Source organism: Solanum stenotomum, chromosome 2 (assembly GCF_019186545.1).
Source record: "Solanum stenotomum isolate F172 chromosome 2, ASM1918654v1, whole genome shotgun sequence".
Lineage (NCBI taxonomy): Eukaryota > Viridiplantae > Streptophyta > Magnoliopsida > Solanales > Solanaceae > Solanum > Solanum stenotomum.
The window spans coordinates 63,452,201-63,514,961 of record NC_064283.1 but is presented as its reverse complement, the minus strand read 5'-3'; the positions used below and the strand labels follow the sequence as shown (position 1 = coordinate 63,514,961).

General features: G+C 32.1%; 7 protein-coding genes across 10 annotated transcripts in view; 5 read left to right on the top strand and 2 right to left on the bottom strand.

Moving 5' to 3' along the window:
- Positions 1-2,858: 2,858 nt before the first annotated feature.
- LOC125855282 (16 kDa phloem protein 1) lies at positions 2,859-6,060 on the top strand. Of its 2 annotated transcripts, none has more exons than XM_049534992.1 (5): positions 2,859-3,103; positions 3,842-3,910; positions 4,370-4,511; positions 4,898-5,033; positions 5,643-5,752. In XM_049534992.1, exons 1-5 carry the CDS (start codon positions 3,031-3,033, stop codon positions 5,703-5,705), a joined length of 483 nt encoding a protein of 160 aa, XP_049390949.1. In that variant the 5' UTR covers positions 2,859-3,030; the 3' UTR covers positions 5,706-5,752. The 2 variants fall into 2 exon arrangements, with proteins under 2 accessions (XP_049390949.1, XP_049390950.1); XM_049534993.1 differs by having other exon boundaries at positions 2,862-3,103; positions 4,373-4,511; positions 5,643-6,060.
- Positions 6,061-10,940: 4,880 nt separating this feature from the next.
- LOC125855573 (uncharacterized) lies at positions 10,941-11,494 on the top strand. Its single transcript, XM_049535309.1, has one exon. The coding sequence runs from the start codon at positions 10,941-10,943 to the stop codon at positions 11,472-11,474; it is 534 nt and encodes a 177-aa protein (XP_049391266.1). The 3' UTR covers positions 11,475-11,494.
- A 7,999-nt stretch (positions 11,495-19,493) lies between these two features.
- Positions 19,494-20,075, top strand: LOC125855575 (uncharacterized). Its single transcript, XM_049535310.1, has one exon. The coding sequence runs from the start codon at positions 19,540-19,542 to the stop codon at positions 20,050-20,052; it is 513 nt and encodes a 170-aa protein (XP_049391267.1). The 5' UTR covers positions 19,494-19,539; the 3' UTR covers positions 20,053-20,075.
- Positions 20,076-28,641: 8,566 nt separating this feature from the next.
- On the bottom strand, positions 28,642-32,658 carry LOC125854661 (UBP1-associated protein 2C-like). Of its 3 annotated transcripts, none has more exons than XM_049534246.1 (3): positions 31,347-32,658; positions 31,136-31,295; positions 28,642-28,999 (listed from the first exon to the last, which is right to left on the bottom strand). In XM_049534246.1, the coding sequence occupies exons 1-3, from the start codon at positions 32,545-32,547 to the stop codon at positions 28,996-28,998; spliced, it is 1,365 nt and encodes a 454-aa protein (XP_049390203.1). In that variant the 5' UTR covers positions 32,548-32,658; the 3' UTR covers positions 28,642-28,995. The 3 variants fall into 3 exon arrangements, with proteins under 3 accessions (XP_049390203.1, XP_049390204.1, XP_049390202.1); XM_049534247.1 differs by having other exon boundaries at positions 31,398-32,658; XM_049534245.1 differs by having other exon boundaries at positions 31,136-32,657.
- Positions 32,659-34,298: 1,640 nt separating this feature from the next.
- On the top strand, positions 34,299-39,763 carry LOC125854670 (uncharacterized). The gene is made up of 7 exons (XM_049534256.1): positions 34,299-34,692; positions 35,703-35,788; positions 35,993-36,139; positions 36,242-36,350; positions 37,560-37,683; positions 38,245-38,518; positions 39,400-39,763. The coding sequence occupies exons 1-7, from the start codon at positions 34,497-34,499 to the stop codon at positions 39,505-39,507; spliced, it is 1,044 nt and encodes a 347-aa protein (XP_049390213.1). The 5' UTR covers positions 34,299-34,496; the 3' UTR covers positions 39,508-39,763.
- A 1,209-nt stretch (positions 39,764-40,972) lies between these two features.
- Positions 40,973-48,819, bottom strand: LOC125854649 (pumilio homolog 1-like). Its single transcript, XM_049534235.1, has 9 exons — positions 47,864-48,819; positions 45,494-46,899; positions 45,267-45,408; positions 45,023-45,130; positions 43,920-44,132; positions 43,720-43,830; positions 42,909-43,103; positions 41,844-42,018; positions 40,973-41,273 (listed from the first exon to the last, which is right to left on the bottom strand). The coding sequence occupies exons 1-9, from the start codon at positions 48,524-48,526 to the stop codon at positions 41,230-41,232; spliced, it is 3,057 nt and encodes a 1,018-aa protein (XP_049390192.1). The 5' UTR covers positions 48,527-48,819; the 3' UTR covers positions 40,973-41,229.
- A 12,993-nt stretch (positions 48,820-61,812) lies between these two features.
- Positions 61,813-62,761, top strand: part of LOC125854665 (lysine histidine transporter 2-like) — a 4,245-nt gene continuing 3,296 nt past the window's right edge. The window contains exons 1-2 of the mRNA XM_049534251.1: positions 61,813-61,994; positions 62,485-62,589. Coding sequence (XP_049390208.1) covers positions 61,813-61,994; positions 62,485-62,589 — 287 coding nt within the window. The remainder of the gene's footprint in view (positions 61,995-62,484; positions 62,590-62,761) is intronic.

The following is a 62,761-nucleotide window of genomic DNA, read 5'->3' as shown; positions in this document are numbered from 1 at the left end:
GGGGGGGGGCAGGAGTGGGGGTGTGGATGGGGCGGGGTGAGGGTTGGGGGAAGGGGTATGACATGGATAATTGAGGAGGGGATGATAGTTAAATTATTTATTTATAATTTTTTTAAAAAAACTCTAATCTAAATTATGATCTATGTTGCCTAAATTAAATTTCTAATAAGCAATTTTTTTCTCATTAGCAGATTTCAAGTAATGTATTTGAGTAAAAAATGAAAAAGAAAAAAATTCTCTCGATACTATACAAATTAATGAAAAACACTGAAAAGAATTCTTTGACAATTTAAATATGTTGTGGAAATGATAAAATTTGACTCTATTTCATAAAGAAAAAAGAAATTTAATTAAAAAAATATATCAACTTAAGTTTTAAAGATAATTAACTATCTCTACTAATTAATTATAAAAAATGTCCAATTAAAAATGAACACGTGTCCATATTAATCAGATTTTAATACATTTTTCCGTATCTCACATGCCTCTAAGAGAGTGAACACATTTTCTGTGCCACCTCAACATGAAAGAGTGCGTTTATTACACTTTAAAATAATCCGGGGGAGGGGGTAATAAGTCTCATGTATAGTTAAGGTGTGTTGTTGAGATTTCGCGTATAGTTGACGGGGGTACTTGTGCATTTTCCTTTTTTTTTTTTTCTGCTTTGATTTAAAAGTCAATTCTTGATTATTTTTTTTACCCAAGAGAATCAATAGTATTCCTACTTATTACCTTTGAGCGTGACTCGAACGCTCTGTTTATGGTGGAGGTGTTCAACTATTTGAACAAGCCTGAATAATCATATAATTAAAGTAGTTAAATTAAGATAATTTTAAAAATGCTTAATGGTACTCAACTCTAATCTAATTAAAGTGTCTTACCTTCCTTTTTAGCGTATTTTTAAGAAGATGTCACTTTTAAATCCACATTCAAATAGCATTTTGGTACATAAAACACATTTTTAGCTTAAGACTATGTGATTCAAAAAATCATTTATTTTTATTAAATCTTCATGCTTAGTCAAATTAACAAACAAAAACCGAAACAAATGAAGTAGTACGAGGAAATGATATGTTATAATCACTTACAATTTTAAATAGAAGAAACCGATTTTTTTTTTATCTCTTATATATTACTTTTAGAGCTTTTTTTATGTGTTAAAAGACAATCTCTTATAAAAAAAAACATGAAGATTAAAATAAATTTATAAAATATCAAAAGGTACTAGGAAATGTTCAAATGATATCTTATATCCATAAATAATTTTATGTTGATTCTTGTCACTTTCGAATTAACTTGTCCCTCATCAACTAGTCTGTGTAGTGGTTGAATAGGTCATTAGATAAAAGCTAATTAGGTGTGAAACTCAAAGAATCATCAACTAGTCTGTGTAGTGGTTGAATAGGTCATTAGATAAAAGCTAATTAGGTGTGAAACTCTATTTCTTTGACCAAATTCAATTCAATTTAATTCTAACGTATGAAGTTTCCTAAAAGTGACAAAATGATGTGTTTACAAGCCAATCAATTTCTTGACAAGAAGGTTTCATTTAAAGAAAATAAATGATGTTTTACTTGGTATTCTATGTTTTTATCAAATTCTGATTAGTTTAGATTTATATCATGTAAAACTCATTAATAAAAAAATTGCTTTCTACTAACATAATTTAGTTTTTTTTTTTCTTGAATTTAAGATTCTGATCAAAGTGGAGAAATTTTGTCATTTCACCATAACCTTTACCAATCAATATTTTGTTATTTTTCGATGTCAATTGTCTTACTTGTGAATGATCAAGTCGGTTGTCTACATGATCAAAGTCAAAATATTTAAGTCACATAATTTCAAGATGAAAAGTGACTTCTCTCAGATAATTTTACTTATCGCCTTGTTAAATAGATAATCCAAAATAACTACTATCATTTAAAAAAAATAAAATTTAATAGAGTATACTTTTCTCATTTTGATCTCAGTAATAATTATTTTTGAAAGTAATTAGCATAGAAAATCTAATTGAAGAATACACATATTTCAATATTATAATTACTTAAATTAACTCTTTTTTTTAATTTATGAAAGAAAAATTTAAAAACTTATAAACAAAAAATAACAAAAATCCAGCTTAAAAGCGTGAGATTCCCTGAAAAAGGATCATATATAATTACAGAAAGTACTGGCTGGAATCAGTTGATGTATGATTTGACAATCTGTCAATTGCAAGTAATTTTTTTCTATTTATTTTTACCCTCTATCTCATACTCATTTTAGAGTCCTAATTAATTCAAATTTACATATTCCTTCTGTTTCATTTTAATTATCGATTTAGTTTTTTCATATTCATTACTTCTCTTGTTTCATATTAGTTGATCATTATATTAAATATAGTTTTTATATTAGTCGATCACCTTACTAAATTAAGAAAATATTAATTAATTTTTTTCACTATTACCTTTGCAATTAATTCTTTTTGAAAGTGTTCATATTTGTTTGTAAAATTCCTAAAAGATTTTTTAAATGGTGAATTAGTAAACTTATGACATTGATGAAGTATAAGCCTTGGTGAAAAACGAAGGCGGAAAATTAAAAGAAAATAGTATCTCAAAAGGTGGAAACAAGACCAAATAAAATTTGATCATCGAGAAGTAATATTCATTCATTAAATTACTTACGATTTCTTAAATACCATGTAAAATAAAAAATGATCCACTAATACGAAAGGGAGGGAATATAAAAAAATAATAAAAACAAAATATAATGTATAAATTTAAGACTTTTAATTAAGAGCGAAAGAATTTTATCTACGTGAATAACAACCATAATTAAATACAAAGAATTAAAAGATGGTTCCCCACTATACCAGTCAACTCACTTATTGTCTTAAAAGACTAGCTAGAATCTCTTTGAATTCTTCCACCACCATTTTTGAATGTCAAATTTCATCAGCCATATAATCAAACACAAAGCTTATTATATAAATTTCTTCGAATAATATTTATTTGTTCTTCGTAGAAGGAAAACAATTGAGTTAGATCGATGACGACCGTCTTTGGAATATTGGAGGTTAATCTTGTCAGCGCTAGAGGTCTCAAAAACAACGAATTTTGGGGTATTTATTTATTTTCCTATCTCTTCCTCAAAATTTCTTCTTTAGTTTTGTTGACAGAGGTGAATTAACGATTTATAATTTCTGCGTCTTGATCATCTATCATTTTTTCTTATTAGATTTTAATCATCAAATGGAAAAAAATCTTGGATTAACCGTTGAATTAAAGAAGAAAACAAGATTCATGTATCAAAAGGGTTAAATATACTTAATTCTATCTGATTTTTGTTTTACTTTTAAAACTAGAAAAATAAATTTAATTTCTTTTTTTTACCTCTCTGTCAGTCAAAAATGGTATATATGAATTTGTGTAACGCCAGTTGTACACATAAAACTTTTTTATTATTGGATGGTATATTTGGATCTTTTTACTTATACATATTACTCGCACAATTACAATTATGTGTATTACTATTTTCTTTTTGAGTATATTGCAGTCACTTTTAATATTGAGTACTATTTAATTTGAATGTCATTTGTAACATGTTTAAGATCACACGATTTAATATTTTTTGACATATACTCAACCAATATTAAATCTAAACTCATAATTTTAATATTATAACGAATTCAATATTGAAAGTCATAAAAGATAAATTCATTAAATTTAAATTCTGAATCCGTGTCTGTCCTCCACAATTGTTGTCCTTCTTGTTAGATTACTTTCATTATACTTGTGTGCATATGATTTAGTTTTTTTCTTAATTTTTTTTAATGTATGTGGTGTTGCTAATTGTGTAGGTGGTGGAATAGATCCATATGTTTTGATTCAATATAGAGGTCAAGAACGCAAGAGTTCTACTATTCGAGGTATTCGTTAATAAATTATATATCTCCATTCTCCTTTTCTGTATATTGTTATTAATTAAACACTCAATAACGTAAATATATTTTTAAAGCGGAATTCAGAATTTAAACAATACAAGTTCAACTAAAAATTATGAATTCAGATCTACTAGTACTATTTGTTACAAATTTAATGAATTTATGTACAAAATGAAGTTTATGTTTTGTATCGAAAATATTGAGTTCAAATAAATTTAATGTCACAAACTCACATAACCATGATATATACCTTGCAATATCAACCGTGAAAGATGAAGATTAAGTTTCATTGGACTTTGTAGCCCGCTCCACGCTAATAGTCTGTTTGATTAAGTTTTTGAAAAGTCATTAATATTTATTTTAAAATGTAAAGGTGTTTGATCAAACTTTTAATTTTAAAGACATAAACTAATTTTTATGTAATATTATTTTCACTTATAAAAGCAGGGCAAGGTAGTAAACCAGAATGGAATGAGAAGTTTACATTCAAGATAGAATATCCCTCAGTAGATGGACAATCCAAGCTTATACTTAAGATCATGGATCATGATACATTTTCTTCTGATGACTATCTAGGTGAAGCCACGTAAGTAAATTTTATTCGTTGAAACTTGAATTTTGATTAAAATATACATAGTAACATAGCGGGGGTTTAAATTTTAAGATCGAGTTGGTTAAGCAGGAAATATGATTGAAATGAGCCCAAAATTTATCTTCAAAGGAAGGTTGTAAAGCATTATAGTTGTTACATTCTTCTTTAAATGTGGGGTTGGGGGTTGGGTTGTCTTAGGCTTGAAACCCGTGTTTTGGTCAAACTCGTTGCACGAGGTTGCTTTGTGAGGCTACTCTTTTATGTGGTTTTGAGCTATTATACTAGAACATTTTTTATCTTGTGTGCATCCTAAGGATAGTGACTGCGTGTTTCTTTATCACTTGAAGGAATTGATTGAATAAATTTTGTACATATTGTAGTATCTACTTGAAGGAATTTCTTGAAGTGGGATTGGAGAATGGAAGAGCTGAAATTCATCCTAAAAAATATAGTGTGGTGGGGAGTGATCAATGTTACTGTGGTGAAATTCAAGTTGGTATCAATTTCACTCCAAAGGTATTTATTCTTTTGCTACATCTACCTTAATTTTTTAATATTTATGATTACGCGATATCAAGAATTTACTGATCCGATTAATCCTAATAACTTGTGGGATAAAATTTAAAAATATAGCTACTTTTTAGTTTATGTCATGAAATGTGAAACTCTAGAATATTATTATGAAGTTTTATATTATGAAAGTTTCATTATTTTTCAAAAGCGGCGCAGAAATGTGGCCAGAGTGTGCGCTATTTCTACTTTGTGCCACATAGGGCCCATTTCACATTTCCAAAACTCGAACGTGAAACCTCTGCTTAAGAGTGTAGAGATCTTATTCATCACACGATACCCTTTGGTGGTGTCTATACTTCTTTCACATTGAGAAAAAAAAAGAGACTTAACAAGATGACAATTCGTAAATATTGGACAACCAAGTTTTTATTTAATCAGAACTTCATTATATACCCTTCAAACATTTTAAGTTGTTAATTATTTTGATTTATAGTACTTCTTACGTAATTTTCAAATATATATATGAAAATTCATGGTCAAACTTTAGAAAAAGGATAAATTTCACTTAAAATGCTAATGTAATGGTTCATGGTATGTTTAATTATTTGACAGAAGGCAACTCATGATGTGGAAGAAGAATACGGTGGATGGAAGGAGAGTAATGATTACTCATGAGTAGCTATAAAGGAGGATGTGATTTTGCGGAGAGGTCATGAATTCACGTACATCATAATTCATTTTATTAATCCGTTCTCGAGTAGCTAGCTAGCTAGCTTGTTCCTATGTTTATGTATTATGTTTAAAAGATTGTTTCTTACTAAATGAAACAATTAGGGATGACAAACAATGTGGGGCGGGTTATGTCATAACCCGCGCAAATTTCAACCCGGTTTGCATTAATTTTTCTATGATTTCAACTCACCCCGTTCTGCCGTGTATCATATTTTTGGTCCTCTTTTAAACTTTGTTATTTACATATTCGTAAATTCAAATATTATGGATGGTTTTCAAGAAAAAATGATCAGAATAATTAAAATCTTTTTATGGTTATTGAGAATAATGTTTTGATCATTTCTCAAATTTTCTGACTTGCTCCTACTAAACTAAAATTGTAAAAATTGAAAAGCCCAATTATCAACTTAGTAATATAGGAACAAGTATAAATGCAATTAATTTGCTTTGAGCACTCTGTAGTTTCTTAGGTTGTTCTATTGGCTAAGTGGATATTTTTCTTTTCAATTTGTAAAAAGAATGTATATCTTTTTTCATTTAGAAACAATTTTAACTTTAGAAATTCTCATTTTCACTTTTAATTGCATTATTGATTAAAAATATTTGACTATGTATTTGGATGCCTTCTTTTGGGTCTGTAATTTCAATCCCTCATTAGCATGTATGTGAGCTCATCTTTGTTTAAAGACATTTGTCTAAGAATAGATAGTGACTAGTTAGTATGCTAAAGAATTATTATTATTTATTTTTTTTTTTTTTAAAGTTTGGTTAGTGTTAATTTTAGTTGTTATGTTGCCTACTGGCAGCCTATAATTGTATCTCTGTGACTAGTATTTTTCAAGCCTAGATTGAATTTGCTCTCTGCCATGATCTAAAACATGTATGAGCTAAAAAAAAATTCTCTTATAATGCTTAAGATTTGAAGCAGTGTCATATGTGTTCATTTCTTTTTGGTGCATTTTTTAATATTAAATTAATGAGTTGTTATTTATGTAGTTTTATTTATTTATGTTGCATGTGGCAACAATCTGAGTTCACTTGGGACTCATTACTGACATTTTTTCGAGTTGAATTCCTTCGAGTCAGCCCCGTCAATGTCTGAGTGAAAGGGAAGCTGAAATACAGGTTCCGGAAGTCCAAAAAGTGGACTGTATACACTTAGTATACATGATATACAGGTTGAAACACTACAAATACAAGGCTGAAAATTAGTTTAAAGGTGTTCGGAAGCAAGAAATACATGGAAAGAACTGATACACACGCTGATATACACTGATATACAACTAATATATACAAAAATGAGAATTGGGTTAAAGGCCAAAAAATTGCAGCGAACTTGGCCCAAGAAGGGGCCCGATTTCATTATTTCTTTTGCTCTTCTAATTGTTTTGATTATGTTTTTGACTAATTTTATTCAACTGCAGCTTTAGAATTGTAAATTAACTTAGTCGAATTCCCCAAAAGATGAATTACTTCTTCGTGTTGCTTTGTTTTCAACAAATTTCACTTTATCAACTCTTGTGTCCTTTATTTACTTATTCAAATGTTTTTAGTCAAAACTTTCACTTATCTTTAATTGGTTTAAAATGATTCTTGGTTTATCAACTAAATTGGTGTAAATTATTATTTTTAAAATGATTCAAATAAACTTTAATTTATCTAGTTTTGTAAAATTCTAATCACTTGTAATTCAATTCAAATGTTTCAATTAAGGTCCCCTTTTCTTAAAAATTTAAAAATGTTCTTTGTTTGACTATTTGTGCACAATACTAAACTCTTAAACCCTAAACCCTAAATCCCCTAAACCCCAAACCCTAAACCTTATAAAATTGAACAAGTAGACAAACACATCATACGTGACATAATACATGTACGACGCCATGTAGGACACAAAAATGTCATGTAAGATGCATGTAGGGCGAATGTACTGTCTATTGTGCAAGTTTATACAAGTTCAAGCGTCTACTTGTGTACACCAAAAATAGTTATCAGTTGATGTCAAGTTAAAGGGTACATTTATGTACTATGCCTTTAATTTAAAATCACAAGTTTTTTTTTTACTTTATTAAAATCTATGTCAAATTTAAATAGGACAAACAAATTGAAATGAAAGAATATATCTTTTGTAACTAAGTTTTCCCATCCCATTTTCAATTGATGAATACACACACAAGTACTTACTCTCTCTCTCTATATTTATAGTGACGGAGTCAGTCCGTCAAAATTTTCGTTAAGAGTGTTCATACTTTAGACCTTGCTTTCTCTTTTTTAAAAGAAAAAAACGGAACTAAGAAAATTAAATAAATGCCTTGGTCTAGGCTCAAACCCATGCCTCCAAGGCAAATGTGAACAACCTTAACCACTGGGCTATCTTTCTTTACTATGTCAAGGGTGTTCAACAATTAATATATATCCAAAATTATCGATATTTAACATATATACTCGTAAAAAAATTCCGACGAAGATTATTCATCTGACCACCCTTAGCAACACCTAGCTCCGTCCCTGTATATATATCCTAAATTTGGTGATGTGGCACAATTACAAAGGATATTGCTTTTATCCCTTTTAATCAGAATTTTGCACTTTTTTTTTATTATTAAAGTGATGAAAAAATTGTTCTATTTAACTCCATCACTTCGTTTATGATATATATCCGCAAAAATCTCAGCCCGACTTGCATAACATTTTTTTTTTATGAGTTCAACCTTGTCCTGTCCTGTATCATATTTTTTCTATTTTTAAAACTTTGTTATTACATATTCGTAAATTCAAATATTTTGGATGATTTTCTTTTTTTGGTTGAAAATGATTATTTATTTAACAAACTAAGTAGTAAATAGATAGATATTGTTTGTACTATCTGTTGTTATTTGGTGATCAAACATTGTAGCATCTAGGTTAGCTAGAGGCTGAGTTAGAGGTTTAAAAAATAAGCCCAACGATAAGTAATCCGTCCAAAATTTTAAGGGTTGGGCTCAAGATAATTTGAATTGAGTTCAATCTCAACCCAATCAAGCCTTAACCCATTTTAAGAGAATTTTCAATTGAGTCCAATTTAATCTCCAATTTCAACCTGTTTTAAAACTCTTTATTTCCATTGGTGTAATGTATGTTTCTATATTGAATGTATGAATTATTATCTTATTTTATTTCTTTTAAGATTTAACTATCCATTTGTAACTTCTTTTTTAGAATTTTCTTGAGTTGAAATTCAAATTGTGGTTATAAACTTAAATAACAATATATTAAAATTATTGAGACTAAGCGGGTCAAATTGGACGGGTCAAGCCCAACCCAATTTTAAATTCATTTGAGCCCAAAGTAAACTTGGACGGGTCAGAACCCAACTCAATTTCTATATCAACCCATTTTAGTATCTGTAATTTCAACTCAACCAGCCCATTTAACACCCCTAGCTAGAGGATTGTTTGGAATCGGTCCCTCTCCATCTAGGGCCATACTACTAGTTATTATATTGGAATTCAAAATACTTAGGTTAGCCATAGTTGCTAGATTAGTACAAGTTAATAAACAAATTTTCCTAGTTATATATCCTCCTAGAGAGTCATGTGGCTCTTTTAGGATCTTCAGTTGTTAATGTGTGAGCCATTTTGTTCCCTTCACTAAAAAAATTTCCTAGTAAAAAATCATTTTATGGTTATTGAGAATAATGTTTTGATCATTTCTCAAATTTTCTGACTTGCTCCTAGGAAACAAAAAATTGTACAGATTGAAAAGCCCAATTATTGTCATTGTTGTTTAATTACTTTCATTATACTTATGTGCACATAATTTAGTTTTTTTCTTTATTAATGTGGTGTTGCTGTATATTGTGTAGGTGTAGGGGCAGATCCACACTTAGTGACACCCCTTCGTTGAAAAATTATATTGTATATAGAGGTTAAATTTTGATTTAATAAATATACATATAAGTAGGGGTGTACATGGCCTGATTGGTTTGGGTTTTTCAAATATCAAATCAAACTATTTGTGTCAAATTTTTAAATTTATAAACCAAATCAAACCAATAAAACTTGGGTTTTAAAACCTTGGATTTTTTCGATTTTTCGGGTTGTTTCGAGTTTTTCCGGTAAAGTATTCATACAAACATATAATTTACTTGTAATTCAAATATTTCTTTAGTCCTACCAAAATACACCTATTTTCTTAAAAAAATAACACAAAATATGATATGATTAATGACACTAAAATATCCAACAAAAATAATAATAATGAAATCGCGTAAAACGAATATTTCAAATTAACAAGTCATAATGAAAATGATCATAGTTTAAAAGTACTAAATCATGCTAAAATAAGTTCAATAAGTATTAGTTACATGACTAAATATGAAAGGAAATTAAAATTAAATTATGTATTTTAATTCTCTAAACCAATGTAAAACTAAAGAACAACTATTGAATATTTGTCATTCTTAGTGTTGAATTGATTTTCTTTTTGCATTAGTATTGTCATACTATAGGTCAGTGACGGAGCCAGGATTTTCAATAAGGGGGTTTAAAATATGAAAAAATAGACACACGAAGTAGCCGATGGGGGTTCGACATCTACTATATATATCTAAAAAGTTATTTTAACCATATATAAATCATATAATTTTCCGCCGAAGGGGGTTCAGATGAACCCTAATTGTAAGGTGGCTCCACCACTGCTATAGGTTATTACCCAAAAAAAAAAAAAAAAACTTAATAATATAGGAGCAAGTATAAATGTAATTAATTTGCTTTGAGTACTATGTAGTTTCTTAACTTTTTTAAATTTATTGAGAAAAATGTCTATCTTTTCTTATTTAGAAATAATTTAACTTAGAAATTTTCATATTTCATTTTTAATTGCACTATTTATTAGAAATGATTTTTTCTTGTAGTCTAAAGTTACAAATTGAACACAATAATTGATTTATATGGATCCTTCATGTGTGAAAGCATAGAAAAAAAGGACATTGCCAAAAAATGACTTGGTCAAATTTCCATTTGTTCATAAAAAGAAAGAAATGAGTTGTAATCATAGAAATGTCCAATTATTCTGGCAATAAATTCCACAACTCTTTTATTCTGGCTATAAATTCCACAACTCAATCAATAGCCCAAAACAACACATCCTTCCTTTAATTCCACATCAAATAGCCCTTTTGCTTCAAATACTTTTGTCTCAATGGAGTCATCAAGAATTAGTTTGCGTCCATTTCGATTAACAGACGTTGATGATATATTGTTATGGGCAGGCGATGAACGCGTAACTCGTACCATCCGATGGGATACTTTGACCACAAAAGAAGAAGCCTTGAGTTTCATCAAGGAAGTGTGTATACCTCAACCTTGGTATTTATCAATATGTATCGACGATCGATCCATTGGATTCTTATGGGTAATCCATCCGGCCATGTCGGATGGTCTTCATGAGAAGGTAAATGAAGCTGTAGATATAGGTTACGCGATTGCAGTTGAGTATTGGGGGCAAGGAATTGCTACAAAGGCACTCAAAATGGCAATCCCTCAAGTGTTTAATGACTTCCCTCAAATAGTAAAGATTACAGTGTATGCTGTTTTGGAGAATAAGGCTTCTCATAGGGTTTTGGAGAAGGCTGGGTTTCACTACGAACGTTCACTAACGTTGTATGGCGACTTCAAGGAATATGGAAATAAGGTTGTTTTAGTAGTATACAACTTACTATCCACAAATATATAACGAGTTTTTTTCATTTATATATGTACTACTATTTGTTATTTCCATGTAATACTCAAAACCTCGCTCGTTTATTAATTTTCCTGCAAGATATTTTTCAAAAATATTTTTCTTCATATCGAAAACACCCCATATCTAGATTCATTTATAAATGGGAAAATGGACAAATATACCCCCTAACTAACGTAAATGCTATGCATATATCATCTGTCATACTTTTGGGACATTGGTGCCCTTGCCATCCAAAATCTAAAGCATATATACTATTTATACTAACAGACATACATGTGTCATAATCTTATCCACCAACCGACATTTATTAAATATTGGATCGACGGATAAGATTGTGCCATGTGTCCCTATTTAGTCTTCCGTTAGAGTGAAGGGCATATATGCTCTAGTTTTTGGATGGCAAGGGCACAAATGTTCCAAAAGTATGACGGAGGGTATCTACATACCATTTACGATAGTTCAGGGGTATATTTGTCCTTTTTCCCTTTATAAATGGCATAATACATAAACATGACCCTTAACTTAATTTCAACGGACAACTATGCCCTCCAACTTTGACTATCAATAAGTAGACACGCGTGTTTTTGAGCTATGTGGTATAATATACGTAGGACTCCATCACCTACAACGAAAATAACTTTTAGCGGTAATAAATACACATTAATAAAGAGTGCAAAAGTCATTTAGATTCATTAGTTAAGTGTAATTAGATCCAATGTCGCTAAAGGCTTTAGGGACATATACAAAGAGTGTTAATTGCCACTAAACATACATATTTAGCGACAATTGAGTTATTGTTATTAATTAATTGCCGCGAAAGATAATTTTTTGTGTAGTGCACGTAGGACACGAAATTGCCTTGTAGGGTGTCATGTAGAACGAGTGTGTCTATTTGTTCAATTTTATATAAGTTTAAGTGTCTACTTGTATATATCCAAAATTAAAGGTCATAGTTGTCAACTAACGCCAAGTTAAAGATCATTTATATATGTACTACTATTTTTTACTTCCATGTAATACTCAAAACCTCGCTTGTTTATTAATTTCTTTAGAAGATATCTTTTAAAAAACATTTTTCTTCATATCGAACACATCCCATATCTAGCTTCATTTATAAATGGCATAATACATAAATATTACCCTTAACTTCAACGGACAACTATACCCTACAACTTGACTATATATAAGTAAATACACATATTCTATGAGCTATGTTAGAAATCATATTTATGTATTATGCAACATTTCAACAAATAAAGACAATATTATTTTTTCCTTATAAGACAAAGATCGATGGATTTCTAGTTTGTAGAAAAATACTAGTATTAGCATAGCCGCCTATATTGAAAATTTCAAAAATGTCTATCATTAATTATTACTATTTTTTACTGTTCTACGTAGCCCAAAGTGCATTTCAATAATTGGATCTGAAGAATCCAATTCAGAAACATATTTTTGTCACTTTTGATCTTGATAAACCCTTTAAAAAAAATTAAAATTAAAAATATTTCTTTTGTGGAGGAAAAAAGGAGTTAACACCTATTTTAGCATTTTTTTTTTTTTTCAAAACACATTCTACGTATCTAAGGTTTATTTTTTTGAAATAACTTTCAAATAATTTTGATACTATGAGTATTATTTAAATAAATTGAAGTACATATAATGATATATGGATCAAAATTTATTATTAATTTTTGTATTATTGATTGAATGAACTAAGAAAAGAAAATACAGCATGAAGTAACAGAAGCACTTATCCAAAAATAGTTTCATGTTGCGAAGAAGACTTAATTAGTTATGAATAATTTTTTTATGAGATTAATTAGTCTAGATTTTAAAAAGAAAAAAAAAAGAGCAAAAAGTCATCATTGATGATTGTCTCAAATTGCTTTAATGGTGTTGATGGAGAACGAACGAGGTGAGAATAATGAGGACAAGAAAGTGGTGAAAGAATCCTTCTTCTTTTTTTGGCAATCAAATAAGAATCCTAAACAAACTCGTATAATTAATTTAGAGTTCAACTTACCATATAATATCCCTTTTTAATTATTTTTATTCAAATAGTAATAATATGTGAATATATTAAGAGAAAGAAGTATTTTTAAAAATAAATTGAGGATATAATTTTTTTTTGTCCACCGTAAATGAAGAGAAGTTAATCTCAATAGGATATACATACGAAGAATTCGCTCATATTTTCGCTCTTAACAATGAAATTCACATGCACATATAATGAAATTTACAATTATTATGCAAATTTTTCTTTTTCATATTTTTTTGTCATATCACTAAGAAGTTCATGGACTTTAATACGTAAAAAATAGTAAAAATTATTTAATTCCTATTGAATGGTCCTTAAATGCTAAAAAATAATGTGGATCATAGTGGTGCTATATGAATTGTTCTTCAGTCCTTACGGATGATTCTATAAAAGATTCGAAAAAAATACTCATAAGCCATATCACCAAAGAAAAATTATAAACATTACACACGAATAACTGAAAAATCGCCATATCATATTGCACGGCAACTTCAAGAAATAGGGAAATAAGATTGATTTAGTAGTTTACAACTTACTATCCACAATTATATAGTCTTTTCATTTATGTACTACTATTTGCATGCTACTCCCATGTAATGCTCATTTTGGATCTGTACGAGTAGATACTTAAATTTGTATAAAATTGAATATATAAATACACATGTCCACATGGCATCTTATATGGAAATTTCTGTCCTACATGGTGTCCTACGTGTATTATGCCACGTAGGACTCATGTGTCTACTTGTTAAACTTTATACAAGTTAAGTTGTCTACTTGTGTACGGCCGAGTGAAAGGGCACATTTATGTATTATGACTTTTGATATATTCTACACACTTTTAATTTAGGCGTAATACATAATTATGTCATTTAACTTGGCTTTAGCTGACATCGTTTATGCCCTCCAACTTTGGATATGCACAAGTAGATAATTAACTATGTATAAAATTGAACAAGTAGACACACACGTATACGTGACATAATACACGTATTAGGACGTCACATAGGACACAAAATTGTCATGTAGAATGCATGTAGGACGAATGTGTCTTTTGTGCAATTTTATACAAGTTCAAGTGTCTACTTGTGCACACCCAAAGTTAAAGGGCATAGTTGTTAGTTGATGCCAAAATTAAAGGGTACATTTATGTATTATGTCTTTAATTTAAGGTCACGTGATTCATTTTTTTTAACTTTATTAAAATATGCGTCAAGTTTAAATATGACAAACAAATTAAAATGAAAGATTACTGTATCATTTGTAATTAGCTCTTTTCATGCCATTTTCAATTGATGAATATGTAGACACGTAATTTTTGACTAAACATAAGGTTTTACACTATTTTTTATTCCTTAAATAGTTCTTTTATGTTTAAGTTAAATATTTTGATTTTGTCTTATTTTAGTAAGTTTATTTTAAAATAACAAAAAAAAGATATGTTTTATTTTAATATTTCTTAATTATAATTTATTATTAGCTATTTAATTTTGTTAGTTTAAAAAATAATTAAATAATATTCTATTATTATATTATACTATATGGTATGTATTAATTATTAAAAAATAATAATAAACAAATCCACTAACCTACCCCCACACTCCCACTCCCTCACGTCCTCATCACACACCCACACCTCACACGACACCTCTCACAACCCACTACCCCACCCCTATATCCACCACACAAACACATACCTGCAACACAACTCATATAGAATTATAGAGCAAGAGGACAAATTCACGTAGAGACTCACTCATTTTTATGTTTGTGTCTTACTAACTTGAATAAATTCTTTGTTTAATTGTGTTTAGAAAAATGTTAAGTTATTTTTATGCTATAATATGTATGTTGTCTTGATTTTTTGGGGGCTAACAAAAATAATAATAATAATAAGACAATTTTAATCGATTTACTAACTACCGTATACATGTTTATAATGAAATATTATTATCATTATTATTTTAAATAATGAGATATTGATAATATTATTTTGAAATAACAAAAGATCGATAAATTTTGATTGAACGATTTTAGTTCAACACCACTTGATTCACACTTAAAAATTGACAAACGAATTTTAATAGGCAAATAATTATTGACATGTTTAAAAAAATTATTTCAATTAAGAATGTGGTTACACATCTTTTTTTTGAGACACTAACAGAAATTCAAGGATGTGGTGACACCTTGGTCAAATTATTTTTAATAGTTAGCTTTAATTAAATGTATACATAGACAGAAAAAATATTAGGTGATGCACTCGAGAGAAGAAATCAGTTATGCTTCTAAGCTATTGTATGTCAAAATCGAGAATGCAGTTATGCAGTTTAAGACTAGTAAAATTCAACAATAAAAAATATGAGCAAACTATGGCCTACAACACAATTTATCCAAACAATAATAATAATTTAAGTCAAGTATAAGTTAATAAAAGTAATTGTGCTAAAACCACGAGACTCGAGAGATGCCTAATATATTCCTTCAATTTCAAGTGACGACTCTAAAAAATAAAATAATCCCTAATTAATACCGTCACTTAAATTGAAAAAACCTTAGTCATGGTAAAAAAAAAAGGGTATGACAGAATACACACAAGAACTCAATATATAATCCTAAATTTGGTGATGTGGCACGATCCCAAAAGAGATTGCATTTATCTTTTTAATCAGAATTTTGCACTTTTTTTAATTATTAAAATGAAGAAAAAATATTCTATTTAACTCCCACACTTCGTTTACTATATATATCCACAAAAATTTCAAGGAAAAATTACAGAAATTCCACCTTTTAGTTTACTTATTACCATTATCTCCTATAAATTTTACAAATTTCTAAAATTCCTCATTTTTGCGCATCAGATTAGTATCTCGCGTATCAGATTAATGTATCTCGCGCACCAGATTAGTGTATCCCGTGCATCAGATTAGTGTATCATGTATAAAATGTAATGTATCTTACTTAACGATTAATGTATCTCGCGCATCAGATTAATGTATCAGCGCTTATATTATTGTATCCGTTTGAGGGATTTCTGTAATTATAAACATTTAAGGGATAAATTGTAATTTTACCTTAAAAGTATGTGATTTCTGTAATTTGCCCAAATTTCAACCCGACTTGCATAACTATTTTTATTATTTCAGCCCACAAAAATTTACATATTCCTAAGTTCAAATATTTTGAATGGTTTTCAAGAAAAAGATGATCAGAATGAACCATATGTGTTAGAAATAAAACTATATAATGATTATGAAAAGAAGTTAAGTTCTACGTGTTGGCGATTTATTTAAAAATCATTTTATGTTTATCTAGAAATAATGTATTGATCATTTCTCAAATTTCCTGACTTGCTCCAACGAAATAAAAATGGAAAAATTGTTGAGATACACGTCTTATGTTTCCTTTATTTCCAATATCTCCTTTTATTTCTAAAAATCTCTAAAATTCCTTATTTCTTTAATGTATTCGATCTACATATTAATGTATCCGAGCCAATATTTAATGTATCCGAGCTACATATTATGTATCCGGTTTATTTTATGATGTATCCGAGCTAGTTTTTAATGTATTCGAGCTACATATTATGTATCCGAGCTAGTTTTTAATGTATCTGGGCTACATATTATGTATCCGGTTTATGTTATAATGTATCCGAGATACTCTTTAATGTATCCGAGCTACATATTATGTATCCGGTTTGTGTTACTTTTTAAGGGATTAATGTAATTACAAACTAAAGAGGGATAGATTGTAATTTCATATTAAAACTATGTTATTCCTNTCGCCTTATTTCTTTAATGTATCCGAGTTGCATATTAATGTATCCAAGCCAATATTTAATGTATCCGAGCTACATATTAATGTATCCGAGCTACATATTATGTATCTGGTTAAGTTTATGATGTATCCTAGCTAATTTTTAATGTATTCGAGCTACATATTATACATATTATGTATCCGGTTTGTGTTACTTTTTAAGGGATTAATGTAATTACAAACTAAAGAGGGATAGATTGTAATTTCATATTAAAACTATGTGATTCCTAAAATTTACCCATTAATAAATTGTAAAGATTGAAAAGCCCAATTATCAACAGGAGCATAATACGTAATATGTCTTTCAACTTAGTTCTAGCTAATATCTACACCCTCCAACTTTGGATGTGCACAAGTAGACATTTAAAGGGTGTTTAGTTTAACTTAGACTGAATTTTAAATTGTTTTCAGCTCTCATGAGTGTTTGGATATTAGAAACGACTTTAAAAAGTTAAAGGTTAATGAAGTCTTTAACTTAAAAACGACTTTAAAAAAGGGACCCCTACTTTTCATTTTTTAACTTAAAAGTTAATCAAGTTTGACTTTTTAAAACTACTTTTTGAAAGTTACTTTTTAAGTTAAGCCAAACGAGCCTTTAAACTTGTAAAACTAAACAAGTAGACACACATGTCTTGCGTGTCATAATACATGTAGGACGCCTTTTTTTTAAATTTAGAAGTTAATGAAGTTTGACTTTTTTAAAAGTTATTTTTTAAGCTAAGCCAAAAGAGCCTTTAAACTTGTATAAAACTAAACAAGTAGACACATATGTCCTACATGACATAATACATGTAAGACGCTACATAGGACACAAAATTGTGATGTATGATGCCACATAAGACGAATGTGACTATTTGTTCAATTTTATATAAATTTAAGTGTTTATTTATACACGCTCAAAGTTAGAGGGCATAAATACCAGTTGAAGCTAAGTTAAAGAAATATATATAAGAGCAAGTATAAATGCAATTAATTTGCTTTGAGCACTCTTAGTTTCTTAGCTTCTTCTCTTGATTGAGTGGACATTTTTCTTTTCAGTTTGTAAAAAGAATGTCTATCTTTTTGTTACGAATCTAGCCATGATAGAAGACTCAATTGATATATTATCAAATTATAATTGGGGCTCTAGTTAAAGGAATGAACATGTGCACTAAAGACTTCTATATATAGTGGAGAATTACCTTATTAGGGCTATGCTATGAGTTATGTTATTTTCTTTTAATCAGCTATTTTGTAATAGCAGTCTGGAATTTTCCTTTTGTTCTTTGATCAGCTTGCAAGTTATTTTATGATCAATATAAACCTTGGTTTGTTACATTTTTCCGTTTGTAAAAAAGAATGTCTATCTTTTTTTATTTAGAAATTATTTTAACTTGGAAATTTTCATTTCCACTTTTAACTTCATCATTGATTAAAAATATTTTTTTCCTATATTTGACTACGTATCATTAAATAATTTAGTCGTTTGCCTAAAATTAAGATAGTTCATAAAGTCATGGAAATGATTGAATAATTGATTTAAATGGATTTTTTTTGTGTGTGAAAGCACGATTTAAAAAGAAAGAACATTGCTAAAAGTTAAATTGATAAGGTCAAATTTCCATTTATTCATCAAAAGAAATGTGTCAATGTCTAATTATTCCACTTCATCATGATACTTTTGATCTTTAGTCCTCAGCAATTTGGTAGATTTTTGCTAACTTGCTTAGTTATGAGGTATCATAATATTTATTGTTCAAATTCAAAATGTAAAAGAGGTAAAGAGAGCTTTTTTCTAATTATAAATTTGATTGAATGATTTTGTCAAAGAAAACTTTTAAATTGAATAATCTTATTAATATAAAATAAAGTTAAATGACTTTACTAGCGATTTTAAGATACTTACTCAAATATAATCCATAAAGAAATATCACATAAAATGATAAAAATGAGGCGTCCAATTAACATCCACTTGAAATTGGCAGAATTTCATCTTGGCACATGGGGATGAACTATTGAAATTGGACAAATTTGGCAACTTTACTATGTAAAATTTCTCCTCTCTCTTTCTTCCACGTTTATTTTGCCTATATTTCATCTATAAATAAATTATTACAAACCTCAATTAGTAGCCCAAAACAACACATCCTTTCTTTAATTATTAATTCCACTTCAAATAGCCCTTTTGCTTCAAATACTTTTGTGATCTCAATTACAATGGAGTCGTCAAGAATTAGTTTGCGTCCATTTAGATTAACAGACGTTGATGATATATTGTTATGGGCAGGTGATAAACGTGTTACTAGTACCATCCGATGGGATACTTTGACCACAAAAGAAGAAGTCTTGAGTTTCATCAAGGATGTGTGTATACCTCAACCTTGGCATGTATCAATATGCATCGATGATCGATCCATTGGGTTCCTATGGGTAATTCATCCGGCCATGTCGGATGATATTGAAGCTGTAGAGATAGGTTATGCGATTGCAGTTGAGTATTGGGGGCAAGGAATTGCTACAAAGGCACTCAAAATGGCAATCCCTCGAATATTCAATGACTTCCCTCAAATAGTAAAGATTATCGCATGTGCTATTTCGAAGAACAAGGCTTCTCATAGGGTTTTGGAGAAGGCTGGGTTTCACTATGAACGTATAGTGACATTACATGGCGAGTTCAAGAAATATGGAGATAAGGTTGATTTAGTAGTTTACAACTTCACAATTATATAATGAGTCTTTTCATTTATGTTCTACTATTTGCATGCTACGTACTCCCATGCAATACTCATTTTTCAATAAATATATATATACTCCTTGATACTGAACATACCTTATAATATCTAGCTTCATTTGGAATAAAACCAAATCTAGCATCATATAGATTTGATATGATTCAAAATATGTTTTACTAAACTCGGCTTGGGGAACTTCTTCACTCCCCTAGTATCCATAGCTTCTCTCAAATGGCTCCAAGTCAATAAGCTTTTGCCCGACTACTTGAGCAAGATCTAACTTTAACTTTAATGATCGATATATATGTTGCAACCACTAGGTACTTAATGCACCTACCAAAAAGAACCAAACAAACATGCTACTTAAATTCTTTTATTGTCGTAGCCCAAAATGGAATTTCAGTTTGTAGAAAAATATTTCTTTTTTTGTTAATTGAACTCACATAATCATTGTGTTTCACTTTATTAGGAATTTTAAATTGAAGGCGGGGCACAATTGTATTTGGCCATTGAATGGGATGGTTTTTGTAAAAAATAAAAAAATTGGAGTAATATTTGGAAATAAAAAAAATAGTAAAACGAGAAAACATCTCGTGTTTTTCGAAATTTCAAATACAACTTCAAATTATGTCATGACCAAACAAGAATTCTGGAATATAGTCTAAATATAGCTCTTTCCCTTTCTTGTAATATTTAGCTTACTTTTAACTTGCTTAACTCCATCATACTAAACCCTATAGTATTCAATAAAACAACAATGATAAATATAATCTTTATTTTTGTCAATTATCATAACAAAAACTCAAGTAATTAAAAGGTTGTACATGTTTGAGAATTAATTTTATATAATTTCAGACATATGGATTAACCATTAAGTTCAAAATATGGATAGAGATAATTGACATTGGCAAGACTACTAAGAACTGAGTGAAGAATGAATTAAAAAAATCCAAAAATGTTAAGAAAAGATTAAAAAAAAGGAATTTATTCGGTGTGATTTTCTCAAAAGAATATAGTATTATATATATTATGTGGTTTCATATATATATATATATATATATATATATATATTAGACCATGTCACTATTAGTTTGGGAAAACTTCATTTAGAAAAAGAAATACAAATATTCCTAACTTAAAAACAAATTTTTGTTCTAACTTTGTTTTTGGTGGTTTTAAATCTTGTCCTTTAATTTTTATCTTTACTACTTATTTATGTGGGCTAAAATACCCTTTACTATAACCTAAATTCATTGGGCACAATCAATTTAAGAAAACTTTTATCTTGAGTATATTTTTTGTCACTGAACCTATGCTCTGTGGTATAACTTGTTTCACTAAACTTATGTCTTGGACACAACTTTTTTCATCAAACTTATGCTTTTTTTGTGGCAAAATTTGTGCCACCGAACATAAATATCTCAGATTATAACTTGGATCACTAAACTTATGTTTTGAATAAATCTTTAGGCATAACTTGTACCACTGCACTTACGTTTTGAGGCATATGTCTTGACTTAATTTCTTTTGGCATATCTAACTTATGCCTTGTGAATTTTTTTTAAAAATAAAAATTAATTATCTCCGCAAAATAGAAATATGAGATATCATTAGCTCTGATAAATAAAATAATTTATTTACCAAAATAAAGTGTATGAGAAATACTTTTTGAGAAAATATATCCAAAAACACCTTTTAGAAATTTGATGAAACATCCAATATTGTTGCTCAAAAATATTAATTGGCCAAAACAAATAGCTACTCACTGAAAGTGCTTGTTCAAAAAAAACTTTTACATAAAAATATTTTTTTAAATAAGCTAATTTTAAAAAATTGGTCAAACAGATTAAATTTAAAATGAGAGGAAACGTTGATTTTCAAATGAGTTCATGAGAAGTTTTTGAGCATTATCTCTTTTAGAAGAATCTTTTGAGAAATAATCTCAAATCCTCATGAATGTTTTTAAACATATGAGCATGAGTTATATATTATTGGGAGTAGTATGCCAACATGGGTAAAAAATTAGACTTTTTAGATAATTCCTTATTGTTTTTAAGCATAGCTTAGTGGATCCATTTAATTGAGAATGTCCTTTACTCCGGTAAGGTATAGGACAAATCTGGCAATGTGGCAAGATTGTATCATCACGTAGCTCATAGTGATGGTTATCGATTAGAGAATCTCTCAATAATAGTAAAGAGTTTATTATTGTATTTTTATACACTTTGAGTTATTATCTATTGTTTTAAAAGCTTTCTTTATACTGTATTTTTATTGTTGCTTTAAAATTGAATTGAGTTGAGTGTTATTAAGTTGAGTTGAGTTGAAATGGAATGAGGTAAGTATGTCCTTCCATTTTAGTGGCAACCTCAGTCGCTGCTAATACTTATAAAACCACTAATAGAATGTTTTAGTGGTCAGACAAGTCGCTGCTAATATCTATAATAGTCGCCACTAATAGTTTGTTTTTAGTTGCAACACTTGTCGCTGCTAATACCAATAATAGTTGCCACTAATAGTATGTTTTAGTGGCAACACTAGTTGCCGCCAATTCCTATAATAGCCGCCACTAATAGTACTCCCTCCGTCCCTATTTAGTTGTCCACTTTAGAAATGACACACATATTAAGGCAACAATGATTAGCATAGTGAAGTTACAATTTTGCCCTTATTAATTATGATTCCAAAATAAATTTATTCAAGATAACTAATCAATGTTGGGGGAAGTTTAAATTTTCAAGAAGTTTAAATGAGGGTATAATAGGAAATTTTTGTTTGTCCTTTCTTGATTTGTCAAAATGGACAAGTAAATAGGGACATTTAAAAGAGGAAATATGGACAAGTAAATAGGGACGGAGGGAGTATNATACTTATAAAACCACTAATAGAATGTTTTAGTGGTCAGACAAGTCGCTGCTAATATCTATAATAGTCGCCACTAATAGTTTGTTTTTAGTTGCAACACTTGTCGCTGCTAATACCAATAATAGTTGCCACTAATAGTATGTTTTAGTGGCAACACTAGTTGCCGCCAATACCTATAATAGCCGCCACTAATAGTAAGTTTTAGTGGCAATACTAGTCGCTGCGAATACCTATAATAGTCGCCACTAGTAATATGTTTAGTGGCAAATCTAGTCGCCGCGAATACCCATAAGAGTCACCACTATTAATATCTTTTAGTGGCAAAACTTGTTGCTGCTAATACCTATAATAGTCGCCACTAATAGTATCTTTTAGTGGCAACACTTATCGCTGCTATACCTATAATAGTCGCCACTAATAGTACGTTATAGTGGCAACACTAGTCGCCGCGAATACCTATAATAATCGCCAATAATAATATATTTTGGTGGCAATACTAGTCATCGCCAATACCCATAAATTATTAATTAGCGTAATTTTCCCTGGAAATATTTATGAATGACCCTACTTGAAACGGTGACCTAAGTACAAATCAACAATAGAAAAGTGACCATGCCCAGTTGGGCTGTGCATCTGTGGCCTTTTAACTATAAACCCAACCTAATCTATTTGAAGCCCATAAAATTTCATCTTCTCTCTTAACTATAGTTAGTATTCTGTATGTTTCATTTTATATGATTTAGTTTGATTTGGTATAGAGTTTAAGAAAGAAAAAAGACTTTTAAAATTAATATTCTAAAGTAAGTTATATATGTTTGTGTGATTATAAAATAATTATTCACTAGTCACTAATTATTGCATCATAATTAATCAAACACGTAAACTAAAGTTACACACACTTGTCAGTACTAATGTTCGGGCAGGATCAAGCAGCTGATATTTTTAGAGAAGAAAACGCTGCCCGGACTGCCCGTAACGGCTGTAGAGAGAGATTACGGGCAGCTCTCTCTCAGCAACCACTAACGAAGAGTTCCTTCTTCAAGCTGATTATATTTACCCCCATCGCTTGGTCTATGTTGATCCGACGGTCCAGAATGAACCCTGCTTTTGATCTTAGTTTCTCTACGATATAGCTCTGAAAACTCTCCGATCTGCTTCATCGGAACGCCGATCTGTATTTCCGGTGAGTTTACCGGCTCCGATTCGCTGAATTTTAGCTACTTCTGGTTTTTCTTCTAGGAAATTCGATGTTCAGTTTATATTTTTGTAAGAAAGAGTTCTTCTCCTTGTTTTCTGTTTTCCGGCTTCGATTAGCTCAATTTTATCTACTTCAATTTTTTCCTTTAGAAAAATTGGTGGTTCTTCTCGTTGTTTTCTGTTTTCCGGCTCCGATTAGCTGAATTTGTTCCAACTTCAGTTTGTTTTTTTCCTTGTAGAATTTTGTGCGGTTCAGTTTATTTGACAATTGATGAAGTTTGTTGAGTTCTCCTATCACGATTTCACGAAATTTCTTTTTTACTCCGTAACGAGATAAATTCTTCTCGTTGTTTTCTGTTTTCCGGTTCCGATTAGCTGAATTTACTCTACTTTAGTTTATTTTTCTTTCTAAAACCTTCTGAGGCTCAGTTTATTTCGCCAAATTCTCTAGTTTACTTCGTTAAGTGATGAATTCTTCTCATTTTTTTCTGTTTTCCGGCAAAAATAAGTTCTCCGATGAACGGATGACATTTTTCCGGCACAAAAGTAGTCGTCTTCTTCACTAGCAGCTTAGAATAGTCTTATCGTTTTCTGAAATTTTGTGTTTGGTCATAATCTAACGGCTGAGAATTGATGGATGCAGGGATCTGCGCTAGTCTGTGTAATTGTACCGTACCGTACTGATGGAGACGAGCAAAGGCTCAATCAGTGTTGCCATGATTAGACAGAGTATGCTAACTTGCGCCTGTCAATCACTGGTAGCTTTATTTATTTCTTCGCTGGTTAAAACTCAGATCCTCACTCTCACCCAGGTACTTGAAAATAACTTTGATCGATTTTTATATTTTCCGTCTCAATTTATACGATATAGTTAAATTTATTTGAAATTATGACTAAAGTTTAAAATTCTGAATCTTGAAATCTTACCCAAATCACATATATATTAAAACAAATACACATGTTCATCATTGCGTTCAGCATATTTAATATTATATAGTCACTTGCTTTTCAAATTTATTAATAGAGCTTGTTATGATTATTTTAGGCTAAATGTAAATTTGGAAAAAGTCTTATGTCTGTCAGAAGCTATTTTGTTTTTCTTAACATGCGCCGGTGCCTGGATATTTTCCTGGTTTTTAGTGACTCTGTACGTGTCATATTTTTTTTAGTTTCTATCTTATCCTCTTTATCTCATTTTCTTTAGAAAAAAATTTACGGAGACGAATTATATCCATGAGAAGAAAATAACTAAGATCCTTTTTCTTGATCTGTTCATTTTTCTACTGCTTATATGGAAGATCAAAAAATTGATTTCTTTTTCAGTGGAGTTCGTTACGTTGAATTTGTCTAGCATAATTTACAATTTTTTATATAATTTACAAACTATTGCACGTAAACACACCCAAAAATAGCAATAATGGATTTCCTTCGATTAAAAAAAAAACACAAAGACTAGAACATATTTTATGTGTTGTATTTTCCAATAGGGAGTGCGGTTGCATAAATTCGACAACATTATTTAGGTCCACTTGAATGTGAAATATCTATAATTTTGTGAAAAAGATAATAATGTGGGAATATAATCATGTCCAAGGAATATTCCGTCTTTTATGCTCTTTGCTAACTTGAACAACCAATAGATTGACACGTCAGTTATATGGTTTCTTTACGTATTGGTTCAAAAGATAAGCCCAATTAAAATATCCATCTAAAGATATGCTTTGCTTATAACTTCAAAAAAAAAAAAAACAATATTGAGAGCATGATGAGGGGCATAGATAGATCGAAAAAGTTTTAGAAAAAATTGTTTAGATAAGATTTATAGTACATCTGTAATTTATTAAGAACATGATCCTACATAGAAGAATATATCATAGAAAGTTAATAAGTAGGGGAGCACTGCATGGTTTCTCTATTTTATTTCCTTTCCTTCGGTTTTCATATTGATTGTAGTTGTTATTGGTATTCTTTATTATATCTTCTTCTTTTTTTTAAGAACTTGTTTTATATATTTTACTTGAATCGAAGATTTATCAAAAATAATTTCTCTATCCTTGTACAGTAGAGGTAAGGTTATGTATACTTTACCCTGTAAGATTTCACTCAAGTATTTAATCTGTCGTCTTAATATATTATGAACTATTAAACCAAATTTTCATGTAATACAAGGTTCAAGATCCAACCTATGGGACCAAAACTGCTTAGGAGAGTATATTAAGAGGTTGTTTAGCTTAACTTAAAAAAATAGTTTGGAGTACTTACTTTTAACTTTGAACTTTTTTTTAAGTGATTTTTAACTTTTTCAAAAGCTAAAACTGACTAAAAAAAGTAAATTTGATCAAATTTTAAGTCAAAATCCAAACCGAAATTATTTTGAACCTATCCCTGAAACAGAAAATATTTTATAATCATTTCCTCTTCAATGTAGCAACTCATTTATTTATGCGGAGCAAAAATGCTGACCCAGTAAGTTTTACTTACACTAAGCTAGAAAATAATTAAGGGCCACTTTTATTCGGATTATAATTTTAATGTTGTTTTTATATTTAGGGGTACTTGAAGCTTGTCGAACAAAAGGGTAAAAAGGGAGAAGAACATCATATATCTTCCCCAAGCAAACCTCTTGATGCCGAGGAAGACGGCAATGAGACGGGGGATGATGATGATGACTTGTCATCCGAAGATGGAGGAAATGTGAACAATAACCCAAACACCAATGATAGCAACTCCAAGAAACATCCTAGAGAAGAGGAAGCCGGTGCTGAAGAGAATGGTGATGATGATGAGGGTGGTGGTGAAGACAGTCCAGATGATGAAGATAATGATAAACCTGATGAAGAAGATGACGACGAAGATGGGCCTGATGAAGGCGAGGAAGATACTGTGGAAGAAGAGGACGATGAAGATGAAGATGAAGATGAAGAAGAGGAAGAGGAAGAGGAAGAGGAAGATGAGGAAGAAGAAGAAATTCAGCCACCAAAAAAGAGGAAGAAGTAAATTATCAATAACAGGCTCATCTCCTCTTCTATCACTATCGAGGTCTGTTATGTTGACACTTGCTGTAACTGTGTCTTAATGCACAACTAGAGTACTACTTAAAAAAACTCCTAACTGTGGCAATGTTTAGAGGATGCTTTTTCTATTCATAAAAATCACTATGCTTTGCTGCTGAATGAGAATAGATCAAGACTTTGATAAGACAATTTTAAAGTTAATACAACAACAAACGTATTCAACTCGATTAATTAGGCAAAAAGTACAATACATCAGGGAAAACAGTCTTGCTTCTGATATGAAAATGCTCAAAATATATGTAGTAAATTCTACAGAACTACAACCAACCTAGTCTAATGACAAGTGAAGACCAACTCACAGAGGGATGATGCCCCAAGACTTAGGGTTCAAGAATAAGAACAAGTAAATCTTAAGAGTATGTTGCTACCACTCTTCAAAAAACAATATCAGACACAGATGTGTGTCAAATCCTCTGAAACCAATGCATTTTTGGAGGACCTGAGCAACATAATATATCATCAATATGTAACCTTGTCAACATCTGTAGCATGAAGCGCTACCAACAGAAATTAAACTTGTGATCATACCTAGGAGAGTGTTGGGCGATCGAAACGGGATAAAGGAGGAAAAGGAAGAGAACTAATGCAAGATAGTTTTAACACTTCCTTTCTTCAAATTTAATAAGCTTTTTACAGGTGAATATAATATACAAAGAGAAACCAGAAAGTTAAAGGTACAAGCTAAACAATGAAAAACATACTCCCAATGACAAAAATTCACTTGAAAGTGAATAAGAACAAAGATAACATCCACCTCAAAACTTCTAAATACGAGCCTAATAAAGTGAGAAGCGTGAATTTTCATGCAAAAGGAAGTGACGAAATGACTTTCATTCACGTTTGAAAGTCATTTCTCAAAAAATAAAAAATGAAGGGAAAAAAAGAATAAAATGAATCAATATTTATTCTAAAAGAAAAAAAAAAAGCCTAATTAGCTCTTAGTTGCGCGACTCTTCACTTTTGATGTCACAACCGTGTCGGATTATCCAAAAATACACTTACTTTTGGCAAATCCAACACGTACTCATTGACATTTCTGAAGAGTCCGAGTAACAAAGAATTAGCTTGAACAAATTAAAACAACAGAAAAAATAAGAGCTGTGTTTTTAAAAGAAAAAGATGCGACTGGCTAAAATGGAGAAAAAAATCATAATTGTCTATTAGTTAACAACAAAACTTCACAAACCCCAAGTCATCCTCGTAAAAAGTCGAATAACGTTAGTAGTTTTTTTTAACAGAATAAAGATATGAATAGGTAAATTTTTGAGAAAAAATATAAAAAATTTCTATTAGTAGTTAGCAATAAACATAGAAGAACCCCTAGTCATCCTTGTTAATAGTTAAAATGATGTTTTAAAACTAAGCAAAGGACTATATATACACACACACACACAGAAATTTCAAGGTGATAAATTTTTCATACTTAAAAAGCATATTTTCACAAAGAGGGGAAAGAGGATATGGCATACGATAAGGCCTAATAACAATATCAAGAAAATACTTGGCCAAATCAGAATATTGGAGCAAATATAAGAGCAAGATTTTTTTTTTTTTTTTGACAAATCCACTTCAAAACAAGTCTAGAAGGAATAGATCCACCAAAGAGAAGGGTAATGCATACGGCATTATCTTAGCAAGTTCTATAGGAACTTGGCTTATCAGTAAGAAGTATGGATTGTATGAAAGTAAAGATATAAGAAACATATCGCTACAAATCCGATAAACCCCAAGTCACTGACAAAGACTGACCCTTAGACACTCATCAGATGCTTCAATGACTTCGTTTCATCATGGTCAGGTGTTGTTCATCTGCAAAATCATACACAAGTAAGCACCAGATAATAGATTTAACACGGGAGAAGGGGCTGGGGCTACGTATAAGGCGAAGCGAAATCAAAAGGTCATTTAACTGATATAAAAAGAGAAGGAAGAACGGGAAGCACAGACTATTGGACACTCAAATTAAGAACACATCTTTGCATATTCAATGCTTGGTAGTAGGTTCAAGCTAATACAAGTATAATCAAGAGGGATATAACTTTTTAAAAAAAACAATTTATCAATTAATTAACTCGTGCTCGCGTCCTTGCTTTACCTGGGATTCCTAATTTCACAAAGAAAGGTGTAAAGTATCATAAGAGACCTATGTTTCTGGAACATGCTAGTTTTTCCCATCCGTAGGAGGCAGATTGAATTTTTTTTATTTTGGGGGAACAGATAGTATTTAATATGTAATATGATAACAAAGAATCAACATCACGGACAACAAATGTTGTCGTTAGATTTGTTAAACATACCTTAGTCTGAATTTTTTCTTCACATATATATGTCACATATTCATAGCACAAGGGAAAGGGGAGGAGCACAGCGGGTATCTGATTAGCTGGCGGTCGCAAAGGTAGCAGGATAAAGGTTGACTATTTTCCATTTTCACTACAACGCTTTACTCGTAATGACTCTTTACTTGTTGAATGGTTGGAATTTTCTTTTATCTTTTAACTCGTTCACATTTCTTCTTTCCTTTACTCCAAATGACTACTTTCACCCCTCTTTTCAGCTGAGATGTTACTCAGATAGCTTCTGGTTGTAGTTTGCTTAGTGAACTTGAGATTCTTTATGATGAATGACCATAGCTATCGAATCTACATGTCATATACACACACTAACTACTTATCGACTTTAGCTCACAACAACTGAACCATAGGTTCTAAGACAATTCATTGGTTTTTGAGATAGATCAATCAACTAAGCCTCAATCCAAACTAGTTCGGTCGGCTATATGAGTCCTCTATACCCATTCAATCAATTTATGACCATTTTACATCACCTATAACTAATCTAAAACAAATTCTAGGCGCTAGTTAGCAAAGGCGACCCTAGGATTTGAGGAAGACAAAGGCACTACTAGACGCAGAGTACTGACACTTAATCGGAAAATATTGTCAAAGAAGTATAAAATGGAAGGTATCATAAATATAAAGTAAACGAGAGTGTAACATGGTTCAATGTTTGGTTTGATGGTTTTGACCCTGTATACTTTGAGGTTGCTAGTTCGAATTTGGCTTGAGTTTTTATTTATATGGATTTTTTCTTTTTTGAAAAAATGACAACAAAAAATGTAGTGACCAAGAATTGAACACAGGACACCTTGCTTGCGAAGAAGCAGAAAGATAAGCACATTGGACCAGTGCACCAAATCAGCCTTTGCGTTTAATGGTGCACAATTAAATATATTATCCTTATTTAGGAATATACATGTATAATTTTTTTCCAAAGTTAACACATGCACCCTCAAATGTTGGTCCGCCTCTACTAATTAGTAAGATATACCAATTATAGTTGAATACTTTTAGCAACAAAGTAGGGCACTCAGAGACGAGAAAATTTAGGAAAAAGTGAAGAACTTTACTTCTACTGAAAGCAAAACATGGAAATAAGAACAAAAATAACACTGGTAACCTAGTCAGATTGCCTGTACAGATGTTCTAGCATACCAAATAAGCAAGTTTAGAAAATAGTAATAATAACATGTAAGTAGAAGGAACAAATCAAGAAAATGCAGTTTATGGAAAGAATAATCTTAATAGTTAGCAGAAATGATGATAGAAGTTCAAATAGTGAGACACTATATGCAAATATCTCCAAAGTAAGAATTGAATTAACAAAAATACTCTTTCTGTTCAATTTTACTTGTCTACTCGACCATATCAACAGAAAACAATCTTTCTTTCATGTCTTACCCTTAACATTAATCACTTATTTCCCGAGAACTTTTTGAAATGTTATTAGTCATGGATATTATAACAAAATATGCACATCATTTATTACTATCTCTACTTATTAAGGGGAGTGCAAAGTCTATCGTGGACAAGTAAAAAATGAACAAATGGAGTACAACTTTACACAAAACATAGTCATAAGAGTATCAAATAGAAGACCAAGTACCTGAAATGCGACGGGTAGCCACTGCTTCCTGGATGCTTTGCAGATGAAGGTTGGCCAACCTGCTTGTAGAGCTGCAATAAGCCGGGCACCACTCCCCCAGTAGAACCACCTGTGCTGCCACCAACACCACCATATGCCCCTAAACCCCCAGTAGAACCACCTGTGCGGCTACCAACACCACCATATGCCCCTAAACCCCCAGTAGAACCACCTGTGCTGCTACCAACACCACCATATGCCCCTAAACCCCCAGTAGAACCACCTGTGCTGCTACCAGCACCACCATATGCCCCTAAACCTGAAACACCCCCACCTAAACCATCTAACCTCCCACCATATCCTGCTGCAATCCCCATTCCACCACCCATTTGCTGCCCGAAACCACCAACTCCTACGAATGGATTCCCATACGCTCCATACGGATTAGCAAGTACTCCACCATAAAACGGATTCATCATCGGCACATCCACGTTCTGACCCAACATCCCCATACTGTGACCAGCAGCAACTGGAGCATACACACCTTGCCCTGGTGGCATTGCCAGCAGCGGCTGCTGTACAACCTCCGTAGTGATACTAGCCGCTCCACCACCAATTTTGCCCTCCGCCGCCTTCTTGCAATGCAATTGCCTCCCCTCAAAAATCTTAGAGGGTTTTTCCAGACATTTCTTCGCCGCCTCCACAGTTTTGTACACAAACAAAGCATACCCTTTTGATTTCCCAGTTGATGGATCAAATCCCATTGGTCCAGCCTCAATTTCCCCAAACTTAGCAAAAAAGCTCCTCAATTTCTCTGAATTCACATCCTTCGGCACATTACTCACGTAGATCTTCCGGTTACCAAATTCATTAGTCCCAGAAACAGCAGTCTCTTTCATTGAAGCCAACTTACACGAAGCCAAACGATTGTTGATCATCTTCTGAGGCTCTTTCAGCGCTTTCGCAGCTGATTTCCTAGTCTTAAACAGAACAAAGGCATACCCTTTAGCCTTTCCAGTAGCATGATCCATCACAACGTTGCATTCCTCAATCTCCCCATACGGTTCAAAGACGGACAGCAGCGCCGGGCGCGTGGTCTCACGCGCCAACCCATAAACGAAGATTTTCCTGTGACTGATGTCTTTATCAGCGTTTGACTGGATAAGCTCGTAAAAAGCAGGGAGAGCAGCTGCGGTATCCACCGCTAGGGCAACCAGTTGATCCTTTGAGAAAGGTTCGAGAAGTTTCTGGATTTTCACCGGTAATGGGTCGGAGTCGGAATCGGAATCGGAAATGGGTGGGTTAGAAAAATTGGATTTGGGTGTTTTTTGCTGCTGCTGCGGCTGATTCTTGTTGATTTTAGAGGGCGTAGCAATGGAATCTGGTGCCTTCTTGGCAAGCTTTCGCTTTTTCACCTCGTTGTTAGCAGCCATGGGAGCTTGAAGGTAAGGATTTTTGAGTGAGATTTTTGCTTAAACACGAAGGGAAAAGAGGGCAGCAGGGTTTTGGAGTCTGCTTTTGCTGATTCACCTTGTTTTTATCAATGAGAAAATAGACAAGACTTTTACCTCTGTTCTTGAGGCCCACAAAGACAAAGGAAGCATTGGCCCAATGAGATCATCTAGATTCATAGAAGTATAAACAATTTCGAAAGATTCTCGATTCAAATACAATAAATAAAAATAAAAATATGAGAATAAGAAAATATATGTCAAATAATAAGAAAAGCATTGTGTTATATCTAGGGAAAGAAAATAATAATAACGATAAAATAATAGGGTAACTAAAAAAAATACATGTATAAAATTATTATAATAGATGCCACACAAATTTCAGTAAAACCTAAATCCGCCCGAGAAGTAAGTTAAAACCTAAAATTTTATATATGATCACGTAACTAACGTATTTGTTTTTACGAAAGTTGTTTAACTATCGCTTCTATCATTAAAATCCCTATATTTTGAGTATGTTAATACTAAAATTACACATTCTAAAAATACTAAATTTATCGAATAATTTCTTTTTTACTCTTTATTAAAATTCAATTGAATTTTTTTTAGTGTAATTTCATAAATTGAGTAACAATCACAACAACATACTTAGTAGTCAAGACAGTTTCATATGTGAAATATGAGAAGGATAAAATAGAGGAGAACTTGCATAAATCACACTAGTTTAAGAGCTAATTACTTAGATGTACTATAGTTTGCAACATTAAGAATTTTATGATATTTTGATGCATCCAGATATGTTTAGATAGATGTATCTCGTGATATATAGGGTCAAAATTACGTGTTTTTTATTCTAAATATATTATATCCAAGTGAATTCACATATATGTGAGATACATAATAAATCTCGCTCGCCTCTCTCCTATCTTGCTCGTCACTCTCCTATGCATCTGATATGCCAAATACATAACAAATGAAGCATTGGCCCAATGATCATCTAGATTCATAGAAGTATAAAATACAAAGTTGTTTTCGAAAGATTCTCTATTCAAATACAATAAATTAGAATATTGATGAAAAGAAAAATACGACAATTAATAAGAAAGACATGTCGATTAATAAGAAAAGCATTGTGTTATATCTAGGGAAAGAAAATAATAATAACGATAAAATAATAGGGTAACTAAAAATACATGTATAAAATTAATACTATGACAGATGCAACTCAGATTTCTGTGAAACCTTAATTCACCAAATTAGGTCAAAGTGTTGGGTTATGAACGTGATTAGGGAGTCATGCGGAAGCTTATAATTTGTAAATCATATGATTGATAAATTAGACGACAAATAAAAACATACTAGAAACATATTATTAATAGTGTTTGGTCAAGTAACCTACATATTATAAAACTAATATAATATTGAAAAAAACATAAATATGTTTAAGAGAAAATCTCCCTATAAACTATATTATGGATGCTATTGTGTTATGTTATGAGAATAGGGATGTTCCATTTATATATCTCTAAACTTTTCCTCTAAGAAAAAAGAATAAACCAAATATGAAAGAAAATTATATTTTCCTTTCAAAAAAAATAAAAGCAATTATGGTAATGCTTTAATTTTCCTTCAAGGTAAAATTTAAATTAATATGGTAAAAAAATAAAGCCAAAACCTAGGAATAATTGTTTCCACAACCTTAAAAGAAAATATTAATTTTAAAAGTATTTCTACCTGCTCTCTTCGTTTACCATTTTCACTTTCTCTTGTTTGTTGTCATCTCAATCTCAGACAACACAAGAGAAAACAAAAGGATCAGTTGGGGAAGATATACATACTAATTATATCTATACATATATATTGTTTTGGGTATCAAATCTTGATCCATTTTTGTACAAATTTCTGTCTCTATTTAACAATTCTGAGCGAAAATGTCAAAAGAAATTGAAATGGGTGTGGGTGTTGATCACACTGAACCCGAACCCGAACCCGAACCCGAAGAATCTTCTCCTCTGATCCCTCCTAGTTTGATTACAGTACCTAATATTAATGATGATGATGATATTATAGACCTTGAAGCAGGTCCTGATGAACATATTCAATGCCGTATTTGCCTCGAATCTGACGGTTAGTTTTTTTTTTGGTAGATTTATGGGTTTTGTGTAAAGTTTCAATTTTTATAGATCCACTGATCTCAATATTGTAAATTGTCTAAGTAGTTCTTGTTTGTTCGTAGATGTTGAAGTTGAAATTTGAAAATTTGAGTTTATGATGTTGTGATTTTTTTTTGGAAGTAGTTGTGTTTGGATGTGTGGAAAAAAATTGAATTTTTGTGAGTTTAAAGTGAAATATAAAAATTTTTGGTCAAATGCTAGCTAAATTTCACAAACTGAAAATACTTACAAGGCTTAGTTGGGTATAAGGGATAGTCCATGTTGGTATATTTACATTAGAGTTAGTGTAGAGATGAGTGTGGGATTTAAGAGATTCTGTAGTTTTTTGAAATTTGCCACGAAGGGTAAGGGTGTGGTCTAGTGTTCAATGAAGTAGTTGGGACTACTTGGAAACTATGAGGTCCCATGTTCAGAAGCACTAGGTAATTTGTTCCCCATGGGTCAAAAAAGCCTTGTGGACAGAACCCTAGGGGAATAGTCGAGTTACGTACAAGTTGGTATGGATACGACGGTTATAAAGAAAAGGATAAATTTTCTTCGTTTGAAGTTTTTTTTTTTTGGGAATATAAGCTTGTTTATGTGAGTTGTGCAGTTAGCTTATCTTGAAAAGCTTGGTGATGTGGGATTCTTTACATTGAAAATTGAAAGGTTGGTTGTTTATGGTGAATATGGAGTCCAAAAATGTGTGTTTTGTCCCTTCCATAAACCTCAAATAGTTCCACAGCCTAAGTGTTTATGGTTGCCTTAATAATGTTCTTCATATCAATGCGAGAGTATGGCTGACTGAAGTTGGCATTTTGTCTAGACAAGTGAAACACGCAGTGTCAATTAGGTTTTTGTACTCTCTATTAGGAAAGAAGCTGGTTGTTTAGTTTATTCAAGTGCATGGTAGTATACATCTCTATGAAAAATTCATGATTTTGGTAATTGAGATGTTTGCAAATGTTTCACTTTGGTCTTTAGGTAGGGACTTTATAGCACCTTGCAAGTGCAAGGGAACATCAAAGTATGTCCATCGTGAGTGCCTTGATCATTGGCGTGCTGTCAAGGTATTTTTTCAGCCTTTTCAATCAGCTATATTCAAGGAAGTTTTGAACTTTATTTTATGTTTGTAAGAGCCAACTATTAGAGTGCTGGTGAAGCTTTAGACCAATACATCCAGTACAGGCTGCATAGTGACACGAACTTTCTTAAGCTTGAACCGCCAAACATGCAAGTTTATCTACTCATAGCAAATATTTTGTCTTTTACAGGAAGGATTTGCCTTTGCCCATTGCACTACTTGCAAAGCTCCCTATCACTTGAGAGTTCACGTTAATGATGATAGAAAATGGCGGACTTTGAAGTTCCGATTTTTCGTAACCAGAGACATTTTATCCATATTTCTTGCTGTTCAACTTGTAGGTGGTTGTCCCTCTTTAGTTTTGTTGTTTGATTTTTGAGATGTCTCTTTAATCCTCTGTTGAAACTATATTCAGTTGATGGCTTAATTCTACGTGCAGGTTATAGCTTCATTGGGATACTTAGTTTACATCATTGATACATACAAGAAATCCTGGCTTCGTTTGATTTGGGGATTCGATAATGAACTAAGCTTCTATTACATATGTGGTAAAACATCATGAGCTTCAGTAGTTACAACAGTCCATGTATATGTTTTATCTCTAACTTTTAGGTGCTTTATTGTCATTATCTTTTTTTCTGCTAATAGTAATGTCCTCTTTATTGTTTTTCCTCGGGGATTTAAAGCTTCTTCTTCATTTATTTTCTTTCCATTGGGATTTTTCTTATGATTGATATGGTTTTTGAGAAATTTAGTTATATTCTTAAAAAACTTTCTCAAGGTTGGGAAATTATATACTTCAAGGAGCTTAAGCTGCTATCCTTGTTTTGCTTCATTTAATGGACAAAATTCTTTCTATGTAGAGAGATCCTTTGTTATTCCTGCTTGGACGAGAACTTTTCTGCATACTAGTTGGTTGGCAAGGCTAAATTGTTTATTAGTATATTTTTAATACCATTTGGATGAGGAGATCTGATCGTGAACACTCCGTGGTCCTGTATCATCATCCTTTTTTTCTCGGGAAAAGAGGAGGAAGACTTCATATGGGTCAGGGAAGGGGTGATGGGAAGCATTTACTGGCGGTGGAGGAAGGGGGTTGGGGGGAGAGAAGGGATTTTTCAAGTGAGGTAGGTGTTAGCTGGATGTGGAGAGGCTACAAGGAAGTTACTGGAGGCTGACGGAGGGATTTTTTTTTCTTTTTTTTTTTGGTTAACCGTTGTTTTCGGGCCAGCTTGTGCGCACATTGACAAATTCTACGGGAAACCCGACACCTCCCACCAACAACAGGTACCGAGTAACTTTTTCCACCAATCACCTAGTAAGTAGAGAAAAAAACTAGATGATTTTCCCCATCTATTCTAGCATTGGTGGTGGACAGAGTTTACCTTGTACCTGTTGCTAGTGGTATCCTGACAAGTATACCGTGGAATTACTTGAGATGCGCACAAGCTGGCTCGGGTACCACGGTTATCAAAAATAAAAAGCTAGTAGAAAAACCAATTTTCAGGAAAAACTGGTGTGAGGAATGATCTGTTTATTGCCTTATCCACAGAAGAAATGTACCTTTTCCTATGTGGAATCATTAGGACATGGAAGGAATCTCCATACTTTCTCATGTCAAGAAATAGATAGATTGTCCACACAAAACTGTCTCCACAATTCTCTGTACTAAATAATTTGATGCTTAACCTTTTTTCTTCGACATTTGAACCATTGCATTCTATTAAATTTATGCCATTGCTCTTAAACTTGTGCAGGGGCCCTAGTGTTTTTTGCTTTGCTGGGCCTATCTGGTTGCTTTATAACTTGTTTTGACAGAAGAGTGCGCAATGATTTGGCTCAGCCCTGCCGCGAAGTGTGCATTTGCTGCTGTCATCCCGGGTACATATGATGCCTTCTTTCTTTCAGTTTCTCCTTCCTCATTTGTCAAACCAAAAAGAAATAGAAAGATAACCCGCAGGATCTAGTTTATTCTCCAAAGATCATGCATTGATAACTTTCTATATAGGAAGTTAGGAACTAAAAAGTCTTTGTTTCTTTCTCTTTGGGTATGTTTTCCATGGAAAATATTTTCTAAAATTTTGAGCAACTGAACATGAGAAAACCGGAAAACTCTGTACCGCAAACACCCTTTGTGTCTCTGAGAACGAAGAATTGTATGGTTAATTTAAGAGTTACATTTATTTGGGAGTTAGACTAGTCTTGTTGCTAAATAAAATATATTCGTTGTATTGTTGTGTAGAGATTACCAACAATTACATGCTGAAACATTTCGTGTATCATTTTTTTAATTGTTCGCTTCTTCGTAGCTGTAACATGTTGTACAATAGTAACTCCGAATTGGTTATTTTCTGATGGTTTTATGTTACACTATTTTTTGAGATGGATGAGAGTTCATTGATAATGATCTTTGCTCTTTTCTTGTTGGTAATGTCCTTGCAGAGTCTGTGCCGATGGTCATTTGACTGGTGCACTCTGTATATGGACTGATTGTAGCACATGTTTTGAAGGTTGTGCTAGTATGGCTGGTGAATGTGGAGGTTGCATAGGAGGTGCCGGTGAAGCTGGATTGCCATTTTTATTTATAGTGGCTTTAGTCGTGCTTGGACTGTTTACAATCATTGGCATATTTTACAGTATTTTGGTTATTACGATGGTCGGACAGAGAATCTGGCAGCGCCACTACCACATACTTGCAAAAAGAATGCTCACCAAGGTGAGTGAAATCCCCTTGACTATCTCTTTCTCTTGTTCTGTAGTGTTCAATTGCATATGATGTCTACACATGAAGGTGGTAGTTAATCAGTTCTTGTTAATCATAAATAACCCCGCCAACAAGAATTAGATCGGTTTTGTTGGAAAATCAAGGTTATAACAATAAATATAGTTTCCTCTGCCGAATTGTAGTACATAATCATCCCCAAAGATCTCGGCTAGAGCAGGCATATGAATAGTTTTCATGGGGTGCATTCCATTGTTACTTCATACTTGTCATTCCTATAATCAGGAGTCCAAACCATCCTTTGTTTTGGTCCAATGTGTCTTGTGTTACTCCTCCCATCCCAATTTATGTAGCGTTGTTTTATTAGGTACGGAGTTTAAGAAAGAAAAAAAAAACTTTTGAAACTTGTGATCTAAACGAGTATAAATATTTGTGAAACTATAAATCAGCTTATTAAGGGTGAAATGAGAAGTTTAAGATTAAATTGTTTCTAAATAAGTAAGTATGACGTCTAAAAAGAAAAGTATGAAGTATAAATTGGGATAGAGGGAGTATTATTTTTCCCAATTCCCTCCCTATGTTGTCGACCAATAAATTCTTAAGACCTGAGCTTCTTAATGATTTATTTATTATGTTCTAACTTTCTTACTAAAAGTGGTTTAATGTAATATTAGTTTAATTAATCATCATGAAAGTGATTCTAGTGTCAGAGTTGTGAAGGTTTTCATGTCACACTTCATGGTTGTTGAATGAAAGGGAGTCTTGGAACAACGGTTAAGTTATAGCTCACAAGTCTGAGCCATGAAATCAAACTGATGCTTGCATTAAGGTAGGCTGCATGTGTCATACTAATATGTTTCTTAACGCTTGTGTAGGAATACGTCGTGCAGGATGTTGATGGTGAGGATACTGGAAATGATTGGTCTCCTCCACCCCTCCCACAAGAGCATGTTCAACAACTGAAAACACTAGGACTTCTGTAAAACTTCAAGGACTTCAACATATAGTTGACGGAAACTAGGGATGGATTGAAATTCCATCTCTTTGGGGGCCTCCGTTATGGTCCTTGAGTTTATGCATCTAGATAACGACATAATTTTTTCTTATTGATCAATAGAAAATCTCATGAGTCCGATATCGTTCATAGTTTATGAAAGGTCACATGTAATTGTCAAGAAAACTTCTAGTTATGAATGATCATATGCAATTGTCAATAAAGCTGATCATTGACAACCTAAATGAAGCAACATAGTTCTCTTTAATGACTCTACAAATACTATTATCCTCCTAGGACGGAAGGGGTTCATCAAACCCCTCTCGTCAGAATCACATTGTATATTCAAAGTCAAAATATTATTACCCCCTAGGACCCTTCGGGGTGGCCCTGTGGTTTGAGCTTGGGACTTCCATGTTGGAGGTCTCAAGTTCAAAACCCACCTTGCCAGTGAAAGTAAGGGGTTTGCCTTCTGGGTCGAGCTCGTCGCACCAGGCTTGCCTAGTGTGGGTTACCTCTCCTATGTGGCTTGCGAGCTATTGCATAGGAGTGGGGGTTTTACCCTGTGCGCACCCAAAGGGTAGCGGCTGTGGGTTTCCCTTGTCATCAAAAAGAAAAAAAAAAAAAAATTATTACCCCCTAGGGCGGAAGGGGTTCATCCAAACCCTTCTCGTTAGAATCACATTGTATATACAAAGTTAAAGCTTTTGTTTATGTATGGATAGTAGATGATGAAGTTTTGTCAGTCTTGTTCAACATATTCTTACTTGTTAATCTTATATTAACATCTGACGACGATTAAAAACATTCACTTTTGACAAGCGTAAAAAAACCAATATTTTTGTCATTTTCTCGTATGCAAACATATAGGAATATTCAAAGTTCACAAATCAATAGTTTTTGTTAAGCATGTTTAGAGCAATAAGATGTACTAAAGCATTGAGAATAGAAGCCTAATCCGAATTCAGCATTTGGAGTTTATTGGTTCCTACGACGATCTCAAGTGAAATATATAGGTTCACAATCAAAAATATTTGTAGTAATATGCAATAGATTTCTTACTACATATACATATGATTTTAGAAGAACCTACAAAATTCACATGAAGCCATAGGTAATAAGCTAGATTCGCCTCTACGTAGATTAGTATGACCTCTGCACAAGGATGACACAAACAAATCGAGAAATAGATTTGAATTTTGAAATGTGCAAATATGGCAGTACATATACTAACAGGTACTAATATATTCTGAATGAAATCAAATAAAGCAGACAAGCAAGCTTGATAATTCCTAGGCTATATAAGGGAAAGAGTTTTTCTATAACAGAAGAAAAAGATAATTATCAAATCCATACATTATAATTTTTTACCTAAAACAACAGGCTCTGCACATGGCAACAATTTGTACAGTTTAAGAAGAAGATCTGACTACAGTTTTTCTTTTTCTTTACAGTTTACACCCTTGTACAGTTACTCTATCTCCGCGGCAGGGGCATCCAGGTATGTTTACCATCTGAGCCTCACAGTTAAACCTGCTTATATAGATTATACCTCAAAACTATAATGTACAATGTTACAAACTCCACCACATACATGTTTATTTTTAACATGTTCCATCAGCAAAGAGGTAGAACAAAAGCTCTCGACAAGAAAACAAAGACGAGGGTACTTGTTCTAGCCTCAGTTAGCTGTACAATTTTCCTACACCATCTAAGTAGCAGCAGAATATGACGCCAGGAAGCTGATCCTCCTCTCTGCAAAAGATGCAAACACAAAAATTCAAGAGAATGTCAAGAATGGAAATAAGAAGTCACAATGATAAGAGTTTATTGGTATACAGTACAATTAATGGTTCTATAAAGAGGAAGAGCAAAACGAAAGCTGGGAGTCGGGGGAGTAGAGGTGGTCGAAGATTCAATTGAAGTTTGGGATAAAATTTGATAGCCTATCTCATGGAAGTGGGATGATATATAGGTTTAATGAATTATAGAACGGTAGAAAATGGAACATTGGAAGTATGTTTCTTGACCCATGCAAGTTGGCAACCAAAGGACCTCCTCATTTTACTTTACCAACAGTCACAGACAAATGTGTCATTTCACCCACCAACAATTCTGAAAGTGATCTCGACTATTGGCTGTCAGTGACAAATAATTTGACTCTTTACAGATCCTCAGCTCAGGTGATTGACAAGTGAGCAATTACAAGTGGAAAGTATAACTTATCAATTGTCATAATGATAAATGAGCCTCTCCTTGTGCAAGATGTCAGGATAAACTTTGTAGTTTTGAAAACTAGAAGGGAAAGAAAAAGTAAAAGAATACCTCCAGCAGCAACCAGTTTCTCTACACGGGCAACTATATGTTTTCCGTAAGTATATTTCTTCAGAGCATTTAGATGAACCTTGATTCGGTTGAGAATGAGTTCAAGTTGCTGATCATCACAAGTCTCCAGCACTTTCTGTACAACGTAGTTTGCAAACTGATCTTTCATCATCGCCTGTACATCAAATACATAAAGCTTTGAATTGTGAACAAGTGAAATGATTTTCCTTCTTAGTCTGATCAACCCAATACCTATAAATATGTTCTGCTCATAAAGCATTCTTTCCTATTGATCTTGTTTCCATCTGTTACATGGAACTAGTAATCTGTCCCTTAATTTTTGGTTATCTATTAAACTCTGCTTGGTTAGTTTGTTCCTTTATCTTATATTTTTCTCTGCATAACATGCTTATCTACCTGAAAACTTACCATCATGTTTCTCTCAAGACAGCTGCATAGAAAAATGAAGAAGTCTTTTAAGTGAATAAAGAGTTGAAAGTAATATCCCATGCAAAAAAAACCCATTGATAAGCTCCCCTAGGAGAAAATAGTAATTGTATTATTTTATCAGAGCAAAGTATATAAGTTAGAGTACTCATAACCAATGTCAACTACACCAAAAGAACCCAGAAGACTGACAAGGCCTTACTCATTTTAGTTAGGCAAATCCCAGTGCGCCTGAGGTTGCACTTTCGCCAAAGTAAACTTGTTAACTTCATTCTAAAAGGCAGAACTGGAAAAGCATGTAGTTCTACAGTAAAAGTTAAATGCCCCTAAGAAGGAATGATTGCTCCCACTATACCATCTAAAAAAGTAAACTTAAATCAATCACATAGTGAGTTTACTTCATTCTAAAGAGCATAACTGAAAAATCATGTCTACAGTAATGCAAAATGCTCAAAAAGGTTAGTTGTTCTGACTTCATCATCTAAAACATTAACTTAAATCAATCACATAGAGTAATTAAATCTACATTATCCTCTGAGAATCAAACAGTCAGCGGTAACAGGATTTCCTTAAGCTTGAGTACACTCTACTGAAGAAGCATCTGAGAAAGTAACAAACCTGAAGAGGTTCATTTTCATCAGTGGTGCCAATCATCTCATTTACCAAGGTCTGACGTTCTTCGGGAGTTCCAAAGCTTAAGCACTTCTCCACAACATTAGAGGCAAATTTCTGCTGGCTCATCTGAACTATCTGTCCCGTCAGCTTTCTAATTATAGAAGTACGCTCCTCAGGCTTTCCGTGTTCCAGTACATGCTGTAACAAAACTTGGCAGGATTAGATAGGTAGGCAGAACATCTGAGCTAAATAAGAAGAGAAATAATCCACCCAGGGAAGTTGATGACATTTGTCCAGTGTACTCTACGACATTGAGACATGAAAACTCATATATTTTTACTGCAAAAAGCGATTAATAGTTAGAAAATTTATTGTTCATGAGAAAGTTGAAGGCAATTCTAGAACACAACCTCCTGTTGTTTTAACTTGTATATAAAAATCCATATCCAAAAATACAAGTATTTAGCACTAAAATTGTATTACCATCAACTTGGAGATATGAATTAAGTTGTGAACACCCATTCATTCACATGTCAAGTAGGAGGTGAGAAAAATCTTTAGAAACCCTTGAATGGAAAGACGTATAGCAATTCAAGGAAAACTTCCTTGAGCCAAGGAGCTTCAAAAGAAGTAAAAACCAAAATCTAGAGTAAATGCTGGTCAAACAGCATTTTCACAAAAACACAACCTCTTGGAACAAAGGCACGAGTTGTTTCAGTATTCTGCAGACAAGTTGTATTCTCTCTAAATTAGCACACTCTTAACACCAGTCTAAGTAAGGATGTTCACATGTAAGTTGAGAAATAGATCAAACCTGAACAACATAATTCCCATATTGATCTTGCGCCAACATGCAAACTGTTTGCAATATCTCATTCATCACAATGTTCTGGGTTTCAGGATTATGGCAATGTTCCAAGACTCTCTGTCATTAGAAAGAAAATTTAGAAACGGATGTCATCCCATCGACGATATAATACACAAAAGGGATCAGCATATACTGAATTATTTGACCTGTATGACCCGACATCCATATGGATGGGTGGACAATGTCACAACTTGATCATAAAATGTGGAAACAATGAACTGGATAGCATCCTGTGGAATGCATTCGATGCACTTCTGGATTACATGATTCCCATTTTGATCTCTAACACAGCGCATAACATGACCATCAAGCTCGGCGACCATTTTTGTCTGCTGATCCAGATCAACCATCTCTATGGCCTGAAAATTCATAGAAATGTGAAACCTATGCCATTCAGCAATTATAGCCATCGGGAGAATGATTAATACCAGCTGCCCGTCAACTGTGATAACTCATCATCAAGCAGGGACCACTAAGTGGAATCTGGTGACATTAGGTAGACTAGGGATGCTCAAACCTTTTATTAGAGGCATGCGGGACAGAGAGACAGATCGCATGAATTCATTTTAAAGCTGGAGTGGAGTTCAGTATTTTACATTCCAAGACAAGAACGTCTTATATATTTAAAAGGGAATCTTTTATATCAGGATACATTTGATGGGGAAGTTATGAATACTATCGCACTCCAATATTACAATAGAAAGCAGCAGTTAGAGAGTTGACAAAAGCTCTAGCAGACAGAATCAATTATGCAATAATAATTCTCAGTCTCACAAAGACCAGTCAAAAGGCATGTAAAGAAAGAAAGAAATAAGACAAGATCACATGGCGGTGTACCCCTAGCTCCATAGCTCGGCTAGTTACTGGCTATAGGGTGACCCACCTATCAGACCAGCCCTGGGGATCTGCAACGTCCTCCTTTGATATTCTAATCTGAGAGAACCAAAAGACTGACCCATTCGGTGACTTACCAGAACTAGCAAGGTGAAATTCACGTATTATAATTATTCCACAAATGACAGTGGAATAAATAGTACCAGTTCACAATTTCAAATAACAGCAACTTGGGGAACTTCCCTAGTTTAAGACAGAAAAAAAGCTTTCAAACTAAAAATAGCAAGAGAAGAGTGAGATTTGAAGACACTAAAAATATATTATTGTGAATCAGATAACTTGAGAAATCAGAAGGATTAGAGCAGAGAACATGATAGCAACATCACTATAGCTACAATAAAAGAAACTAAGATACCTTCTGGATTACTCGGCAACCATACATCTGAAGGCTAAGGGTGAGTACATGCCCATTGAGCTGGTCAGCCAGTTCTCTTATCTGAGGTGAACTTCCATGCTCGAAAAACTGAGAAATGTGAATAGCAGAAGGCAAGAAGAAAGTTACACGACCTATTCATTTGATTAATGACACTTTTTTTCACGTAACCTAGAAGTGAAGACATAACATGAAAAAGACAACTAAGAAACACTGAGGAACATACCTTCTGGATCACATAATTACCAAACACGTCAGTCATCAAAGAAAGGGCTTGCGGCATAATTTCTTGGAAGACCATGTTCTTCTCTTCTGTGGTAGCAGTCTCAAGTTTTTGTTGAATGAACCGACTGCCATACTGATCCGCACTGCTCATACAAAATTTTTATTAATGGTAAGGTTTTAGAGGTTAATTTGACATGAAGAGCAGTGCTGCTAGCCGAAAATGTATACCTGAACTGGACAACATGGCCTTCAATCTCTGATAGCTCAAAACACTTGCTCTTATTGCTCTTAAACTCGTCTAGTAACGAGGAAGCAAAGGTTTCACCCAAGTTAGAAACAGCCTCGGAATGCCAAGCTCCCATGACACCACCAGCTAAGTTTCTCATCCCTGAATGAAAACGCATGTTCCTTTCCCCATACCTTACAGGACTACCAGGTCCAAATGGGGAATTTGGAAGACCTGCACCTGCCAAAGGGCTTCCAGGATATGACATACTAAGGCCAAGTGCTGGGTTCCCATAGTAACCATGATTTAAACCACTAGATTTGCCAAGATACGGAATACCATATTGTGATTTTTGAGATGCAACCAACGTCTCCAGATAAGCTTTCTGAAGCTCAATCAACTCCATGTATGAAGTCCCTAAAGATTCCCTATTCACTGTTGGGTCATTGAGAGCTGCTAGCTGAGCAGCAAGATACTCAGGTGACCTCAAGTACTGTAAGTACAATGGATCCATCTGAGACATTGGCAGAGATCCCCCCAAGGTCTGATTACCAAGTCTATTAAGGTTCTGCAGTTCAGCTGCAGCAGCCATTAAATTAGGACCCAAACTCAATCCGCCTCCTGTTACACGAGAATCAATTCCACATGCACCCACCGGAGAAGCTATATTTCCCAGTACGGAAGGCAAATTACCAGCCCCAAGCTGGTTTTCAAACATGGTTGGTGATGAAGGGTTCATACCATAACCTCCTAAAGCATAAGCAGAAAATGTTGAATTAGGACTATCGACAGTTGGATATTGAGATAAAGAACTTTCTCCACTGTTGAGAGTTGGCATAGAGGGCCCAATCATGTATGCAGCAGAGGAACCTGCAGACTTGTGAAACTGAACAGATTCAGACTTTTTTGCATATGGATGTTGCTTCATAGGATTCTGACCATTCTGCAATCGGAAGAGGTTCTGATGATCGTCAATCTCATTATGAATTTGATACTTTTGATGTTTCCCTTCATCTCCCATATTGTTCCCTGATAGACTCATGCCAGACAATGCAGCTGCCAAATCAGCATGCTCACCCATATGAGATGAAACATCCTCTAGTGATGCTATCCTCCCTCCTCCAGCAGAAGGAATACGAGGGCTAGGAGCTCTAGCTACAAGCTGAGGATCAGGGATGGCACTTCGTGACAGTGATGTACCCATGGCCGAACCATAAGACTGAGACCCAGATGAGCTGACATTATGGAGGGACATGCCTTGAACCTTTTCCCTAGAATGTAATGCATCCAAAGATGCCATATTTTGATGGAGATGAGCGAATTGGGACTCAGAAGGATCAACAATATCATCATATGCACGGGAAGCAGGACGTGATGGATGCCTCGATGTTGTTTGGCTCATATGGTCCTACATTTTATAGAAGTTTCAGAAACAGAAATCCATATCCAGTAAGATGAAACTCCAAAAAAAAAAAAGAACTTCATTAAGTGAGTACAAGTTGACCTCTTTAAGATATTATTGATGTAATGAAAGCAAAGCTGACTCAACATCAAGCAACTGTGATTAAAGAATACAGTTGTTGTTACCCGACCTTCACAATAAGCTACAAGTGCCATGTTTGCAACTTCGAATGTCAGAAGTTGCATCTTAAGAATGCAATATGAATTCTATACTAGCTGGATGTGGTCTACAGCGACAACAATATGGAAATGAAATAAAGGCTGCCAACTCCAAACTTCCACATTAATGAACATGAGAAATAATAAATTACATCACGATGAGCCTTTTGCTTCTCAGAAAAGAGGATAAAAAGAGATAGACACTCTCACTAACATGTGTGACTTTAAACTTAATAGAGTTATGAAACCCGAGAACAAGTTTTGCCCAGGCACTTAAGTAAACCACACAGCCTAGTGCCAGAAGAAACTGCTGATATATTTTCTCAAGAGCAAGAAGAACACCAAAGTGGGAACACAGATATCCAGCAATACTGGGTAACATTCCATATTGACAAGATAGACCCCCACGTAGATCAATATGACGAAGACAATAATCTAAAGCTCAAACTAACTAGCCCACAAGTGTTGCTCTCAACATGTTGCAAGGACAAATCGGTGAAGCATGATGCAAAACGTTCAAAAATGCTTGTAATTGACCCGTGCCATACACAAACATGTCAATGCTAGAGATGCACAAACCTATATAAATACAACATTTTATTACAGAAAGCATTGACATTCTCTGAAAAAGGAAAAAATATTCAGTATTAACGTAACAAGCAATCCCATATAAACACTTTTAGTTAACACAGATCACCACTCATGGATTAAAACCTTCAAACATAAAAAAATATTTTCCAGTTCTTTTTCACCTGAATCATCTCAGTAATGCTCATCTGCCGGCTTCCTAAACCTAATCCAGGCAATCCAATAAGACCATCACCACCCCACTCCTTCCGCGCCTCACGTCCATTTTCTTCATTCATTGCACCAAATCCCATCGGCATTGAAAAAAGTGATTCAACATCCCTTCCCTTATCAGCCTCACCACGATTTCCTTTCCTTCTATCACCAATCCCCCCTAATACTGGTGAATTACCACCACTACCAACATTACCACCTCCACCGCTACCCTGTAGACGCTGGGCGTACCGCCAGTCTTCTTTAGACAAAAGAGGTGGCGGAAGCCTTGGGTTCAGATTCACATTCGAGTAGTAATACGAAATGTACGATGGATCAGACCTTAACTCCTCTTCTGAAAGTCCGCCGAAATCATAACCATTGTCACCACCACCGCCACCGCCTATCATCAAGCCACTGAAAGCGTTCAACGATCCCTCAACAGTCGGTGGAGCTGAACCACTACGGTAAATACTGAGCTCTCTCTCTCGATCACTCACCTCTTGTTGCTGCAGCTGCTGCCTCCTTCGTTCACTAAGTAACATCCCTAACTCTTCGCTAAAATCATTGCTTCCTCCTAGCATTGATCGCATTCCAATTTCCGACATCATCTTCGCATAACCATCAGTAATCATCGCATAAACACATAAAATTTAGCTAAATCACAACAAAAACACCTCAAAAATCTTCCAAAAAACTCAAAAACTCAGCTCAAATTAGCTCACGAACTCATAAATTTCCATTAATTTCATAAATATTTAAACTAAACAACCATAACTTCAACCGATTCAGTTCAGATTTTCATAGAAACGAGCGTTAAATCAAAGAGATCGAAAGCAAAAACGGTGATCGCCATCTGTTTGATACATTGTTAAGAGCGACAAATCAAAGAGTTTTAGAGAGAGAAAGAGAGTGAGCAAAGTGCACTGAGAATAGTGAAGTTAAGTGAAGAGAAAAAAGTGTGATAAGCACGAGTACCAGATGGAATATCAACCGTTGGATTGAATTTTAACGGTTCAGATTAATATTTATTGTTTAGCTTATGTTCTTGTGTTTATTAATATTTCCAGATTGCCTAAATTTGGTATATTTAGATATATTTTTTTATTTCTTATAAGGTCAATTATTTTAATTGAGATTTTTTCAGAGGAATAAATAAATTATTTTTCTGACATTTGAAGATTTTTATATTTCGTTTTAATTTGGATATGAGACGGCTAGGGTTTGTGTAACCTAAAGTTTTCATGTGTTATACACTTTATCTTATAATTTTATTTTATAATTTCAATTCTCATTTTGTTTAGGAAACTTTAGTGTTATAGCTTCTATTACATATATGTAAAAATCTAAACCAATCGAAAAGTATAAAAATATATGATAAATACTGATAAAAGGTAAGAAAATATATTGTCGTCTGTATAAATTTGATAGTATTTCTATAATGAAACTAATAATTTCAATCCCGTAGATCATTCATATTCATCTACTCATGGATCAGAGAAGAAAAAAGAACTTCTGCAATACATGTAATTAGTCAGTAATAAAATGAGTATCAATAGAAATTAAAGTAAAAGTGCACAAAGAAAAAAAATTAGCAGCTTCAGCTAGGACATGACTCTTAAATACAAAGATATGGAGGTTTAATTATTATAGAAAATTAGTAGGTAACCAAATATTGTCGCACTTTATATAAAATTAGTCTCCTCTTCTCCTTATAGTAATATTATTTTTTCAATATGTATTATTGTTTATTGTTTCATTTGTTTTGCATCTTGTTTCTTCATTAACATATTATTCGTACAATCTTAAAACTTTTCTTTTGAGTCAAGGATCTATCAAAAATGGAATTCATCTCGTAAAAGAATAATATATATGTATATTGTGTTCTCCCTAAACCCTAATTATATGATTACATCGAATATACTATTATTATATTTCAATTAAAAAAAAGTCCTAAAACTACAAAAATTTCTTTTTTATCGAGTTATTATTAAAAGTATTATATCATTTTGTTTGAAAACTTTATTGCTGCGATATTGCTATAAAAAAAATTCTCCCTCTAACCCAAATAATCATATTATTTTGTTCCTATATCTTTTTAGTTGCATTTAGACAGGTAAAATAGTAGACACTATGATTTTTCCAAAAAATAAAAATAAATAGAGAAAATTTTAGAATGGAATAAACTCATAAATTAATGACATATAATATTTACATCAAAATATATCAATTTAAATAATTATGACATCAGAAAAAGTCTTAAAGAACTAAAATCTTGAAATAATATTTTTTTAGCGTAGAATTCTTAGAAGTATTAAGAAGAAAACATGGACACAGTTTGTTATAAAAACTTTTACAAAACAATTTTGACCACTACAAATTAAAGTTATAACTCCCATTTATTTAGTGTTTTCTTTTATTTCATTTTATTTAGAAGAGCCAAATAATTTTTCTACTTATATGATTTAATTGTATTTATTAAAATATTTTGCATGTTGAATAGTACTGTTTAGAAGTCAAATTGACTTATAAATACTGGTTGATTTATTTACTTGTTTGATAGCATAAAAGTATTTATTAGTCAAAATAATCCAAAAACCGTAATAGTGTTTTGTCTGACCAAACCTTTTATCATTTATGACTAATGACTAATATTTTGTAATCCCTGAAATATTTATTGTTTTTAGCTATTCCTTTATTCGGTTATTCAGACGTTTTTTTAATTGTAAAACTATTTTAAATTTATAACTTTTTTTTTTGTAAAATGAATTAGAAATACTTATTTAACACTTTTTACCAAACACACTAATTGTTAAATATTTTAACACTTGTATAAAACTAGTAAAGGTAGTCTGGACGTTGTCCAGGCCCAACATAAGAATAGTGTATAATTTTTTTTATAGGTCATAGACTACTAGTGGTGCAAATATATACAATGACAAAATACTTAAAGTGAAAATAAAAATGTGCAAAAATTATATCTATCTTTAATGAAAGTCTAATTGATTTAATCAAGATTCCTTATGTTTGTATTTGTTCTTCATAGTAGCCTGACAATAATTATAAATCAGAAAGTTCTACATAGCCAAACTTATCGTTCCAAAGTTATATTTTTGTACAAATTTTTATTGATATCTTCAAAATTAATCAATCCCCATAAAAAATTGTAGATACAAATATAATATTTGGGTTAACCCAATAAAAAAGGTTACTGGTTAGCTCAACAAGAGGATTGTTCGAGTAGATATAAGCAAATCATTGGTTTGTTCGTCAATGAGACTCTCTAATCCATTATAACATTTAAAACTGAAACACCCAATAAATTGAGAAAATCAATCTTTCTAATAAACCCAATAAAAGGGGCTAAGCCGTGAGAACTCATTAATTAATAATGTTGGATTACAAGTACATGGACAACGAATCAGATCGAATGTTTTGGTTCATTATATATATATATAGAACTTTAGGAAGGCAAACAAAAAGTTCAGAAATCTACAAGAAACTGCAAGGGACAAAGAAATTACGAAAAAAATGTGAAGTACGAGTGGGGAATCCAAATAAAAAAATTCAAAACTATTGACCAAAAAATTTGAAGAAAATTGCTAGAAAAAACCACTGAAAAGTTCGCTCTTAAGATGTGGCGGCATTACCTCTATGGTGTTAAGTGTGAAGTGTTTACTGATCATCGTAGTTTGCAGCATGTGTTCACTCAAAAGGATCTGAATTTGAGATAGTGAAGGTGGATGGAGTTACTTAAAGATGATGATGTGACCATTCAATACCATCCGGGCAAGGCTAATGTGGTGGCAGACGCTTTGAGTTAAAAAGCGGTGAGTATGGGTAGTTTAGCTTGCTTAAGTGTATCCAAGCAACCTTTGGCAAAGGAAATTCAGACCTTAGAGTCTAAGTTCATGCAGTTGGGCATCTCAGAAAGAGGTGGGGTGTTAATTAGCATTGAAGTGAGGGCCACATTCATTGAGGAGATCAAGACCAAACAATTTGAGGATGAGAATTTGGAGGAGCTTAGAAAGAAGACTGCGAATGGTAAGGCACAAGAAACCACTCTTGATACCAATGATGTGCTCAATTTTAAAGAAAGAATTTGTGTTCCTTAAGTAGATGACTTGATTGAGAAATTGTTGGCGGAGTCTCATGGTTTGCGATATTCTATTCATCCAGGTGTGACCAAATGTATCTAGATTTGAAGTGAATTTATTGGTGGCCGGGCATGAAGAAAGACATAGCGGAGTTTGTGGCGAAGTGTCAAAATTGTCAACAAGTGAAGTATGAACATTAAAGGTCGGCATGTTTACTTCAAAGAATGCTAATTCCAGAATGGAAGTGGAAAAGAATAGCCATGGATTTTGTGGTTGGTCTTCCCAAGACTTTGGGGAAGTTTGATTCTATTTGGGTAGTGGTNTTTACTTCAAAGAATGCTAATTCCAAAATGGAAGTGGAAAAGAATAGCCATGGATTTTGTGGTTGGTCTTCCCAAGACTTTGGGGAAGTTTGATTCTATTTGGGTAATGGTTGATAGATTGACCAAGTCAGCCCATTTTATTCCGGTAAGAATAGATTATAATGTTGAGCAATTGGCTAAGGTCTATGTGAAAGAGATAGTGAGGTTGCATGGGTGCCTCTCTCTATCATCTCAGACCGTGATACCCAATTCACATCAAAGTTTTGGAGGAAATTGCATGATGAATTGGGCACACAACTCACTTTTAGTACAACTTTCCATCCACAGACAGATGGGCAGTCGGAGAGGACTATTCAAGTATAAGAAGACATGTTGAGGGAATGTGTACTTGATTTTGGAGGGTATTGGGATAAATCCATACCTTTGGGTGAGTTCTCCTATAATAATAATTATCACTCCAGCATAGATATGACACCATTTGAGGCACTCTATGAGAGGGGATGTAGATCACCCATATGATGATTTGAGGCTGGAGATGTGAAACCTTTGGGGGTAGATTTAGTGAAAAATGCTCAAAATAAGGTGATGAGTATTCAAGCTCAGCTTTTAGCATCCCAGAGTAGACAGAAGAAGTATGCGGATCATAAGGTAAGAGACATGACGTTTCAAACCAGTGAGAATGTTTTTCTTAAGTATCACCCATGAAAGGGGTGATGAGATTTGGTAAGAAAGGAAAGCTAAGTCCGTGATACATTGATCCATTTGAGATTCTTGAATGTGTGGGACAGGTAGCGTATAGATGGGCTTTACATCCTAATCTATCGGGTGTTCATCTGGTATTTCATGTATCCATATTGAAGAGGTATCATGGTGACATGGATTATATCATAAAGTGGGACTCAATTGTGTTAGACAAGGACCTCCAAGATGAGAAGAAACCGATTGCAATTCTTGATCGTGATGTGCGTAAGTTGAGGACCAAGGAAATTAAGTCCATGAAAGTTCAATGAAAGCATCGTCCAGTTGAGGAAGCTACTTGGGAAACCGAGAGGGACATGCAAGACAAGTATCCCCAAATGTTCATCGATTCAGGTACTACTTCATTCTTTCTTTAGCCTATTTTTCCTAAGTTTTGTCACTCGGGGACGAGTAATGGGTAAATTGATATCTATTGTAACAACATGTTCACGTCGTTATAGAAATGCCAACGGGGGAAAATTTGGGGCCGAAAAACTTTTTCGCAGTATTTGAATTTTCCCAACCTAGTCCATATTTGGAAGAAATCGGAGTCTTTGAGGTGTAGGGAAATCTGGTAACAATCGGGTGAATCATTTATGATTTTGATTGAATGATTAGTTAGATAACTTGTTAAGAAATCCGTACGATTTTATGAAATTGAATTTGGGTGAGTAGAACTCCCGAAATCGATCTTAACGCTAAGGGTATTTTTTTTAGCATTGTTGATTAGAGATGTGTTATGAAATGGGGATTTTGAAATTCTTTAAATAGCTCACTGATTCGTGCAAACCGCCTTGGCGGGGGTTTTGACCGCTCTGGTGGGGATGCTACAGCGGGATGAGGAACGTTGTGGCAGGCTCGACGCGACTTAAGGTCGTTAATAAACCCCTAAGCGACCTTATTATGCACATTTCGACTTTTAGAGCTAAGGAACGAACCCAGGCGACTCTTACTCGTTTTTCACCATTTTTTAGGCTAAAGGTAAGCTTTTCACTTCCCGAATCCATTTTTCGATCCGTAGAATGTAATAGAATGGGGGAAGATTTTGTTATAGATTCTATGGTAGAAACAATCCTAAATTGGATAATTGGGATCATGGGTATAATCTAGGGGTCATATAATTATTAGTAATTCGGGTAATTAGTGATTGTTTATTGATTCCCATACTATATTGATTGTTTGTAGACTAAGAACAAGCGGAACAAATTCAGAAAGGGAAGGATCAAGTTTCTTAGGGTTTCAAGCTTGTTTCGAGGTAGGTGATGGTTGTGATTCTATGATTGTGTGTTGTATGTTTGTTTTTGCTTCATTATGATACTTGTATATGTATGAATGTTGCAATGTTGATCACACTTGTTGTAAATGAGATAGATGAATGATGATTGCCATGAAATCATGACTTAAATGTATGATCTTGATGATATACTTATGACTGTGATTGTGGTGTGTTGAATGGTACGGTTGTCACGTTCCGGCACAATTAACTTGGATCGATTGCCACATTTCGGCATAACTAGGGAATCGATTGCCACGTTTTGGTATAATTATGGGATCGGATATCACGTTCTAATATGCTAATTGTTTGGGTTTGGGTCCCATGAGAAGATCAATGATTTGATATAAAATGTGAAGTTGCTCGTTGTTCGTAAATGTTGATAATATTGTATATGTTGATATATATATACATGTGATTATATTGTTGTCTTGACTTGCTTATGTTGCAGTTAGTGGGATAGTCGCGTGATCCTACTAGTACATTGTGGTTGTGTACTGCTACTGCATTTGCTCTTATTTTTGTTAAGTACAGGGCATCTTCAAGCGGCTACTACAAACCTCGCTTAGGAGATCAATGATCGTTCGGATTCAAGGGTGAGCCAATTCTTTCGGGCTGCCATGGGTTCTCTTTCGTCTATGTCCACTATTTCCGGAATTAGACTATGTTCTAGTTAGTTGATTAGTCCATTATATTGGGGTTGTGTCCCTTCTTGTTTAGACTTGTTGAACTTTAGATGGTTTGGTATATTGACTTTCAGGTTCTAGGTTATTTCTTCCGCATTGTTAGTTCGTTGTTAGACTTTGTTACAGTTTATGGGAACTCCCTATTTATTTTCTTAGTATTTAACTTGCTTCCGTAACTTAAATGTCTTAGTTTTGTTTTAGTTGCTTGGTTTGAGTTGTAGTAGTGGTTCTCCCACCGGAGAGTTAGTATGGATATCAATCACGATGATCTGGGTCGTGACAATTTTCAGGGAAGCACACACGTTGACAGAGACGCGTGTGCAATTCCCTATTCTTAATATATATATATATTAAGAAGTATTTTTTAAGTGCTTGGATTGTTGCTACCTTGTATTATATCGTACTGTATTGTTAATTTAAATAACATGTTTATTTTTATTGTTACTTAAATTTTATTATATCATATATTCATAGTGTATCTATCAATATCGTATCTATCATCAAGTAATGATGAAAAGTTTAATTCCGTGTAATGACAAATTTGGTTATGTGATCGTGTTATCTTATTTATTATTTAATAATCATATTTTATGTTTTACCCTACTCTTTATAGTAATTCTACCCCTACATACTTTTCTTGTAGGTTTATCATTTAAATTATTAATGTGTTTACGTAATGATATATAATCTATTCAAATGTTATATTAAAATAATATAATACATTACGAAATAATACGTAACAATCATCCAATCAGGGGCGGACCACGTATAGAGTATCGGGTGCTCGCGCACCCATTAACTCTGACGGAAATTTTATATATGTATGTGTGTGTATATATATATAAATTAGAAAATTGATATATTATAGGGAAAATTGTATATAATAGCAAACTATTAATTCAAATTAAATGTTATAAATATACTTTGATTTAATTGTACCCTATAGCAAACTATTGCTATTTTCGCCACTCTCCCTGGTGGAATCTCGCTTGCCACTCTCGTTTGGTGGCAGTCTCGCTCACCCTCTCTCGCTTTTATACAAACACAAATGTATAAAATGTGTTTGTGTTTGTATAAAGCGAGAGGAAATTGTATATAGACATATATTTTCATTCCCCTCTCTCCCCTCTTCCAGATCTCGCTCGCCACTCTCCCAAATCTCGCTCGCCTCTCTCGCTTATACAAACAGAAACGAAATGTATAAATTGCGCTTCTGTTTGTATAAAGCGAGAGAAAATTGTATATACACATGCAAATACATATATCTTCGTCCTATACACTTATAATTATACAATACAAAAAATTCCCTGCCCAGTCCTCTTTTGCCTTTCTTTCTTTCTCGTTTTATACAAAAACAGATTATACAAATATAATGTTTGTCATTTGGGCCAAAATAGATAAGGTTTATCCTAACTGCCTTTGCAGTATTTAGAGATACGAAAAAATCAATGTCCATTAAAAATGGAGTTCGTTAAATTTTGAAACAAGTAAACCACAATATTAGGGGAATATGTTTGAATAAAGTAACCACAATTTTAAAATAATATCAAATTTATAAAAAATTACCCACAATTTTTCCACACCTCTTTAATCATCTATATTTCTCAACAAGGAATTACTATTCAATTTGAGATATTAGAAAAAGTAAAACTCTTAAATTAATGACACATAATTAATAAAACTTACACCAATAACAATTTAAACAATTGAGTATCGTTCAAAACTAAAATTTAGTAATATAATTTTTTTTAAGATAGAATTCTTCATTAAAGAGAAAAGCATGGACAAAGTTTGGCACAATTCTAACTCACACTTTTATTTAGTGTTTTACTTCTTTGCTATATTTTGGAGATAAAGAAAAAAAAATCAATACTCTTTAAATATGGAGTTAGTTAAACTTTGAATCAAGTAACCATGACATTAGGGGAATATGTTTGAATAAAGTAATAACAATTTTAAAATTATACATACATATATATATATATATATATATATATATATATATATATAATAATAATAATAATAATAAGTGGGAATATCTACTACTCAGCACATGACGAGTGTTGGATGATATTTACTATATATAATAAGTGGAATATCTACTACTTAGCAAATGACAAATGTTGGATGATATGTGCTTAGATAGTGTTGTACATTCTTCTTTTATGGTTGTACCTTTAAAATTTATATTATTGGACAATTTAACACCATTAATTACCTACTACTTTATTTGCCGAAAAGTTAGACCTCATTTGGGCCCATTTATTATTTATATGTTTTCAATTTTCAATATATGTTGTCTATCTAATTCTTTTTTTCAACCTTTTATTTTAAACTTCTTGAAATTTAATTACCTATTTATTACTCTCTCTCTATACATTTTTAATTGTTATGATTTCCTTTTTAGAGTCAAACTATAAGAATTTTAACTAATATTTTACAATGTGTTTTTTCATCATATTCATATGCAAAAAATTACAATTTATAGTACTTTTTGTATAGATTCTGCATATTAAAATTTTTTGTTTAAAATATCAAATTAATACAATCTAATTTAACTTTGAAAATTATTATATATTACTACTATTAATAAGAGTGAATGTGAGGACCTTCCAGTTTATGGGAATTGACCAAAAAATCCTCAGATGTTACTTTTGTAATTTCACATGAAAAATGTAATTCAATTGGTTAGTTAAAGGAGTAGTGCAACTGCATTTCATTTTTTGTATCTATTGAACTAATTTGTCCCCTTAAAACTACAAATAATTCGCACAACTTTCTGAAAACATGGGCCCCACTTATTACTACTTAGTTGTACTGCTTTGGTGACTGATATCAACTATTCTCTCTCCAATAATATTTCTCCAGTATTGACTTTATAAATTTTTTAAGAAATTATAAATAAAAGAGTAATATTACTATATCATTCTTTAAATATAATAAATATAATGTATTAAAAAATATAATTGAAAAATGACTATAATTAATGATAAGGGGTAAACTATCTATTGATTTCATAAAGTGGACAAGTATTGTAGGACATTCCAAAATAGTATAATAGACAATAATTATTGGACGGATGGAGTACGATTAAGTCTTTCTTTCAGTACTTTTCTCACATTAATTAATTTCTCTCAGCATTCAATTAGTGAATCTTTAGTAGAATTAATTAGAATACTTTTTACTTAATAATACGCACAATAAGCGGAAGCTTTCGTTGGTCTGTTCTTTTAAGGGTATGTTGCTAAATCATCAACATTGAAAGGTAGCTCTACTGATAATTGTGAAGAAAGCATATTAATGGATTAAAAATCAAAAAGAGGTAATTAAACCCTAAAATATTATAAAGACATATATAAAATTTGGTTGAAACTCAAAATTTATTAGTGCCATATAAATTAGGATAGAGGAAATAACATATATTATTTGAAATAACATGAAACGTACTACAAATCACACAATAATTAGCAACTTCAAAATTTAAAGGACATACAAAAAATTTGATCAACTCTTAAAATTCTACTAATGTCACATAGTTTGGGATAGAAAAAGTAACATATACGTAAAATGTACTATAACTCATAATAATTAAATAACTTCAAAATCTAAAAGACATATACAAAATTTGCTTGACTTTCGAAATTCTATCAATGACACATAAATTGGGACAAAGAGAATATTGAAAATTACATATAAAGTATTATTAACCACAATAATCAACAACTTAAAATTTAAAGAATATACAAAAAAATGGTTTGATCGTTAAAAATTTATTAATGTCACATAAATTAAAATAAAAAATAAAACTATATGTTGGGCCCGTGCTAGCACGGGCTACTGTAACTAGTATATATATATACTAGTTTAGAATATTTTCTTTATACGTGTACATCACGTTAATTAGTAAAAACATTTTTTTAAAAATACATTAATAATAGCAATTAATGTTAAAATATATGTGATATTTATTTGAATGAGGATAAATAAAATATTATTCTACCGACATAATAATTGAATTTAATATTTTTTAACATGAAGGAAGAAAATAAAAATTCTCATAATCTGTTGCCATGATAGATGAAAAAAATCTGTGTATATGACATAACTTTTTCTAAATATACTCACGTTTATTGGGAAAAAAAAGGTTGTTCTTTCTTAAAAATAAATTGTATAATTTTTTAAAAACATTTTGTACCCTTGTCTTTACTTTCCCTAACTACTCACATTGATTTATTAAATAAAATAAATTGTATACTTTTTTTTTTAAAAAAAAGAAGAAAATATTGTAAACTAAAATTCTACATAAAATTTCTAAACGTCACTTCTTCTATTCCTATTTATATATCGAAAAAAAATGAATGGTCCTTAATATTTATCATTTCACAAAATAAATGCATAAATGATATTATTCTTCCTATTTTACCCTTAAGGGTTACTCCTTCTATCTCTAATTACTTATTCAATTTTCCCTTTTTACCTATCCCTTTTTATTTGTCCATTTTAACAAATCAAAAAAGACAATTTATTTTATCTGTTATACCCTCAATTTTTTCCCTTTGTTTCTAGGTATGTAAATAGAAGTTTTAGTATTATTTCTCTCATGTTTCCTACGCATTTTTTTTGAATGTGAACCTACATAATTGTTCTTTTTTTCTTTTTTTTTTCTTCTATTAACTTATTTTCTTTGTTTGTTTAAATCTAGATACGGACTTTTTTTTTGTTATGTGAATTTCTTTTTATTATAATTTGAGAAAAATGATGAAACGGCGATTTTATCTAAAGCAAATTATTTTTAATGAAAGGCAAAAAGTTTAATCAATAATTCTAAGGACCTTAGTAATTTTAATATAGTATAAATATGTGAGAATTGAGATATACATCCTTAATCATCTATATTCCTCAATAAGGAAATTATTCCGTTTGAAATATAGAAAAAATAAAGTCTTAAATTAATGACATAATTAATATTTACACCAATATCAATTTAAACAATTATGATTAAGAACTAAAATCTCGAAATAAATTCTTTTAGCATAGAATTCTTCAAAGTATTAAGAGAAAACATGAACAAATTAAAGATTGTTACAATAACTTTTACAAAACAATTTTGACCACTTCAAATTAAAGTTCTAATTACCCTCATTTATTTAGTGTTTGGATTCTTATTTAGTGTTTTCTTTATTTCATTTTATTTAATATTTGAAGAGTCAGGTAATTTTTTCTACTATGATTTAATAAAATATTTTGCATTTTGAATAGTACTTACAAACATGTACATTTTCTTAAAAAGAAATTTGCAAAATCTATGTTTAAATACCTTTTGATTTACTTACTTGTTTGGTAATAATCCAAAAACTATAAGAGCATTTTGTCCAACCAAACAAAATAATTCAAAAATTATAAGAGCATTTTGTTTTACCAAACTTTTATCATTTATTACAATATTTTTTGTAATCTCTGAAATATTTATAGCTTTTAATTATCCCTTTATTCCGCTTTTTTAAAAAATGTAAAACTACCTTTAAATTTGTAACTTCTTGTAAATTAATTTAAAATACTTATTTAACACTTTCTACCAAACACACTAATTGTTATTATTTTAACACTTCTATCCAATTATTGTATGTTTGTAAAATCAGCGTCTAACATATTAAGAAATATCTTTTAAGAATATCTATTGCTTATTTTTAATTAGCTAATCTAAACGGGTCTAAATCCTTTCACTTAATATGAAAAGAAGGTATTAATCGTATGAAACGACAATGAAAAAATTATAATAAACAAAAATTAACCTAATATTTTTGTTGTATTTTTTTCATTAGCTTGATTTATAAGAATGTAATTCATCATTAATGTTTTTGCTAATTTCTCACCTAGTATTTTATTGTTAATCGACTAATTCATATTCATGTATTGCGTAGCTTATTTTTAAGGTTGACACTCTCAACGATATTTTTCATTTCAAGAGTTCAAACTCCAGGACCTCTAATTAACACCTCGTTTGTCATTCATTATATTGTATTGTTAGTTTAAATAACATGTTTGTATTTATTGTTACTTAAATTTTATTATATCACATTGTATCCATCATTAAGTAACGACAAAAAGTTTCATTTCGTATAACGATCAATTTGGTATGACCGCGTCATAACCTTCATATTTTCTTCTTATTTTTATCTTTACTTATTATTTAATAATCTTATCATATTCTTTATCCTACCTTTTCATATAGTTCTATCATTTACCCTACTTTTCTTCTAAAATTATCATTTAAATTATTGATATATAAACGTTGTATTAAAACAATACAATACATTATCAAATACTTAAAAATCGCTAACCATAATCCATGTTGTCAGCCTCATTTAAGTGTTCTACTACTTAGAAATGTAGGGAAAGCAAAAAAATAAAATAAAAATTAGAAATGTAGGGAAAGCAAAAAAATAAAATAAAAATTAGAAATGTAAATTTTATTTTTGGACCAAAATAGATAAGCTTTATCTAATTGTCCTAATTGCCTTATTTAGAGATCCGAAAAAATCAATGCCAATTAAAAATGGAGTTAGTTAGACTTGGGATCAAGTAAACCACAATATTAGGGCAATATGTCTTGACTAACGTAACCACAATATTAGGGCAATATGTCTTGACTAAAGTAACCACAATTTTTTAAAATAATATTAAATTTATCATAATTTTTTTATTTATAAATTTATTACATTTCAACCTACCTACCTACAAAAAATCATGCTTTGGTTGAGATATAGAAACAAAGGAAAATAATTTTAAGTCAGGATATCAGATATGGAAAGTAGTAAAAGGCGAGGTTCGGAGAGTAATAATAACAATACTAAAAATGTTGATGATTGGCTACCAATCACATCAAATAGGACTGCAAAATGGTATTATTCGACGTTTCATAATGTCACAGCTATGGTTGGTGCTGGTGTTCTTTCTCTCCCTTATGCCATGTCTCAAATGGGATGGTATGTATTTTCTTCTTCTACCACTTTTCGATAAGATTAGTGGCGTAGCTACATACAATGAAGAGAACAGTTAGTTGAAAGCATATAGGTTATAATTATTTTTGTTATATAGTTTGATTACAAAAATTTTAGTGCATCCATTCGTTTTTTTTTTATCCATGCAATTCTTGGACACCCTTTATGAAATTTCTGGCTCTGCCATTGGATTCATGTTTATATGGTATAAATATAATTTATCTTGCCATGTCAATTTGATTCTTAAAGATAAATGTAGTTGAGTTATTTTTAGAGATAAAAATCTTAAATTGAGTGATACATTTGATTCTGGTTCTGGTTCTGGTTCTATCTGGGATAAGTTTTGTGGATTGATTTATTTCACTGTTTTTCACTCTAATGAACGTTTGCTAACATATGTAGGTGTATATTGTTAAATTTCGATATAATATGATTTTTTTAGAATTTATTTTTCATGTTATATTTTTTATAATAGGTATTGGGGAGGCGTAGTATTGCTCACATCATGGGTGGTAACATTATATACTTTATGGCAAATGGTGGAGATGCACGAGATGGTACCCGGAAGAAGATTCGATAGGTACATAAATAAAATAGAATAAAATACATGTCATGATTCAATTCGTTCAATTTTCACTAACTTTTAATTTCTTTATTATTATGAATCTTAGTACCTCAATTAATTGATTTATGAAATTTCACCTTATTGATGAGAGCAGTGGCGTAGCTGGAGCCACCCTAGGGTGTCTAAT

What these genes read in the sequence shown, in the direction of transcription:
- LOC125855282 (XM_049534992.1), top strand. Translation starts at nt 3,031, where the DNA reads ATGACGACCGTCTTTGGAATATTGGAGGTTAATCTTGTCAGCGCTAGA. An exon ending in GACTATCTAGGTGAAGCCAC is followed by an intron (nt 4,512 to 4,897) that starts GTAAGTAAATTT and finishes TACATATTGTAG; the next exon opens with TATCTACTTGAAGGAATTTC. An exon ending in GTATCAATTTCACTCCAAAG is followed by an intron (nt 5,034 to 5,642) that starts GTATTTATTCTT and finishes ATTATTTGACAG; the next exon opens with AAGGCAACTCATGATGTGGA.
- LOC125855573 (XM_049535309.1), top strand. Translation starts at nt 10,941, where the DNA reads ATGGAGTCATCAAGAATTAGTTTGCGTCCATTTCGATTAACAGACGTT.
- LOC125855575 (XM_049535310.1), top strand. Translation starts at nt 19,540, where the DNA reads ATGGAGTCGTCAAGAATTAGTTTGCGTCCATTTAGATTAACAGACGTT.
- LOC125854661 (XM_049534245.1), bottom strand. Translation starts at nt 32,547, where the DNA reads ATGGCTGCTAACAACGAGGTGAAAAAGCGAAAGCTTGCCAAGAAGGCA.
- LOC125854670 (XM_049534256.1), top strand. Translation starts at nt 34,497, where the DNA reads ATGTCAAAAGAAATTGAAATGGGTGTGGGTGTTGATCACACTGAACCC. An exon ending in ATCATTGGCGTGCTGTCAAG is followed by an intron (nt 35,789 to 35,992) that starts GTATTTTTTCAG and finishes TGTCTTTTACAG; the next exon opens with GAAGGATTTGCCTTTGCCCA. An exon ending in CAAAAAGAATGCTCACCAAG is followed by an intron (nt 38,519 to 39,399) that starts GTGAGTGAAATC and finishes ACGCTTGTGTAG; the next exon opens with GAATACGTCGTGCAGGATGT.
- LOC125854649 (XM_049534235.1), bottom strand. Translation starts at nt 48,526, where the DNA reads ATGATTACTGATGGTTATGCGAAGATGATGTCGGAAATTGGAATGCGA. An exon ending in GGCCATGTTGTCCAGTTCAG is followed by an intron (nt 45,409 to 45,493) that starts GTATACATTTTC and finishes TTGTATGAGCAG; the next exon opens with TGCGGATCAGTATGGCAGTC. An exon ending in ATGAAAATGAACCTCTTCAG is followed by an intron (nt 42,019 to 42,908) that starts GTTTGTTACTTT and finishes TTTGATGTACAG; the next exon opens with GCGATGATGAAAGATCAGTT.